Here is a 70433-nt window from a genome sequence, read left to right as displayed (position 1 = left end):
TACTCGACCATCGGTGCTTGGGGACACACGTTTCCCTCCAGCAGAGTTCCTGTCTGCCTGAGACGGCCTTTGAGGAAACCAGTGAGGTCTTCAAAAGTACTCTTACACGACGTCGAGAATCATACAGGTGACTCGGTTATGCGTACTCGACACTCCGGCATAAAGCTCCGGGGCTCATTAGAACACCTACCCTATTAACGCCAAACTATTCCTCCCACCTCGGGTCTTCGAAGGGCAAAGCAAAGCCGACACTGAAACGTGTCTAACTTTTCATCACAAAACCCTGCTCACCAAGGACAACAGCAACCCACCCTCCCCTCACAGACCTTGTTGAAGGCTCCTCCGCACCAGCGTTCCCCAGCTTTCCCGCTGAGGACCCCAACACGGCTACTGGCTGCTGTCCTCAGGGTTTGAGACAATGCCCTGATGAGGTGGGAGAGGGGTCTGTCAGGAGCTCTGGAGAAGCCTTTCCATTTGCGTTGAAGAGAAAGAGAAGCACGGCCAACCCCGTGATGGTCGGGGCTGCTGCAGCCCTTCTGGACCACCAGGAGGAGGGAGAATCCCGGAGGAGCCGGCCCCAGGCTCACCTGCCTCTGGACCTAACGTGCAAATTGAAGGACGCCCCTGTGTAGGTCAGTGTGTCGGTCCCACCGCTGTGCCAGGCACGCCATGGGTCAGAAATGTGATCAAATGCCCACCACCTTGGCTGCCCCGTCCTGGCTCCAGTGAGCACATGTAAGTTTCTGGGGGTGCCATGATGAGATAAAGTGTTTTAAGTCACTCCCATGAGGCTGTCCTGTGACCTGTGCACAAGCATGGCAGGCTGCTGGGGGCGGGGGCTGCACTCTTCCCCACGCAGGAGGGTCTCTGCTATCACCTGTGGCAGCTACCTGGCTGCCCTGCTCACCACGGGTCTGACGCTGCCGGGCCATCCCCTTCCACCTGCTTCCCGACTTGTCCAACAACCGTTTCACAACTGGGTTCTGCAAGCCTCCCACAGCCTCCTCCTCTCTGAGCCGTGGCTCTGGGTCACACTTAAATACAAGCAAGAGAGGAGATCTGACCGGAGCCTCCTTTCCCACCAGCAGACCTGCTCCCAGGACAGCTCTCCAGTGGCCTCTGGCACCTCTGCTGTCAGAGCTCAGCTTCTGTTCTGGACTCTCCCGTGGGTGTTTGTGTAGCCTGGCCTCAGGCGGAGAAGGCAGATGGGCCTGTAGCCCACCCCCAAGTCCGCCTTGACCTGGTGTGGGGTAGGGGCTGGGGAGACAGGGGACCCACAGCTGTCGGCTGTGCCAGGAGAGACAAAGCCTCACACCTGTCCTTGGGACCCTTGTATCTTCTGCCGGGCCCCATGAAGCGGTGGCCGGTGCCCCCGTCAGCTGAGTGCACAGTTCTGGCCACCCCTAATGCCCTTGCCTCTGTCCTGTCATCAAGAGACGCCTGTCCTGTCCAACCCCAGCCCCGCATGGCCTCCGGCCCTCCTCTCCTGAGTCTGCCTCCCCCTGCGAGACCTACCATGCCCCCCCGCCCCCCTGCCTCTGTGGCCTGCACGCAGACAGGCTTCCTCCAGCGTGGTCCTCTCGCAGGGCGCGGGCTCCGGGATAACTCTTCCACCCCATCCTGGCCTCCAGCCACTCCCCCAGGGAAGCCTGGCATGACCCCACCACCAGCCCCCGCAGTGACCTCCACCTCACCACAGTACGAGCTGCCTGACCTCCCCTGTCCTCCCCGCCACACGACCACCCCCCCCGCCCTGGTGACCACTCTCGCCGTCTTTAAGACCTTCCGTTGCAAAAGATGCCCAAATTTCACCAAGCACACATACACGTGTGGTTTCAAGAACAGAAATAAAATGTCCTAACGCATAAAGCAGACACCAGGGTGCCCGGCCGAGCCCCTGCTGGGGCGCGCAGCCTTTATCTCCAGACGGAGAGTTCGACATCCGTGCTGGGTGCTGGGGTTACTTAAAAAAAAAAGAAGAAAGAAGAAGAAAGCAAACAGCTGTGCGCTGAGCTTACACAATACTGCTGCCCTGTTTTCCTAAGTAACGTTCGACTGGCGCGTCTGTGGCCCTCACAGAAAAGTCAGCCACCTGCTACTCGGGGTCCTTTTGTTTTCAGTGAGGGACGGGGGCGGGGGGCGAGCTGCTCAGCTCCCGCTGTCTGTAAAGTCTTCGTCTCGCCCGGGTCGGTGAAGGACGCGTCCCCTGGTGGGGGTTCCGGGCCCACAGCACGTGCGGACGGCCCAGGTGAGGCGTCGCCAGGCATCAGTGTCAGCTGCGAGCGGGTGGCCGCCGCCGCCCCCACGCCCCGGACACACCCCGCGCCCGGCTTTGCAGTTACTCACGCTGGGGTTTGTGAGGCTGCCCGGTGGGGAGGACGAGGGCCGCGCACGCGCCTTCGGCGGATCTTCCCAGGGCACCTTTGGCCCAGACTCTGTTCTTTGGAGGCTCTGGCCGGCAGGCATCACGTCACACCTGCTTACGCCGTCCTCGTGGCTCCTGACCTGCTTTCTTTCTGTTCCTCTTCCAATCGCTTTGTCTCAGAGTAATTTCTTCACATATGTCTGTGTCACCGATCGGTTCAACCCACCCACCAAGATTTTAATTTGAATAATTACGTTTTTTCTTAAAGTTCCTGTTTGTTCTTTTCTTAAGCTTGCTTGGTCTTTCTTTATAATTCTTTGTTTCCCGAACGTGCTTTCTTGTGAGTCTCTTACTTGTTTGAATCTATGAAACTCAGCCTGGTCAGACCTTGTGTCTTCCAGGTTCGTGGAAGGTCTGCTCTGCCGGTCTCATTCCCGGTGCCTTGACCCCTGCGTGTGGGATCCCATTCTCAGCTGGAATCTGATCTGTGGGAATACTTATGGCCTGGGACAAAGGGGGTCCTCTAAAGTAGCCTGTCTCCACTGTCACCCGGTCCTTGGGGGCTCCACCGGTTCAGAATCCTGAGAACTAAAATCCTCAGGCCACCCAGGCCTTGTAACTGGGACCAACTCACATGAGAGCCACTCTCTCATGGTGACAAGTTGGAGGTGACAACCCTGCTGCCAGTGTCTGGGCGAGGGCCCTGACCCCACTCTGGGCAGGCGGGGCACGGAGCTGTTTCTGACTTACCTTCCCACTGAGGGTGGGGGAGACCCTTCCCAGTCTCTGTCTTTGAGCCAGGATCGCCTGTCACACCCCCACCCGGGATGGGCCCTGAGTTTTGTCACTTGCTTTCTGAACACCGTGAGGCTACGACACCCAGTGCCAAGTTTACCCAGTTTGACAGGGGCCCTGGGGTCAAAGCTGCTGGTGGCGATCAGCCTGCAGTCAGGGCCCCTCCTTCACGGGATCTCTGGCTTTAAGAATTCTTCGCCTTCTTGCCACGTTGCGTGCCTTCAAGCATGACTGCAGCATGTTTTAAGAGCACACTCTGGGCTACGTATTTTGTTGTATGTAGGCTCCAGCCAACGTGGTGCTTAAACTCATGACCCCGCGACCAACAGTCAGCAGGGTCCACCGACGGAGCTGGCCAGGCGCCCTGACTGTGGCATTTCTTTCGGCAGGTTTGTGGGGCCGTGTGCAGAGGCAGTGTGAGTCCAGCCTCTGCTGGGGCGCTGGGACATGGGGCTGAGCTTTGCGCTGAACTAGAGTGACTCCGACGCGAGGCAGAGGGAACACTCTCCTCGAATAAGGCCTGAAAAAGCTTCCCATTAAAACTCTCCTTTAAAATTCTTCTGGAAGAAGAAAAACATATCCAAAGGCTACTATGAGAGATTTGTAAAGTATGGAAGGATAAATCTAAACAAATTTAGTCAAATTTGGGCGCCTAGCTGGCTCAGTCAGTTAAGCATGTGGGTTCGGCTCAGGTCATGATCCTGGAGTCCCGGGATCGAGTCCCACATCGGGCTCCCTGCTCAGCGGGAAGCCTGCTTCTCCCGCTGACCTCTCTCCTCTCATGCTCTCTCTCTCTCATTCTCTCTGTCTCTCTCAAGTAAATGAATGAAATCTTTCAAAAAATAAAAATAAAAAAATAAAAGAAAGAACAAGAACCACATGATACTCTCAATAGATGCTGAAAAAGCATTTGACAAAGTCCAGTGTCCCTTCCTGATCCAAACTCTTCACAGTGTGGGGATAGAGGGCACATACCTCAATTCATCAAAGCCACCTATGAAAAACCCATAGCGAATATCATTCTCAATGGAGGAAAAACTGAGAGCGTTTTCTCTAAGGTCAGGAACACGGCAGGGATGTCCACTATCGCCACTGCTATTCAACATCGTACTAGAAGTCCTAGCCTCAGAAATCAGACAACAAAAAGAAATTAAAGGCACCCAAATAGGCAAAGAAGAAGTCAAACTTTAGCTCTCTGCAGAAGATATGATACTCTATGTGGAAAACCCCAAAAACTCCACCCCCAAATTGTGAGAACTCATACAAGAATTCAGTAAAGGGTCAGGGTATAAAATCAATGCACAGAAATCAGTTCCATTTCTATACACCAACAGCAAGACAGAAGAAAGAGAAATTAAGGAGTCAATCCCATTTACATCTGCACCCAAAACTGTAAGATGCCCAGGAACAAACCTAACCAAAGACACAAAGGAGCTATACCCTGAAAACTACAGATCAATCATGAAAGAAATGGAGAAAGATACAAAGAAATGGAAAAACGTTCCATGCTCATGGGCTGGAAGAACAAATATTGTGAAAATGTCTATGCTACCTAAAGCAATCTACACGTTTAATGCAATCCCTACCAAAACACCATCAACTTTTTCACAGAGCTGGGACAAATAATCCTAAAATTTATGTGGAACCGGAATAGACCCTGAATAGCCACAGGAATGTTGAAAAAGAAAACCAGTGCTGGCAGCATCACAACTGCAGACTTCAAGCTTTGTTACAAAGCTGTCATCATCAAGACAGCCTGGTCCTGGGGCGCCTGGGTGGCTCAGTGGGTTAAAGCCTCTGCCTTCGGCTCAGGTCACGATCTCTGGGTCCTGGGATCGAGCCCCACATCGGGCTCTCTGCTCAGTGGGGAGCCTGCTTCCCCCCTGCCCCCCATGCTGCCGTCTGCCTCTCTGCCTACTTGTGATCTCTCTCTCTTTCAAACAAATAAATAAAATGTTAAAAAAAAAAAAAAGCCTGTTACTGGCACAAGAACACAGATCAATGGAACAGAATAGAAAACCCAGATATGGGCCCTCACCCCTATAGTCAACTACTCTTCGACAAAGCAGGAAAGAATGTCCAATGGAAAAAAGGCAGTCTCTTCAACAGGTGGTGTTGGGAAAACTGGACAGCCACGTGCAGAAGAATGAAACTGGACCATTTCCTTACACCACACGTGAAAACAGACTCAAATGGATGAAGGACCTCAGTGTGAGACAGGAAGCCGTCCAGATCCTAGAGGAGAACACAGGCGCGACCTCCATGACCTTGGCAGCAGCAGCTTCCTGCTACACGTGTCCCCAAAGGCAAGGGAAGCAAGGGTGAAAGTGAACTCCTGGGACTTCATCAAGATCAAACACTTCTGCACAGCAAAGGAAACAGTGGACAAAACCAAAAGACAACCAACAGAATGGGAGAAGATAATCGCAAAAGTCTTATCAGATAAAGGGCTAGTATCCAAAATCTATAAAGAACTTCTGACACTCAACACCCAAAGAGCAAATAATCCAACCAAGAAATGGGCAGAGGACATGAACAGACATTTCTGCAAAGAAGACACCCAGATGGCCAACAGACACATGAGAAAGTGCTCCACCTCACTCGGCATCAGGAAATACAAATCAAAACCACGATGAGATCCCACCTCACACCAGTCAGAATGGCTAAAATTAACACGTCAGGAAACGACAGATGCTGGCGAGGATGCGGAGAAAGGGAGACCCTCCTGCACTGTTGGTGGGAATGCAAGCTGGTGCAGCCACTCTGGAAAACAGCATGGAGGTTCCTCAAAAAGTTGAAAATAGAGCTGCCCTATGACCCAGCAATCGCACTACAATGTATTTACCCCAAATATACAAATGTGGTGACCCGAAGGGGCACCTGCACCCCAGTGTTCATAGCAGCAACGTCCGCAGCAGCCGAACTACAGAAAGAGCTGAGATGTCCATCGACAGATGAATGGATAAAGAAGATGTGGTATATATATACAACGGAACATATGTAGCCATCAGAAAGCGAAATCTTGCTATTTGCAATGATATGGACAGAACTAGAGGGTGTTATGCTGAGCGAAGTCAGTCAGTCGGAGAAAGACAGTTACCATATGATCTTACTGATACGAGGAATTTGAGAAACAAGACAGAGCAGCAAAGGGGAAGGGAAGGAAAAACAAAACAAGACGAAATTGGGGGAGACAAACCATTAAGAGACCCTTAGCCACAGGAAATAGACCGAGGGTGGCTGGAGGGCCGGGGCTGGGCGGCCGGGGGCACTGGGTGACGGGCACTGAGGAGGACACGGGATGCGATGAGCACCGGGTGTTGTGAGCAACCGACGCGTCACTGACCTCCGTCCCTGAAACTAACAGTTCACTCTGTGTTAATTAATTGAATTTAAATGTGAAAATGTTTAAAAAAATTTTTTTTAAGTCAAATAAGAACCTGGGGGGTGGTGGGGTGGTGAGATCTGTAATTCATGTTTTAGAAAAGGCCTAATTTCCATAATAAATGATGAGCTCCCACAAATCAGTAAGACAAAGACAGCAAACTCCATGTACAAAGGGGCAGGGACCTGAAGGAGAGGAAGTGAGGACTCGGGAAGGGCCACAACCTCCCAACCCCAGGGGCTGCAGACACTGCCAGGGCCCCGCTGGATGGCGGCTTCCAGAACCGACAAAGCAAGGCCCCACCCCGCAGGCTGCAAGGCCCTTTACTATAACAGGACACGTGTGACAGAAGATTGGAAATAACCCACAAAGTCCACAGCAGGGACAACGGTCACACAGGTTGAGGCACATCAACCCAACGGAGCGTGCTGCGTGGGGCCAGAGCCAGAGCGGAGACGCTCTGTGCACACGGATCCCCGAGGGGCTCCGCACGGGCTGCCCTCCCTCTGCCTTCATGCCACAAGGGGGGCGGCACGCAGCTCCCCGAGAGGTGGGCCCTCTAGGTGGATCCTTCTGACGTCGAGAGCACCAGGCGGGACTAGGGCAAGGACAGAGCAGTGCTTGAGAGGCCAACTGGCACAGAGAGTGCCCGGTCTCCCAGGTGGATACAACAGCTCCCCAGGGAGGGGACTCCCGCGGATGGGCCCAGGGGTGACATGGCCGGAGCGCCCACACAGGAGCCCGCACAGGCAGAAAGAATGCCATGTGTCTGTCTGTGTGTCAGTCTGACAGTGGTCATCCAGCCCCACCATGCAGCGGCGGGGACAGCACATCTCACCTCTGTTCTGACCTCCAGCCAGACGATCATGGCTCAAGTTCTGCCTTCCCGCTTCTCTCTGAGACCCTGAGAGCAGGGTCCCCAGTGGGAACTGAAATTCCCCTCGAGATGGAAGGACTGAGCCAGCGGGATCCCCGTGACTGATCCCATGACAGGGACCGACCTGGCCGTCACGGCCGCCTGCCCACACTCATGGACCTTTGTCCCATGTGGTCCCTACGTAAACTGGGACGTGTTTCCTGCACTTGGAGGGTTCTGAACGCTGGTCCGCTGGCCTCCCAGGAACGGCGTCCCTGAAATAATCTTTCTCATGTCACCACTGCCGTCTTTCTGCCTATGGCTTCTGTCGGCGGCCAGGGGCCAAGCCTGGCCTGTTGAGGACCCTGGAGCCCTGCCCCGGCCTACCTGGTGCCGAGTCGTCCTGGGACGTGAGGCCAGAGGGGCTGGATCCCAGGTCCAGTAACTTCCACGTGTCCTGGAGGGGACCGCTGGCCACCGAGGAGGAGCTCCCAGCCGGGCACCTACTCTCCGTGGGGCATTCGTGAGCCGGGCGCGGCTTTGGGGACCGGTTTTCTTTGTGCCGAGTGCATCTGCAAGTCGCTGCGGACATTCTGTGCTGCCGCTAGGGAAGTAAACAAAGACAGAATGACCCCAAAGCCGGCTCTCCCTGCCCCTGGAATCAGCGACAAGACTGTGGGCAAGGCTGGGCGGAGGCTTCAGGGACTGTTGTGCAGAGGCCCTGGGGACAGGCCCATGCTCCCAAGCGCACTGGCTGGCCAGTGCGGGACCAGCTGGGATTCCTACGGACCCTGGAAGGACAAAGCAGTCTGGTCTCCATGGAAAGATGCCCCAGAGCCCACCTCTCTGGCTGCGCCAAGGCCCCCTCTGGCGTCCGTGCCCACCCGTTCCCCCGCACCCCGGGTGCACCCACTCTGCGGAGGCATGAGAGCCAACTCCCTCCATCCTAAGAGGACCGTCTGGGGTGGCCACAGCAGCAGCCCCCTGCTAGGACCCCAGGTGCTCTGCTGCCCGCGGCTGGTTCCCGTGCTGAGACGGGGTGTGGTGTCCCCAGCACCCGCGGCCCAGCGTACCTGCCCTGACCTTGTCACTGCTCCCGCGGCCTGGCCCTGCGGAGGCTGGCTTCTCCCGGCTGTCTGGGCCTGGCGGAGCTGCACCTTCCCCGAGCGCTCGGAGACACGGGTCTTCCTGGTGTTCTCAGAGCCCTGCCGTGGAAATGCAAACAGAAGGAATCCGGTGCCGGTGACGGCTGATGGGCTGTGTTACCAAGGCCTCCCCCGAGATGAGGAAGGACTCCCTGTGTCAGGGACTCGCTCAGGTCAGTGGCAGCTGGGAAAGGAGGGGCAGGTCAGGTCCACCCGCCAGGATGAACAGCGTCCCCAAGTGCCCCTTCCGGCCTTCAGGAGACCAAGCGCCCCGACATCACACAGACCGCTTTCCCACGGCCTGACCCCCGTGCCCCTCAGTCTGCTGGCAGGGCCCTCCCACCCTCCGAGGGGACGCCCGCCGAGCCGTCGAGGGGAACTGTAAGGAGTCTTAGGAGGCCTGAACAGAAACCTGGAAGAAAACGGAGGAATTAAAAGGAGCCGCACGAGGGCAGACGCTGAGCAGCGGGCCACTCGTGCGGGAGCCAGCCAGACCCCCAGCCTCTTCCCGGAGCCCCGGAGGACATTCAGGCCCACAGCGCTGCTCTTCTCTGCTCTAGTGGGATTAACATTTGAATTGGACTGAGTAATGCATGCGCGTCTTTGGTTTTAACGAGCTGGCTCTGATGATGAACGGGCTTTTCGTGTTTGTTGAGCGACTCCCTGGGCTTCTTCCTCCGTGGTTTCTTTTCTTTTTCTAAACATTTATTGAGAGAAAGTGAGAGTGAGCACGGGTGGGCGGGGGGGCAGAGGCAGAGAGAGAGAATCTCACCCCCCACTGAGTAGGGAGCCCGACACGACACTACACCACACGGGGCTCACCCCTGGGACCTGAGGTCACGACCTGAGCCGTGATTGAGAGTCAGACACTTAACCGACGGCGCCTCATAGGCGCCCTTCCTCCGTGGTTCCCGATCATATCTGCTGCTTATTTATCTACTGGTTCAGAGAGTGGGCCTCAGGGAGTCGTCCTCTCCCAGGCTGTAAGAAAGGAGTCATCTCACTGGGGTAGCGCAGACGTGAATTCTGTGGTCTGGAGGGGTTAACAGAGTGTAAGACGGTACTTAATGTACCAGAAGGAAGTGGAGGTCGCACACGTGTTACTGTGACAGAGAACAGGCATATCTATGCGACACCTTGGGAGATTTTCTTCCAACACGAGTTTAGAATTTTAATCAATGCAGGTTGGAAAGTCACGAACTACTGGTATTTCAGTGCTTCACAGCAAGCCCCACAAGCGGTGAAGGGTCCCCAGGACAGGGGGCCGTGCGGGGGCCGGGGTCCTCTGGTGGAAGTAGCCATGGTCTTCAGCCCCTTTTCTGTGGCCGGCCCTGCTCAGGTTCTCAGGCCAGCGCCGCCTCGTCGGGCAGACCACTGCCACTGTGCAGGCCTCTCCTATAGACCCATCTCGGGCACTGTCCCTGCTGTCCCTGCCGTTCGTGCTGGCCCTGCCGTCCCGTGACTGAGACGTTGCCCTTTGCCGAGGACTTGTGTTGCGGCCCAGTGGAAGCCCCCCGACCCCCAGCCCCGTGAGGTGTGTGCCCGACGGACGTGTTGGATGGGCAGCTCGGGTCTCGCCAAGCCCAAGCCACTGTTCGCCTCCCCCTGGCCCAGCAGCCGGGTTCCTGCCCGCTCTCACATTCCAAAGCCATCCCACAGCGAACCCTGACTTCAGCTGTCTCCAGATGTGACACTTCTCCTGGCTGGCCGCCCAGCCCTCGTGCCCGGGCACCCAGGTCAACGTAGAACCTGAGCACAGCCACCTTGCTCGGGCCACCTTGGGGCTCACGTCAGCCCACGCGGAACGGGCCATCTATCTCCCAGCTGGCTGCTACTTCACTGCCAAGGAACTGAAAAGGCAAAGCCACACACTGGAGACTACCTTGGCAGAGCACGGGCAGGTAAGGTTAGTCTCAAGCTTTAGGAAACTCCCCTATCCTTCCAGGAAACCGAACGTTGGCAAATGACACACTACACACAGCGCCAAGACATGCGCTTCCTACCGCCATCAGCTCACGACAGGCAGGAGCTCCTAGTCGTGTGGAACAGCTTGTGAGGAACGGACTGTGAAGGCAGCAACACCTGGCCCGCACATGCAGGTGGCTGGCACGCCGGAGGCCGTGACCTCTGTGGAAGGACAGTGGCATCCCGCCGGCCGGGCCCCGGGTCGTGGTCATCGGGCTAGAGTCAGAAGCATGAGCAGACGGAACGCAGCATCTGTTCTGGGTAAGAACTCAGCAGAGCAGGAGGAGAAAGAACTTCTAACTGACGAAGGGTCTGTCTGAGGTCGAGTTGCATGAAATTGCTGATATTTAACCACTTTTGACTCACAGAAATGGCCATTTCGTAGGATTCAACTTAATACCCAAGTCAATAGCAAACTTTCTACGTGAATGTAAAATGCAAAAAGCATTTGGGGCGCCTAGCGGGCCCAGCTGGTGGAACACATGACTCTTCATCTCGGGACGGAGTTTGAGCCCCACGCTGCATGTAGAGATTGATTAAAAAAATAAAATTGTTACCAAAAAAATATGCAAAAGAGCATTCCATAAAACAGGACAAAGGTGCGGATGGCCCTATTCCCCACGATGCATGGGAACCCCGGACAGCAGCATGAGACAGGACTGCGAGGGGAGGAGCTGCACCCTCACCACAGATGCTCTCCGTCCGCGCAGAGAACCCAGGAAAACGGCTGCCACACGTGTTAGCGCCAATCCGTTCTGCAGAGTTGCCAGATACAAAACATTTGATAAAAGCCAACTATGGGGGCGCCTGAGTGGCTCAGTGGGTTGAGCATCTGCCTTTGGTTCAGGTCATGATCTCAGTGTCCTGGGTTCGAGTCCTGCATTGGGCTCTCTGCTCAGCCGGGAGCCTGCTTCTCCCCTGCTTGTGCACTCTCGCTCTCTCTCTCCCTCTCTGACAAATAAATAAAAACTCTTAAAAAAAAAAAAAAAGCCAATTCTGCTCCTAAGCACCTGCAATAGCTAGAAAAAGTTAGTTTAAAGAGAGCCTCGAGATGAACAAACGGGTACAGTCATCAGACAGAATGCCTCCTGGCGGGAAGAAGGGAGCTTTCCAGCCGCAGGAAGACGTGAGGCAGCTCACGTGCGCATTCCCCGGAGAAAGAAGGCCACAGAGCGCAGGATTCCAACCCCAGGACGTTCTGGAAACAGCAGAGCTCGGGGGCAGCAGGATCAGTGGGTACCAAGGACAGAGCTGGGACGGGGGAAGGATGAGCAGAGCACAGAGAATTGTCCGACGGCAAGACTGCTCCGTAGGAGACCGCGACGGTGGACACACGTGATTACACACGTGTGCAAACCCACAGAACGCACAGCGGCGAGAGCGAGCCGTGACGTACGCCACGGGCTCCGCGTGACGATGGCGTGTCCCCGCGGGCTCGTCAGCTGTGACAGACACACCATCTGTGGGATGCTGACATGTGTGTGCCAGAGGACTTTCGTAACAATGTTTACAGCAAAAAACACCCTGACTATCCCCTGAGAGAAGAACGGATGAGCCATTGTTGTATTTACTCAACAAAAAGAATGTATACAGACCAGTATGTAGACCTGGGCTTGGCAAGTCACACCTGGCAGAGGCCAAATCCCCACCTTTGTCCAGCCCATGAGCTAAAAATAGTTTTTATCTTTTTAAATAGTTGAAAAAAATCTGTTTCATGACAGGAAGATTACATGAAATCAAACTTTCAGAGTCTACTGGGCTCTCGTGGGGCGTACCAAGGCCCGTCTTCTCACGTACCACCTGCCCCACAGCTGGTCCAGCAACAAAGTCGTGCACATGTTCATGTGTCTATGTGTGTCATCCAACCACCCATCCGTCCATCTATCGTCCATCCATCCACCCATCACCTATCTATCTATCTATCTATCTATCTAAAATGTAGGGGAGGCAGAGGGAGGGAAGAAAGAGAATGGCATAGCAAATGTAGTGATCAGTTAACAACTAACTGGTAAGTCTAGGTGAAGAGTATAGTGTTATTTTTGCAACTCTGTGTAAATCTGGAATTATTTCAAAATAAAAAATGAATCTGAAAAAGACATAAGCAAGAGTTTAAATGTTTAACAGATGATTAAAGAAAAATCAATTCAAAACCAGTGAGAAAAAGGATAATTACTTAAGGGCACTATGACAGTGAAACAGAAAAGCTAGAAAAAATGGGTAGATATTTACCTAAACTTGAAACAGAGAAAAAACACAGTGAAATAAATCGTGAAAGTAGACTGACAAGAGTTCACCATATTAAAAAAGTTATCGGTGGATTAAGAAAACAAAGAAAGGATAAGGCAGGTAACTCTGGGAAAGGTTATAATGGACAAGTAGCAGTTCCTTCATTGATAAGGAACTCAAGAGAACTAACAAGTACAAACACAATAGAACGATTAGCAAAGCATTTGTATAAATAACCCACAAAACAGGAAAGGTATATGGCCAATAAATAGATTACAGCCTTTAATACCACCAAAGAAACAAGAAAATTCTAAAAGATGAAATTTTTTTAACTCACCATATTGGTAAAGATTTGAAAAATAGGGGATGCCTGGGGGGCTCAGTCAGTTGGGCGTCTGCCTTCGGCTCAGGTCATGGTCCTAAGGTCCTGGGGTCAGGTGTCAGGCTCCCTGCCCAGTGGGGCGCCTGTTTCTCCCTCTGCCTCTGGGTGTGTGTGTGTGCTCACTGTTCTCTCTCTCAAATAAATAAATAAATAAATAAATAAAATCTTTAAAAAAAAGGAAAAATAATGCCCAGATGGGTAAGGCTACAGTAAAACATACATATGATGTAATTGGTAATTTTATGTTTGCTATTTACTTAGGTCATTTTAAAATCAGCAGGAGCAGTGCCTGAGTGGCTTGGCTGGTTAAGTGTCTGACTTCTGGTCTCAACTCTTGGGTTCAGCTCAGGTCACGATCTCAGAGTTGGGAGACAGCCCCACGGCGGCTCTGCGTTCAGCAGGGAGTCTGCTTGAGATTCCCTCTCCCCCTCCCTCGGCTCCCTTCTCTAAAATAAATAAACACATATTTAAAACGGAAACAGGAGGAGACACACTGAGATGTTACGGGTAGCGACACTTGGGTGTGAACATCAGAGGCCTCTGCAGCTGTGCTCACTGGGTTTTCCATGTCAGTAATGAAATTCCACACTCAGGTGACCCGTAAACAGGTACTAAAGGGACACTTCTTAGATAAAGGAGGATTACCTGAGCTGCAAAACGGGGCTGCAGTTGTCCCAAAGGGGCCTCGCAGGTGACACTCTGGTTCTGGATCTCGGGGCCGGGCAGGGGGTGATGAGGCGCTTCCCCTAGAAACAAGGGGAGGAGAGGATTTGCTTCTTTTTGGTGTTTTTGTTTGGTTGGTTGGTTTTCATGGAAGCTCTATGTGGGCCTTGAACTCACCACCCTGAGGCCAGGACCTCGTGCTCCAGCGACCGAGACGAGGCGCCGACGGGGTTTGCTCTCCGAGTGTCCGTCACTCTGGCCCCCCGTGGCCGCACAAGCACTCGGCGGGCGCGGCTCGGCCGGCCCCGCTCCGGGCACATCTGTCTGGCGGCCGCGGGGGCAGGGGCCGGGGACACCCTGGAGACGCGCGAGGAGCCTCCGCGGCGCGTCCGGACCTGGCAGGGCTCCCGGCGGCCGGTGCGCGGCGTGCGGGCTCGGGCGCCTCCAGGTCTCGGAATCCAGGCCCGGCGCGTGGCGGGGCCGACTGCCGCCGGGGGGGCGCTCGGAGCGAGCGTGCGGGGGTCCGGGGAGGCCGCGGGCGACCTGGAACGACGCTGCGGGGTGCGGGTGCGCGGCCAAAGCGGAAGCGCCGACGGGACGCCCGCGCTGGGACCCCCAGTGCTCGGTGCGCATCTGTCCGGGACACAAAAGGACGCGGGGCCGGGTGTGGAAATGAGTCTCTTTCCTTCGTCCGCGACGCGCAGGCTCCGAGCCGGGGGCGGAAGCGGAGACCGCAGCCCCGCGCAGCCCCGCGCAGCCCCGCGCAGCCCCGCGCAGCCCCGCGCAGCCCCGCGCAGCCCCGCGCAGCCCCGCGCAGCCCCGCGCCGCAGGGTTGGGGACCAGCAGCAAGAGGCCGCCGCGGCTGTGGAAAAGTTCTGCTTTGACGAAAGAGAAAAGCGCGCGCGGAGGGAGGCTCGACGGGGCGGCCGCGGGCTGCGCAGACAAGGTCCGGGCGCCCCACGGTCAGCTCCGCAGCGGCCTCGCCCGAGCTCGCGGGCCCGCGCCCTCCCCTCCGTCCTCTCGCCCGCGGCGTCACCGCACAGTCACCGCACACCGGAGGACGGTCCCTCCGAGGGACACGGGCGCAGACCTCCGTCGCGGCGCGCGCTGTCGCCGCCGTTTCGCCGCTGGGAGCCTCTCGCCGCGCGCCGCGACGGGCGTCGCCACCGGCCGGCGCGTCCGCCAACACCGGCGGGTGCGTGCGGTTTGCTCCCGCCCGCGGCTTCAGGCGCCCGCGGGGCTCACGGGCCGCCCCGCTGCCCCCGCTCCGAGGCAGGATCTCCGGGGCTCCCGTCGGGAAGCACGTGGACTCCTCGGACCAGAACCGAACCCACGCGGGCCCAGAGCCGTCCCCGGGGACGCGTGCACACGGTCGCAGGCTCGGCCCCACCCGCTCCCGCCCTCCGCGGCCGCGCCTGACCCCGGGACGGCCTCCGCTCCGACACCCGAAGGGCAGCGCTCCTAAGCGGCCTCGTGTCTCCCCGGGCCTTCCGGACGCGGACGCTCGTGCCAGAGCGGGCGGCGCGTCCCCGGGAGCGGCAGGGAGCCGCGGCCGGGCGGGTCAGGGCGCGGCGCGAGTCGGGGACGACGCCGGAGGCCGCGGACCCGGCTGGGGGACGACCCTCCGCAGTCGCGCTCTCCGAGGCCTCGTGGGACGGTGGCCCTGCCCGGCCGCAGCCTCCAGCTGCCAGCGGAGCGGCTCCCGCTCGGACAAGGTCCGACGAGCTGGGTCCGTCTCACTGCAGCCGGGCGGCGCCGGGTCCGGGCGGGGGTCTCAGGTCCCGGCCCCGGGGTCCCTCCCCCGCGGGGAGCTGCTGCCCCGCTGCCCTCGCTGCCCGCGCGCTCCGCCTGGCGCACATCCAAGCTTTAGCAGCAAGGGAGACACCGGCGTCGCGGCCGGTCCCAGGCAGAGCAGCGGGCCGCGCCCTCCGCTCCTGCCCAGCTCGAACCGCCCCTGGGCCTTTTCGGGGGGAAAGGACGAGACCGTCACCAAGTGCACTGACGGGGGAACCGCCCTGGAGGTGGCATGTGAGCCAGCTGACTGCGACCCGCTGCGCTGCCGGGAAGGTTTGGGGCCGCGTCTCGCTGACCGTCACCTCCTCACGGTAACTCGGTAACTCGACGCGCTCAACCCTGGAAGGACTGACGCGCGACAGCTTTTGCCCGAGCACTGTCTGGGATCATCTGAAATTTTTGGGTCTTTGCTTTATGGCCATGTGACAACGGAAAGCTGATTTTAAACCAAAACTTCCAATTTATAGGAAAACAATAGCCCTCTATGTCTTAAAAAAAAAACTTGCTAAGGAGTGTTTGAAAACTGTCTACAGGTTCCAATTCAGCCTATTTTCTGGGTACTCCATAAATTTAATCTTGAACAGCCACTGTCAGCATTGGAGTCTGCGACATTCATAATAGCATCTTCCAGAATAAACATCTGCAACTGAATTCAGTGGCAACGATTCAAATTAGTCTCAAATTAGGTAGACTAGGTATTTATGTTCCACCTTGTATCAGTTAGTGGCCCACTGATTCTCATAAGAATAATATTGGTTTTATTGATGCTGGTTTAGAATTGTAGCTGTTCTTTGTTTCCTTCAGGTTGAAAAGCATAATAAGTTCAAAGGTTTTCATTTGGTGTTGTCTTTATTTTTTTATTTTAAAGATTTTATTTATTTATCTATTTGACAGAGAGAGAGAGAGAGAGAGAACACAAGCAGGAGGAGGGTCAGACGGAGAGGGAGAAGCAGGCCTCCCACAGAGCAGGGAGCCCGATGTGGGGCTCGACCCTGGGACTCTGGGATCATGACCTAAGCCAAAGGCAGATGCTTAACGACTGAGTCACCCCCAAGGCACCCTAGTCTCCATCTGTAATTCAGTTTCTTTATTCCGGATAAATCTGTGTACCAGCTTTTCCTTGGAACTGGCTGTAACATCTGACTGGTCCCCTCACTATCTAGTGAACAGAAGCAAACCCTAAACCTGTGCCCATTTTCATAGCTATTTGAGACATATTTTACCTTTCTGGAAACGACCCTTTTAAACACCTGATTAAAAATACCGACAAGTGTTACCGGACGTCAGAAAGGACTACGCACCGTGTGAAGCAGGCTGAGCCGCACCTCTGCGGGCACTTCACACCAAGTGGCAGCGCAGGAAGAAGGGAAGGGGAACCGGCAGAAACGCAAAAGATCTCAATGCAAAATCATGGATCTCGGCAGTTCAAGTGGACAAACACACATAAATTTAGAAAAAAATGTAAGTATGTATGATAAGGCTGCTTAACAGAACAGATTCAAAAGTAAAACTCAACACATGTTTAAAAATAACTAAAAAATTCTAAAACTCTCCTAAACTACTCAGGTGAACTAGAAAACCCGGTGCATAACGGCAGACTGTCTGGAAGCTATAATCACACCAACAATCCTGCCCCTCCAGATCCCCAAGGCCCAGCCACAGCAGCCCTCAGATGCAGACGCGATCACTAAACAAGAATAACGTAACTGTTAAAGAAATCAGGGAAAGATAAAAAACCAATGAAAGAAATGAACAAACACAATATGTAACCTCCTTATAAAGATAAAGGAATCCATCCACTGGCTCCCAGCATTTCCTTTGGGGAACCCCAGGGAGGCAGGAGAGGAGGGGGGAGGGAGGGATGGAGGGAGGGAGGGGCTTCCAGCAGGTCTGATGAGATCTCCAGAAGAGGTCAGAAACAAACGGGACAAAGAGTCTTTAAAGAAACGATGGCTGAGAATTTCAAAGAATGGGAAAAACAACCAACCAACCATAAGTCTTAAGATTTCAGAAAACCAACCAATTCCTGAGCAGGTAAAATTAAGGCAAACTGATCTAGTCCAGACACCAGCCAGAGAGAAAAGGGAGGCCCTCCCCAAGGACAGGGCTCCGACTGAGGGCCAGTTTCTCTGAGGACACTGGGACATTTGCTTTAAAAAAGGTTGTAAGAAAATGCCAGGTTCTTGTTCCAGCCAAGCCATCATTCTAGAAAGTGGTCACAGTACAATCATTTTTGACAAGCATGTGCGCTGCCCCTGTGCCACGGTCATGTGGGAGACACTGGCGTCCCAGAGCCAGCCTGGCACGAGTCTCAGTCAAGCAGGACACACAACATGACTGAAAATCACTGCTTCCACAGTGGGATAGTTTTACAACAGGATTTTAGATGCGTGTGTAATAATGAATAATAAACACGAATAGTGATTTCAGTATTCATACACACATGCCTAGTAAGCAGTGGTGGGTTAGCAGGCTAACTAAAGCTAGGTTCCTAATCTGTTTTTTTTGTTTTTTTTTTACCAAATAATTTTTTTCTTAAGATTTTATTTGAGAGTGAGAGAGCATGATGCGGAGGGAGGAGCTGAGGGACAGGCAGGCTCCCAGATGAGCAGGGAGCCCAGTGCGGGTCTCGATCCAGGACCCTGGCAGATGCTTTACCGACTAAGCCACCCAGACGCCCCCCGCAAGTCATTTCTTCATGAACAAAAACTTCATCAGGAAAATGACACGATAAGGAGACATGAAAGGCTCTGTGCTCCCTGATTCCAACTGTGTGACCCCGGGAGAAAGGCAGAACAGAGACAGTGAAAGGGTCAGTGGCCCCCAGGGAGGGAGGGACACGCAGGCAGAGCACAGAGGATTTCTGTAAAATTCCTCTGCACGATGCCATCCACAGTCCCGTGGCGGGTATGTGTGGTGACACGCCTGTCCCAACCTGTATGACGTCCAGCACCAAGAGGACCCCAGATGTCAGCGTGGACTCGGGTGCCGATGGCATGTCGGGAGGTCCATGGCCTGTGACCACGGAGGCCCTGTGGTGGGATGTTGACTGCGGGAGGCAGTTCTGAACCTAAAACTGCTCTGAAACGCCAAGTCTTCGCAGCAGTGCTAGATGCTGAGACCCTCGGAAAGAACCTCTGGAGGCCTCACCCAAGATCCAAAGGGTGTGGGCGGTGGGGGTTTCCGGGAGCAGCAGGGTTGGCAGGACGGCAGGAAGGGACAAGCCCCACGGCGGGTGGTGTGCCGGTCTCTGCCTCAGTGGTGAGGGGTGAGCCCTCAGGACGGCCGCCCCACGGCCGTGGGCCCCCCACACCAGGCTGCAGGAGTGGGCCCAGGGCCAATGCAGCCTGACCACAGGCCCACACGCCGTCGGCAAAGCCCCAGGCCTGCCTGACCGGGAGCCTGACCCCGGGTGGGGCGGGCACGTGGGGTGAAGTCTGGGCAGCCAGAGCTGAGGCCACAGAAGGGGCTGGGGCGCCCGCTCCCTGCGAGGATGGGGGGCCCTCCCCAGAAGCGGCTGGGGGTGGATGCACCCTGGAGCGGGTTCAGGAGAGCCCCAGGTTGGTGTGCTGGGCGGGGCTGGGCCCACTGAGGGGGCTGAGAAGCACCTGGAAACACGTCCAGACGGACGGAGCCTCCTGGCGCCACCTCGGCTGGGCCGTCTGGCGTTATTCGTTGTCAGATGATGATAAGATATTTGTGTCACAGTTGGGTTATAAGGCAGATGTATTCACGAACCAGATAAATGGTCTTTGTGAAAAAAAAAAAAGGCAGACAGACCAGTCTTGCCAAAAGCCTTTGCCATCGGGTCTAAGCACTTCCATGGAGAGTAGAAATCCCACCACCAGCACGCTTTTGGGGGAAGATGGCCTTCCGCAAAGGGAACAGATGAAGAGTGTTTGGTGTATTTGCAAACTGCAGATATCAAGGAAGTCTGGGAGAGAACTCCCTAAATCTCATTCACGATTTTCCTCTGCAAACCACCAACTGAAATTGCTACGTGTCCCCGCGGCCCCCCGCGTCTGCACAGTCACACACGCATGTGCACGCCCTTCGGCGTGTCTGCTATGCAAACACACTAGTGTGCATGCTTCCTTTGCAGACTTCTGCATCCAGGCCGTATGTGCACAGGAGGGTCCACAGGCCAGAGGTCCACGTACTGTTGCGGGCTCAGGAGAAAATGATACAGAAAATGAGAGTAAGAGTTAAGGGCTGTGGTGGTCACCTGGAACTGCTACCTTTTTCCTGTGGCTGCTGAAGTACCATCCATAATGGACTGGGATTTAATGGGGAAAAACGGCTCTGACAGGTCTGAGGCCAAGCGGAGGCAGCCGCCCCTGGACTCCAGTGCCCAAGCACGAACGTTTGGGCCAGTCCTGATGACTTTCTCATGGTAACAAAATGCTGCTAAGAACAGCCTTGAGGGGCGCCTGGGGGGCTCAGTTGGTCCAGCCGCTGCCTTCAGCTCAGGTCATGGTCCCAGGGTCCTGGGATCGAGTCCCGCATGTGGTTCCTTGCTCAGCGGGAAGCCTGCTCCTCCCTCTCCTGCTCCCCCTGCTTGTCTCTCTCTCTCTGACAAATAAATAAATAAAATCTTAAAAACAACAACAACAACAACAACTTTGAACATACACCTATTCCACATCAGTGGACAATCTTTTAGGTCAGTATCTAAGAGAAGCATTGCTGATTCAAAGGGTACCAACATTGTAAAACTTGACAGGGAGAGCCAAACTGCTCTCGCCAGCGTCCCTGCTCTCCTCCACACTGCGGGCGACTTCTGCTGAGATTCAAACTCAATACTGACTTAATTGGCCTCTGTAGGCTCCTGAGGAGGCTGCGTGTTTCCTGCACCCTCATGGGCCCTGTGGATTTCTCCCGGGCCCCACACATGATCTGGACACACCTGCTTCAGTGTCGATCCCCTTCACCTGCCAGGCGTGTCATGAACACTTCCCTCAGCCTGTCATTTCTCTTCCATCCTTGTTTACAATGTCTTTTCCTTAGAGACTTTAAAAATGTAACATCCTGGGGGGCCTGGGTGGCTCAGTGGGTTAAAGCCTTTGCCTTTGGCTCAGGTCATGATCCCAGGTCCTGGGATCGAGCCCTGCATCGGGCTCTCTGCTCTGCAGGGAGCCTGCTTCCCTCTTTCTCTGCCTGCCTCTCTGCCTGCTTGTGATCTCTGTCTGTCAAATAAATAAATAAAATCTTAAAAAAAAATGTAACATCCTGTTGGCTGATCTTTGACTTCCACTGCCTAGGGGGTGTTTTAATTTTGAACCTTATTTAGGGAAGCCTTTCTCTATGCTTGGGGTTGTTGCAAAGATGAACTGAGGTAATGTGTGCACAGCTGATGGGGGAAAGGCAGTTTGGACTGACTCCCAAACCACTGCTCACATGAAGGTCTTAGAAAATGAGGAGAGATAGCCACCGGGAGACAGTGCTATGGGCCACTATGTTCCACTCACGTTACCGGCTGCAGGCTACGAATAGTTTACTGGAATGGAAATGACTAAAAGTGATCCAACAAGAGGCAGAAAATCCACACAAACAAATCACTGTAGAAAAAAATGAGACAACAGTAAAAGTCTACCATTAACAAAGTCACCAAGTATGGAAAATTCTTTGGCTGAGGTCTGCCCAACCTTCAGAGGAGGCTGCAAACGTAGTCACTAGGGATCTGCAGCTTTCTCTGACACCGTGAGGCAGGAAGTGTGCAGGCCTGACAAGAGAGGCAGTGAATTTAGCCAGATTTGAGGCCCAGAGATGCAGAAACTGCAGAAGGCAGGAAGTATCTGGCATGTAGCGGCAGCTCCTCAGTTGGATGGAAGGATGATAGACGGACAGACGGATGAACAGATGGGTGAATGGGTGGGTTTGTGGATGGATAAACAGATGTGTGGGGATATGTATATATGTATGTATGGATGGATAGGTGGGTGGGTGGATGGATGGGTGGATGGATGGGGGATGGGGGATGGGTGGGTGGGTGGGTGGGTAGATGAGGGGTGGGTGGATGGATGGATGGGGGTGATGGATGGGTGGGTGGATGGATGGTGGATGGATGGGTGGGTGTTGAGTGACTCACTGAAGTACTTGGCCATAAGGCCAGGCTGGCTACAAGTGACCACAGTGAGGAGGAAAGACAAGTTCATTAAAGTCGGAGCGGAAGGAGAGAGAGGCATGGTTCCAATCAGAGAAAAGGTCTCGGGCCTTGGGGCCATCAGAGAGGGCACCCTGCTGGTGGTATAGCACGGCAAGGAGGCCGAGGTCAAGAGCAGCAACATTCAGATGTGGAAGGTGTTGCTGGTTTGAGGACAGGAGAACAGAATGGAGTTCTGGAGAATGGAGAAAAAACAGAGCCACAAATGCCAAAGCTGCTGGGGTCACCGACTGAATGACAGATGTGAGGGAGGAGGGTAAGGGCAGATGGCACAGCCTTCCAAAGAAATAAAGTTTTTAGTGAACTTGGCAGAAGATGGTCTAGAAGTGTGTCTGACAAACAAGCAATCAGCCTTCCTCTTCGGCTGGTGACCTGGCAGGGGACGGGGACGGCTTTCACTGAGCAGGTATGGAGGCACACTGCCAGTCCTTGTCAGGGCTGCGGGCGAACGACACCGCGGCCACTGCTGTGCGTGCTGCCAACAGCTGGGGGTCCACCAAGCCGTCCCCCTTACTCTTCCTTCTTCCAGAGGTGGGATCTTAGAAGGACAAAGCCTCTGAAACGGCCTCTCCTCCATTACCCTACATGGAAGAGTGGATAGCCTGCTGGGGTCTCCAAGAGCAATCTGGGCTAACTTTACCCATTAGGTCTGGTTTGCTCCACCCCTTGGGTCCCTGGGCCCACAGCAGACCCTCAGCAAGACAGCCGAACACATGCGTCCAATGCAGATTTCCTCAGTGGCCGGCACCCTCCCTCCCACAGACACGGCACGCCCTGCTGCTCCGCGAAGTTCTCCCACGTTCCACTTCCCACTCACTGGATAATTCTACTGGTCATGTTCAGGCCAAAACACTAACATAACGAGATCTACTATTATTATCCACGCAGCTTCGCCATGGGAAGTCCTGAGGGTGAAGCACAAGGCCTGGCCTCCCCCTCCCTTCCCTTGTGTTGGGTTGTTAGGGATTAGGACGCGCCCAGGGAAGCTAAGACCATAGCTGACAGAGGAAACATTTTTTTGCTGATACTTCCTTTGTGGTGCCCTGGGCTTCACTTCTAAAGCTGAGCCGTTGGCGGGTCTGCAGCCCTCCAGCCTCCCCTCCACTTCTAGACAATGGACAGGAGAGAGGGAATGGCCTGTCTCCCACTGCCCGTGGAACCCCAAGTCCCTCATCTCTGATCATCACACAATCTCAAGGCTCTTGCTGGAAAAGCACAGAGAGGCAGAAGCCATGTAAGGCGAGGGGGTACAGTGTGAGGAACAGGGTGCCACAGGGCAGCGAGGGCTGCTGGTGAACATGGTCTGAGAGTGGCGTGGCCAGGGCTTGCTCTTGGTGCTAACTGAGAGTGTTTGCTCTGGGCAAGGCTACTCCCGGCTGGCTGTGCCGACAACCATGCAGCCGCCCCGTGAAGCACATCAGCTCGCCCACCAACACTGCTGCCTCTGGTCCTCTGGCAACAGGGGACCTTGGCTTTGTGCTGGGAGCTGGGTGCCTGCTCGCCACGCATGACTCTACGCCAGCCCTTCCAAGGAGCCGCTGGGAGGAAGGTGCAGCTCACCTAAATCGGGGGACCTTTTCCTTCCATCTCTCCCCGCAGGGAGTGACAGTGTGACTACTTCTCATCAATTTGGAATCTATTATTTCCTTCTTGGCTTATCAAGAGACGGTGTCCTGTAAGTTCCTGGCTTGTGGAGCATGATTATAAATGACTGTGCCTGCAGTGAACCCGTGTTGACCACATCACTGGCAGAGACCGCGTCAGTCTGAGCGCCGCCCGCACGCAGCAAACGAAGCCCTGGGCCCGGGCTGTAGGCCTGGACGAGGACATGCCTCTTTCTAGTCTGGCTGTCTTTCTTCAGAGCCAGGGCCCTGAGACACCTGGGGGCAGCTGGGCAGCCACTGCCGGCGGTCTCAGGCCGCGTCCCAGTGGACCCATGGCGGCCATCAGCGACAAGTCCGGGCAGGGGCAGCCAAGAACACGGCGGCTGTGGCTGCCCCCCCAACAATGCAGCCCAGAAAGGCCACGGCTGTCCACTACAGTATTGTCTCACAAATGCTGCCCGAGGCTCGGGTTCACGGACACATTTCCCCCCCCCCCCCCCCCGCAAGATGAAACTCTGCTCTGTGCCTGTGACCCCTGACCCCGGCTTCCCTCCACAAGGGCAGCCACTGTTCTCCCTCCTGTCTGCCAGGGAAGTCAGGCCAGATGCCCCCACAGGGCAACACAGTTTCTCTCCTCCCTCCTCTCAGGCCCCTCCCCTACCCCTTCCAGGGGAGTAACCCACAAGCAAGGCCTTCTGGGAGGGCCCCCGGCCCCCCGGCCCCCACTGCCTGGCAGTGCAGGCCACGGCGCCCAAACTCACCCGGGGCACGATGGCCGAGCTCTGCACGGAGCCTGTTCCCCATCTCCAGGAGCTGTTCTTTCTCCAGGCAGAGGCGGAGGATTTTTCGGGTGGCCTCCTTTAGTTTCCTCTGGAGTCGGGGCACAGACAAGGTCTGTGGGGGCTGTGGCCCCTGGTCCTCAGTCGCTCTGGGTCTTTGGTCTGTGGGGCTCTGGGAAGGAAGCTGCAGGCAGACAGCCCGTAAGACGAGCCGCCCAGGGGGACAGGCATGAGTGGGTGGGGGGCAGAGCCTGCACCACCGGGGGACAGAGGGATAAGGAGCAGTGGGCTTTGCCAGTGAGACGGGGACCTCACATCACGGATAACTCCTCTATAGTGGGGTGAATGAAGGCCAGGAGCCCCCGGGCCAGGCCTAAGTCTGGTCCCCTGCGGCTCCCACCAAGCCTGTGTCTTTCTAGCGAGGACGGCGAGGAACCGGCTGGAACCCATGCCGAGTCTCTGAGGGGTCTCAGGGATGCATGAGGGCTGCCTTTCTGACTGGGTCCCCTGTGGGACACCAGGTTACGGGCTGGGTACACAGGTCACGGGTACTGGGTCACATGGTGCAGAAGGAGCTGGCAGAGGCTGGACAGAGCCTGGGGCTGGTGCCTGCCTTCCCCATTTCTCTCCTGCCTGGACTGTGCAGCAGGGTCCCTGTGAGGGGCCTCCACACAGTCCCCGGACGGACACCACTCACCGGGATGGTGTTTGGAACGAGGGGGCCGTGGGGAGGAAGAGAAAGGAGAAGACAAATGCATGTGTGCCAGACAGAGGCCCAGGAAAAGGCAGCCTCCAGGGCCCCAAGGGACGCAGGTGGCCTCTTTCGCTGCCCGTGGAAAGCTGCCCTGGTCCATCTTGGCCACACAAGCTGCAGCCAGAACAGGAACCGGCCCAGAGTCCCTGGAATAGACCAGCACATTCTGTCCTGGCCCCATTTCCTGGTGCGCCTTCCCAGGGCTGGTAGACGCCAGCACACGTGGTGGCCGCTGTCCTCCAGGTGGCCGGAGCTGCGTGGCTCACACAGGGGCCTCTTGCACAGGCTGCGGGCAAGCCGGGCAGGAGGACGGGAGGGGAGGCAGCAGAGGAGAGTGGGAGATGGCTCTGTGCCCACACCCTGACCCCTGACAGAGCGCGGGCCCGCCTGTGCTCTCCTGAGGACCCAGGATGTGACTAGGATCTTCAGGCCCATGGAGGGGCTGGGACAGAGCTCAAGGGAGGACAGAGGCGAGTGGGGACACGATGTTGGGAGTCTCCAGTGCCACTTTAAGTGAGGAACGATACTGAGCACCCCAAAACGCAGGAGATAGGCAAGAGAAAGCTCGCTTTTGAGAGCTGACCCAGCCCACCAGGCAGTCCCCCATGCTGGCCCCGTCAGCCCTCGCCTGCTCAGGGGCTGCTCCCAGAATCCTGGCCAGGGGAAGGGGTCCTCGTGAGGGAGGGGTCCACTCCCAAGGGCGGTGGTAACTGCGCTCCACAGAGGCTGACGGCAGAACATGCCCCAACGTGGGGGTGCAGAGGGGGCCTGCCGGGGCTGCAGGGGCTCTCGCGGGGACATCAGGGATCCCCGTCCTTCTGCACGTGCCGGGGTGCAGGCACAACCGATGAACACTGCCCCCCAGTGGAGCCGGAGTGTCCCTCCCGCTGTGCTCAAGGGACAGGGCGGAGCCGTGGACAGGATGAGGGGAGAACCGCAGATCTCAGTCAATCCTCCGGGCTGGGAGGTCACTGGGGACATGACAGACGCTGGTCCGGCAGTGGCCTCTGCTGCCCACTGGGAAGGGGCTCTGAGTCCCGCATGGGCCCCTTTTCTAGGCTGAGCGGTGGGGGACCGGCCTCCACCTGGGGGAACGCCAGACTCGCACGGGAGCGCCAGGATGGTGCCACCGTACGCCAGTCCCTCTGCCTCACGGCCACCAGCCCCACGTGCCATGCACGCTTTCTCCTGAGCCGCGGACGGGAAGCTGGAGACATCGTGCTCGTTGATGCCTCAGTGCCTCAGTCCGTACTTCCGAACACGGATCTTCTCTTGGTGACCACAGTCACGCAAACCAGAAATCCACGACAGACACAACACTATGACCCAGCTCACGGGCCACACGCATACCTCGCCCACTGTGCAATCGTGTCCTACAGGTATAGCGGGGGACCCCACAGGACATCTGCCTCCCGCGTCCCTGCAGGCTCCAATGGGCACACACTCCGCGGCGCAGGCCCATTTTAGCGCATCCCTCGCGGCTGGAGTCGGCAGTGAGGCCGTGAGCCCCGCTCCCCGGCGTGGCTGGCTTCGAAGCCCAGGACGTCTTTCGGGCCCAGCACCTGTGCGAGGAGCACGTCCCTCAGTGGAGCGGTGTCCGCAGGCTGCACCCTAGGAAGCTGTTCTCTTCCCAACCTTGAGCCGCCCCCCCCGCTCCATGGGAGACACCGAGTCCCAGCCCTGTTCCTCCTCCGTGAGTCAGGATGGCTTCTGGGCACATGGGCCTGCCATGTCTGCAGACACGGTTCTGGCCAGGGACCAGCCCTCCTCCTTCCTCCCTCTCCCGGTCGGCACAGGCCCGGGAGTCCCACTGCTCGTGTGGCTGGCGCCTGGGACCCTTCGGTGCCCGCATCCTTCTGTCCTGTCTCCGTATGTCCACGGGGGAGCCAAGCACCCTGCTTCCTCTCAGCAGAGCAAGAGATGCAGAAACTCGTGTCTCAGCACTGGTGACGTTCAAGGATCCCGGGCCGCCAAGGTGCTGGCCTTCCTGCAGTCAGCCTGGATCGGGCATAGTGACCGGCTACTGGATTTCCTATGCCTCAGGTCTCCCCCCAGGTCACAGTTGCTTCAGCTCCAGCCCGTCCGTCACAGAATTAAACATCTTGATTTCAAATCCTGCCGATGTAACTGATTCCCTCTTGCCAGGCGAGCGGGATCTGTGAGCCAGGCTGGGAATAGAACCCCTGGCGCCACCGACCGCCAGGCTGGGCACGGGTAGCACCTGGAATGAATGCTGGGGACGGGGTGAGGCAGACATGCTGCCCACCTCCCTGTGACTCAGTGGTCCCACGGCCTCGAGTTCAGGACAGCGGGAGTCCTGGTGCAGGGCTGGGGCTCTGGCTCTCCAGGCCGCGTCCACGTAAGGGCGGTGCCGGCAATTCTGGGTCCCGCCTCCCGGTGACCCCTGAAGGCCTCCCCTCTGTGGCCGTTCTTGACCCATCCATCCGTCTGTCCGTCCCAGGGCCTGTCTGGACCCTCTTGCTGTTCCTGAGCCAGAGAGGAGTGGGCGTCCCCTCCCCTCCGGTCCTTCGGGGCCGGCCGTCGTCCTAGAGCCGGGTCCACCTTGTGCCTCTCAGCTCTGCCTTCCACACCCGCTGCCAGAGCGCTCCCTGCGCTGCCCAGATGCCACGGCACAGTCGCAGCTGCAGGTGGCCACGGGGAACTCAAGTCACGGCAGGTCACCATGAGTAACGCAGGTCACTGTAAGTCACCATGAGTAACCCAGGTCACTGCAGGTCACCACAGGTAACGCAGGTCACTGTAGGTGCCACAGGTCACCAAAGATAATCACAGGTGACCCAGGTCACCACAGGTAACCGACAGAGTAAGAAGTGTGCCCTTGACAGCATTTCCCTCACAGGCGTCGGTAAGAAGAGAAGCGGCCCGTTTGTCAGATCCGTGGGGACGGCAGCTGTGGACTCTCTGCACAACTCAGAACCATGGCTTGGACCAGCCGTGGAGCCTGCTGGACACCAGGTGCGGAGGGCCAGGGCCAGGACGGGAACCCCACTGTCATGAGTGCAGAGGCGGTGGCTCAAACCCTCTGAAAACCCACACAAGGGTCCTCTCAAAGGAGAAGCCCAATTCTGCATTCAGTTTCAGGGCCCTCCTAGCAAGAGGACTCCCTTTTAGAGGAAATAGAACAGCCTCTTCATACGTGTGGTTTTCCCATGCTGGACTTATTATTATTATTTTTTAAGATTTGCTTCTTTATTTTGGGGGGGAGGGGCAGAGAGAGAGACTCTCAAGCAGACGCCCACTGAGCGCAGAGCCTGACGCGGGCTCCACAACTGTGAAACTGTGCCCTGAGCTGACCCCAAGGGTCAGACGCTTCACCGACTGGGCCACACAGCGATGTGGACTTCAAGGGGCAGGGTCCTAAGGCCTGGAGGCCACGGACCAGGCCTGCCCAGGAAAGCCAGCCGCGGGGGAAGCCTGGGACGGCTCCACAGACGGCCACTCGGGGACTTCCGCAGCAGGCCCCGGAGAGGACAACAGCAGTGGCGGGAGTGATCAGCACAGGGCACCTACCTCCCTCCCGAGGGCCACCTCGTCCAAGGTGGGCAACAGCGGCCTGTTCCCGAGGTGCTCCTCAAGCTCAAACACCTGCTTCCGCAGCTCCGAGACCTGCTGGCACACCTGGTCCACCTCACGGGGAAGCTCGTGCTGGACGGTGTCCACGTCCAGGGGTCGCTGCAGCACCTGGGAGGCCATTTTAGGGGCAATGTTAGGCTGGAGGGCGGGGGCTGGGAGGGTGGGGAAGCAGAAGGGCAGGCACACTCATCCGATGCTGCAGAAAGGTGACAAAGGACACGCGTCTGTCGGTCTCCCGCCTCTGGCCTGATGCAGCCGATCCGCACACCAGCACCCCGCCCGCCCCCTGCAGCGCGCCCTGCGGGGCCTGTGGCAGGGCCTGCGCTGGACCCAAGGCTGGCCGGGGAGCATCCAGGCCTGAAACCCGCTCTTCTGGAGCCCAGTTCAGGCAGAAACCAGCAAGTGTAGAAAATGCTGGTGACCAGGAGGGGGCAATCCAGGGCTTGGGATGGGAGCTGGAGTGGTGGGAGGGGCAAGGCCGCGGCTAACTGACTAGCCAGAGAGAGCCTGAGCTCGGAAGGCAGAGGGTGGAGGAGGACGGAGGGTCAGGAGGGCAAGTCCCAGGGGCAGGGCGGCCTTGGTCGTGCAGGGTCGGCCGTGAGATCCCCAGAGCAGGTCCCAGGCCAGAGCTCCAGGGCCAGCCCCTCACTCTGGACATCTGTCCTCCTGCTGATGGAAGGAAGGAAAGAGGAGGCAACAGAATGAAAGGTGCCCCTCTAGACTCACTTCCATTTTATTCCCAGGAAGAGGAAATATGTTCCTTTTCCAGGAAGTCCTACAATGAATATTTTATTCTTTGAATTTATCACATACACACCAAAAAGGTGACCACTTGCTCAAGAGATACTGTTCAATAACAAACAAAAACACATCTTAAGGTGAACATTTCTCCCCGTGATAGTCATATCAGCTATGGTCATCAAGAGAAAATTAAGAGCTTGTACTTAAATGTTCACTTCCCATTTGTAAAGTGCGTGCGTGATGTGCCAGCGGCGGGCAGACCGGGAAGCAGCAAGGCGGAGCGCCCTGAGCCTTCCCCCGCACCGCGAGCAGACAGGAGCCACGAGCTCCCCTCCGTCCTGACCGGCAGCACAAGGCAGCAGCCACCCCCTCCAGTGGCCAGGAGGCTCAGACACGCCACGCCCAGCGGCCAGTTCTGTTTCACGGAAGACGCAGGGCACACAGGGCAGTGGGATTTGTGTTATTTATGGACTTAAAAGGACATGTGAGAACTTCTTGTTTCCTCGTGAAAAACATTTCTGTGCAAAAGGCAACAGGACGGGATGACACCAAAATTACAAGCAGTTAAAAAAAAAATAGGCAAAACAGGGACGCCTGGGTGGCTCAGACATTGAGCGTCTGCCTTCAGCTCAGTCACGGCCCCAGGGCCCTGGGATCAAGCCCCGTGTCGGGCTCCCTGCTCCGCACGGAGTCTGCTTCTCTCTCCCTCAGCCTGCGGCTCCCTGGGCTTGTGCTCTCTCTCTCTCTGTCTCTCTCTCTCTCTCTCTCAAAAAAGGAATAAAATCTTTTAAAAAATAAACAAAAAAATTTTAAAAATATAAATAAACTGGAAATCATAAAAACTAGAAACATTTGTGCTTTGAAGCACATTATCAAGAAAGTGAAAAGAGGAGCCTTAGCATGGGAGAAAAATTCTGCAAACTGTGCATCTGATAAAGGACTAGTATCCAGGATACGCAAAGGACTCTTAGAACCCAACAACAGAGAGACAAACGATGCAGCTACAAACCACAGAGGATCGGAATCGACATTTTCTCAAAGACACACGACGGCCAGTGAGCGCACAAGAGAATGTGCCACACCGTTCGCCGTTGGGGCAGACGCAAACCACAGCCACGGCAGCCGCCGCGTCGCACCCACTGCACTGGCCGCAGCTAAAAAGAAACTAGGTCACGTGGGTCAGGACGTGGGCTGTGGGGATCCTCACGCATGGCTGGGGGTACGGAAAACGGGGCAGTCGCTTGGGGAAACGGCTGGGTGGTTCTTCAGAGAGGGAACCTCGGACTCACCCCATGACCCAGCACGCCCGCACCCGCACGTGTGCCCAGAGCCACGGCGAGCAGGGACGGGCACCGAGGTCCGGAGCCCACGTTCGCAGCAGCATTATTCACAGTTGCCAAGAGGAGGGGACATCAGAGTGTCCATCGGAACCCACACATGTGGGGAACACACGCTATTCCTCAGGTCTCAAAAGGTGCCAAGGATGACGGACGGACGTTGAGGACATGGCGCCGAGGGAAACGAGCGGGTTGGCAAACGGCAGCTGCTGTAGGACCCTGGTCCCGGGAGAGGCACCCAGCCCGCCAGCAGGACGCAGGTCCCCAGTGCAGCCCTGCCATCTTGTGCCTGGCAGAGAGGTCCCAGGGGAGGGGTGTGGGGCTGGTGCTGAAGGGGGACGGTTTCTGTTCAGGTGATGGAAAAGTTCTGGGACTAACAGACAGTGGTGACACTTACACAGTGTTGCCAACGGACTTAATGTCACTGATCGTACACTTGAAAATTATAAGCTTCATGTTTGTATATTTTACCACAATGAAAAAACACTAAAAAAGAGAAATGGTGAATTTGCAGCAATAAAGCATGGGTTGTGACCCAGGCTGCACGTGTAATGCGGAGAGCATGCGCCCCGAGAAGCAGCGGGCATCGGCCCAGGGCATGACTGTGGTCTGACCCCACACAGGCTGCTGAGGCGTCTGGACACGCTCCCACCACACCCCGTGCCCAGACCGGCCCCGGAGTGTCATGAGCACACAGCCGGCATCATGCTCTGGGCCACAGCCGCCCAGGGCAGCAGAGACGGCAGGACCTGTGCTCCGCCATAGTGGCCCCTTGCTCCGGACTCATTTCCCAGGCCTTCCGGGTGCCGTCACATGACCACACATGACCTCACAATAACCCCTTCTTGGAGAGCTGCCCGGGAGAGCTGCCCGGCCCACGTGTCAAGGGGAAGCCATACCCTCTGCCTGAGTCGGGCCACCAGGCGGTTCACGACACGTGCCCTGTTTCGGAGCCTCCCGAGCGCTAGCCCAACGGGGGCACCTTCGGCTGGCACAGCTCCTCCTGCAGAAAGAAGGAGTCTGTCAGGCTCAGGTCTCCTGAAGCCCCGGAGAAGGTTCCAGTCAGCTGCCCTGTCTGGGGAGTCGAGCCTGTGCTGTCCAGGGCAGAGGGCCCTGCTTCCCTGTCCTCCCCCAGGGATGCCCGCTGATCCTGCATGTCCACCGGGAGGTCTAGCTCTAGAGCTGAGTGGAAGGGCCAGGTCCCCACCAGCACCGAGGGCCATGGGGGATGAAATCTCATCCTCGTGCCGAGAAAGCAGCGTCTCTGCGGGAAGACGGCGCAGCCTTGCCGTCTGGTGCCCGGGGGAGGCCGGTCAGTACCAGCTGCCCCCTCACTTGGGCATTAGGGAAACGTTCCTAAACCATAGGTCAAGGAAGGAATCAGTGCAGGTTAGAAGTTATTTTGACCTGAATTATCATTAATAAAGCGCTTATCCAACTTCCGTAAAGCAGGGCAGCCTGCTGGCTCAGGCGGTGGAGCGAGCGGCTCCTGATCCTGGGCTCATGAGTCTGAGCCCCATGCTGGGGGTAGAGATTACTTAAAAATAAATGCTTTTTAAAAAATTAAGGGGCGCTTGGGTGGCTCAGTCACTTGAGCGTCCAACTCCTGATCTACGCTCAGGTCATGATCTCAGGGTCGAGAGATCGAGTCCTGATTTGGGCTCTGAGCTGAGCACGGAGCTGGCTTCTCTCCCTCTGCCCCGCCCCATGTTTGTGTGCACGTGTGTGCTCACTCTCAAATGACTCAAGACATCTTTTAAGAAATTAAGTAAACGTGGGGACCCAGGTGGCTCAGTGGGTTGGGCCTCTGCCTTCAGCTCAGGTCATGATCTCAGGGTCCTGGGATCGAGCCCCGTATTGGACTCTCTGCCGGTGGGGGCCCTGCTTCCCCCTCCCCCCACCTCCGCCTGCTTGTGATCTCTCTCTCTCTCTGTCAAATAAATAAATTAAAAAAAAATTTAGTAAATGGGGCACCTGGGTGACTCAGTCATTAAGCATCTGGCTTCAGCTCAGTCATGATCCCAGGGTCCTGGGATTGAGGGGCTCCCTGCTCAGTGGGGAGCCTGCTTCTCCTCCTGCTCTCGTGCTCTCTCCCTCTCTCTCTCAAATAAGTAAGTTAAAAATAAAATTCATAGGACGATACTATTAGTAATTTTTGAAAATTTAGAGGAAATGGACAATTTTCTAGTAAAATATAGTATCAAAAAGTGACACAAAAAAGAAAACGTGGATCATCCTTTACTGTGAGAAAGAGTGAATTAATACTTTAAAGCCTTCTCACGAGGAAAATCCTAAACCCAAAAGGGCTCAGAATTGAATTCTATTAACTGGCTCACGAAAAATTAACATAAGTCTAACACAAAGTTTTTCAGAAAACAGAGAAATAGGGAACATCTCCCAACACATCTGAGGCCAGACTCGTGGTCCTAAAACTTGACAATGGGCATCATGAGAAAGAAAGGGTACAGGCCAAAGTCACTCACAAACATAAACGTACTAATTCTTGGTAAAATATCAGTAAAAGAATAAATCACATGTGGAGTTTATTCCACAGGCGTAAAGCTGGTGTTAACATTCAGAAGCCAAGGCACGCTTGCTGCTCCGAACAAGACGGCGCGTGTGTGCCCCGTCCCTCTCCTTCGGTGCAGCTGAAGCCTCGAGCGACCGTGAGGGGAGGCCCAGCAGACGAGGGCCGGGGCTCCGGGGACACTCCACGCTGGGCTCCATGTCTTTTTTCTTCCTGTATTTCCTGGCTTTGATCCTGAAGCAGCCACAACCCAGAAAGACCAGGGAGCTTAGACCAAGAAAGGCCAGGCCTGCTCCCTGCAATGGAAGGGCCGGGAAAGAAAGGCAGAGGCTCCCGTGCACCAGCCATGTGGACCCTCCCGGGAAGAGCATATGGTGAGGGTTCAGGGGGGTGGGGCGGAGAAAGGAATTCCTTAACTCTGTGCACTAAGTCCCTGCGGGGGCCCCCGTGGAAACCAGGCAGCATGGATACAGCCAATGTGTTGCGAGCTGAGCTTTGCGAGGCAGGGAAAGCGCCAGGACTGGTGGCCTCAGGCAGAGCGGGACAGCATCATCGCAAAGGCTCTGGTGACCAAGTGGCCTTTCAGATGCAGCCCGAGAGACGGGCCAGGACATGGATGTGCGTCGTGCCCCAGTAAGAGCAGAAGAGGGGTCAGGCTTTCAGAGCACCTGCTTGGTACACGCCTGTCATAGTCCAGGGCCACTCATCGCACCAACAACCAGGACAATCCCAACTGACAGGACTGACGTCAGAACCACGTGGAACAGGGAATCAGTACACAGAGTTAAGGGATTCTACCACGAGGAATAGGGAACAAGGGATTTAAAACAAGCTGATACATTCTTAAAACAATGGAAAAAAAGAAGTTTCAGCAGAGGAATAAAAGAGAAAGAAAAACCAGATGCAATCTCAGAACTGACACTGAAATAAAAGTGCCCCCAAAGGGCTCCAGAGCAGCTCGGAGGGGACCCTGGGCCTGCGAGCTGGAAGATAGAGAAATCACCGGTCTGAGACACAGAGGAAACAGATGGACAAAAGTCCCAGAGCCACAGGGACCTGTGGGAGAACAAGCCAGCGCTTTTGTCGTCAGATCCCAAAGGGAAAAGAGCAGGGAGTAGAGGAAACATGTGCCCAAGTCACGGCTGAAAACTCCCGCAACCTGGCAAAGACAATAACCTCTGGATTCAGTGCCAAACGGGCAAGCCCAGACACACCACCATCGGGTTTCCACCCCGAGCGACAGACGCGGCATGGGGCTGGTCGGGGACGGGGCTCAGAGGGCCGGGCCCTCTCGGAGGGACGCGGCACCACGGCTGTGAGGGCTGGGAGCTCCTCCTCTCACGCCAGCGAGAAACCCCCTTCTGAGATGACGGGAAGCCAGAAGACTCAGCAGCAGCAGACCTGGATGACATGGAACCTGGAACATGGCCTCAGGAGGGACACGTGCCAAGGGCAGGCGTTTGCACGAACCTGCCAGCCTCTGGCTTTCCTCCTGAGTCTTTCAGGTCACACGGGACAGCTCCAAGCAGGGCCGAGAACACCGCCTGCCGCGGCTCCCCACGTGGGAGAGGCGGGTTTTGTGCTGAGGGGCCTGACCGCCGCCTTCCGCTGGAGGCTGTGACGGGAGCTGGCCGTGGTCCTGCAGCCACGGACCCGAGCTGCGCGGGTGACCCATGAGCAGAAGTCACCAAGGGACAGAGAGCGGGAAGGAAGCCGCTGCTCACGCCCCACACTAGGGCCAGGGTGGCCGGTGGACACGTGTCGGTCAGAGACGTCGGCAATGTAGGCTTCAGAAACGGACCCACCTGTGCGCTGCCTGCGAGAGTTGCCTCAAGTGGGGGAGAGGCGGGTCGGAGGGGAAAGGGACCTGAAGATATGCCAAGCAGACGCTCACCAGGGGGAGGCCAGGCTAGTGACCAACAGCACACGGCACAGACCCCGGGGCAGGGAGAAAGGGCCATTCCAGGACCACTGAAGGGTCTGATCCCATCACAACCACGGCAATCCTACACGTCCGACGACAAGGCTTCAAAACGCACTAAGGAAAATTGACAGAATCACGGTAAAAAATAAAGATCAGCCTTACAACAGGAAGAGAAAGGAACTTCCTTCTCCGACCCTGTTCCCCCCAAATCCTTACAAAATATTTAGGAGAAATGCTGAAAATTTTTTTGGGGGATCAGGAAGAAAGCCAGCTGTTATCAACATCATACTGGGGATGCCAGCCAGGAAAAGCAATATGAGAAAAAGAAATAAAAGAGACCAGCTCTGGGGAGCCGGCCAGCTCCCGAGCGGAGACTGGTCGACCTGGAGAAGAGCCCTGCTCCCTCCCTTCTCCTCGTGTAAACCCTCGAGCTGCCTGGCCTGCGTCCACCCCCCTAGTCCCCCCAGGCGGGCCCTGCACCAGGCCAGCACCCAGCCCGGCTGGTGTGAGAGCAGGGATGGGGCAGGGAGGCGCCCATACAGAGTGGTGAACGGGAGCAAACACCTGAGAATGGCCTGACCCGGGGACTCCTGGGGGTCAGGACAGGGGACCTGCAGTCTGTGGTCACTCCTGACCTGTGCGTTTGCTAATTTTGTGACTTTCTGTAGGGTTTATACTTCAATTAAAACAAAGGCAGTGTTACTGGGGCAGAGCGTGCAACAGGACGGGACAAGGACTCTTACCGGGGACATCGGCCAAGGTGCGGACGTTGGGCTGAGAGTCAGTGCAAGAGGAGGACGTCTTTGAAGGATCAAACACGTCTTCGAGTTGTTCTTCCAAGGCTTTAAATTTATGCTTTAGATTTCGTATTTCTGTTTCAAGGACCGTAACGTGATCTGCCCCAAAAGACCCAGGAGACACACAGACACGCACGTTTACGCGTCCCTCCACCATCGCCAAGGCAGAGGCCCACGCAGGCTGGTGCTGTCTGTCTCCCAGTGTGTCCCCCACAACGGCCCCTGGCCTGGGTGCTCACTGAGGAGGGCCCCACAGCCCAGCAGACCCTCAGCGTCCCTGCCATGAGCCTTCATGCGCGGTAGCACGGTGTGTCCCCCCGCTGGTGGAGCTGTGCCCTCCGCTCACAGCCGCTCCTGGGCTTCCTAACGCACATGGGGCACAGCTCACCTTGTCTACAGCACAGGACGCCCTGAGTAGAGGCCTGGTGCCCTCGGCCCTGACGCCTGCCCCTCGAACACGGTGCCCAACCAGCTCTCCGTGCCAGCGGAGTCCCGGCTAGAAGTGCCAAGTACACAGCCTTCACCTTCCTCTTCCCCTTTCCCAGTGAAATGCTGTTATCGCACGCAGAAGCACTGACGGAAGATGCTCTCATCAGCGGAAACGCTGCTGTCGTTCTCGGACGTCCTGCTCTAAAGCGGATGCTTGTTTGTAAGACTCTGAGTGCAGCCCATCTTGGACCCAGTGGAGACCCGTGACCCCTGCCCTCCCCTCCCCACTCCTCCTGCTGCCCTCTTCCTTGCTCACCAGGCGCCTCAGCTGCTGCCTCTGGGCTTGGACGGGGCTGCTCTGTGTCGGAGGCCTGAACCCCCGACGGGGCAGGAGGAGGAACGTGGTCACTCAGAGTCTCCATTTCTTTCCTCATCTCCGCAACAGCCCTTCGTAAGCTTGTGTTCTGCTCCTGGAGCCTCTGCATCTCACTGGACGGAAAACTTGCCCTTGTTTCCTCTTCCCGATGCCCGAGGAGCACCTGTCACAAAGGGCAGAGAATGCTTACAGCAGCCGAAGGAGCCCGCGGCTCGTGCCGTCCAGGCCGCTGCGCGCCCCCGCCTCCCGCCGCGTCTGCACTCCCGGCCATGGGGACCCTCCGCCTCAGCGGATGGTGCGGACCCTCCAGTCATCGCAACAACGGGACTGCTCTTGGCCAAAGGCGGTTTTTCCTGACAAACCTGGGGACTCTTTCTTCTCAGTCCCAAAGCTGCCCTGTACCCGCTGGGGCGGCTGGCGTGGAAACACCGGCCAGAACGTGCCTGTGAGGAGCCAGACCGCGCGGGGCCGTCGCCCACTGCAAAGGCTGCTCGCGGGCGTGGGACGGTGCTTCGCTGGCGGCTCCTCAAAGGGGCACACGCGGAGCTGCCACCCGACCCGCGACTCCCCGAAGACACACGTGCACCCAACACCTCGTGCGTGTGTGTTCACGGCGCTTCTCCCAGGAGCCGAACGTGACAACACGAATGTCCCCCAGGGGATGAAGTGACAAAGGACGTGACACACTGAAGGAGCACCAGCTGCAAATGGGAATGAGGCCCTGACACACGCCGGCACAGGCCGGACCGCAAGGGCGCGGCAGGAGGACCGACCGGTGAGCACGAGCACACGGCCGCCCACGGCTTGCCCGGTCCTGCGGCACGCGGCCGCCCGAGCGAAGGAGAGCTACTGCCAAGTGCACGGCCGGGCGGCCTTAGGACCGCAGGCGCGAACAGTCAGCGGCCGCGGGGAAGAGAAGGGCCACAACCATTCACGTCGTGAACCGAAGAATCACAGTGACGGAGACACGCATGTCACAGAGGTGGAAAAAGGACTCAAGGTTGTATGGCACAACCTGACCTCTGTGAAAATGATACGCGCACGGTGACACGTACAAGACCCGCAGGAGAGGCAACGGAGCATCGCAGCGCAGTGCCCGGAAGGTCCCAGCAGGGGCCTCCGTGTCCTCGGCCACCGTACCACCGGGCCCCGGCCGATGCCCTGCCAAGGGGACGCATCACACAGACGAAGGAACAGACGCTCGAGTTAGCGAGGTCCGACCCAGCCACTGCGCTGTCTCCATGTGGCCCCCACGTGCTCAACCTGCCCCCGCGCCAGGCTCTGGCCACTCATTCATTCCCACGAAAGCGTCACGGAAGCTGCAAGAGCCAGTCTGCTCCAGGCCAAACGGGAGCCGCGCGAGGTTGGAGCTGGGCCCGCCTGCTCCCGCAGGCCACCCCGGCGCACCGACATCACTGCACACTCGCTGCGGCCACACATCACTGCTTCCAGAAGGAAGCTCTTTTCCTACTGAACACAGACCCCAGCTTCCCCTCCCAGCCACAGCCCCATCGGCTCGGCTCCGCACCAGCTCTGCCTTCTGGCCCCGGCTCCCCTGCCCCACTCCTCGCCGTGGACCCAGCAGACAGGAAGGGTGGCCTGTTTCCCTGCAAACCCCCAACCTCCCTGTCCTGTGCCCGTCGGAACATCTCCCACAAAACCTCACAGCTGCTCCTGCAGACCCCACAGCAGAATGGGGGACCTGCCGCCAGCCTGGCCCTGCCCAGAGGCTCTATCTGCCGCCTCCAGGGCCGGGACCACCCTCGCAGGGTCTTGGCTTCCTCGTCTGTAGGATGGAATGGTAGCCCAGGCTGCTCCGGGAGCCCCGATCTCGTCTGTGACTTGGCATGGCACAGGCTGTGTGCACCCCTGCACCCTGTACTGTGATGGCCCGTGCGGTGGAGCCCGGAACCATCCCCGCTGGGGGACTGATGTGGTTCCCGCTCAGGCTCCGTGCCTGTTCACTTGGTACCCGTGGAAGACGCCGCCGCACCCCAAGATGCAGCCCCTCGGCACAGCAGGGATGGCGCTGGCTCGCCTCCCTCTCCGCCGCCTGCCGACACACCCACCTGCTGCTCCCACCCTGTGTTTGCTGCGGGCCCCCCTGCACCAGTCAGGCAGCCACACTGGGAACCTGCTAATGGTTACGACACCCCAAAGCAGGCAGACCCACAGCAGACCGGCCGCGTCTGCCAGACACGCGCACGGCATCCTCCCACCCCCAGGCCTGGCTCTAAGCACACACCTCCGACCACGGGGCACGCCAGCTTGTGCCTACGGATGGCCTTGTGGTGTGGCCCGCTATGCCCACTCGCCTTGGCTCCGGGCCCCATGGCCAGGCCCCCTGCACAGACTCAGAGACGTGCGTGTTCAGGGACCGGAGTGGAGTGTTTTCTCAGCGTGGCTGGAGGGACACGAGCAACTTCGTGTGACTTTCAGGTCAGCTCGCGTACGCTCTGCTTCCCGCCTGCTTCAGACACTAACCACAGGGTGAGCGCCGGCCCCAGAGGGCACAGCCAGAGGCTGCGGGGGCCGCCTTCCCCTCTGCAACAAGCGTGAACCACTGCCAGCGAGGACGGGCCCCCAACAGCCTGGCTGATGGGGACACCAGGGCGAGCCGGCCCGCAGCTGTGGCGCTCGTGCCTGTGCGCAGCCCGCACCAGGCTGATGTCAGAGGGTAGGGAAGAGGCTGCGCTGCTGGAAAGACCCGGTACCTGAACAGCTGGGTGAGTGACTTTTCCTAGAGGGACAGAGGTCAGAGTTCTGGACACATGGGCCCTGGAAGCAGGAGGTCAGTGTCCAACAGACCCCCTGGCTCTGCCCTGGAAGCCGCCTCCCCTGCTGGCTTCCCACAGGGGCCTTGTGGGGAGACACACGTGGGCTGGGGCTTCCCGTGTGGCTGGCTGTGGGGGACGTGCCTCAGGCTGGAAGCAGACACTCCCTCGGGGACTCGGCTGGAACCCTTCCCGCCTCCTCCAGCCTCTAGCGAGGACCCGCCCTCCTCGGCGTCCCTCGGTCTGGGGCCACGTCACTCCCGTGTCTGCCTCCGTCCGCACCTGGCCTTCTCCCTGCGTACCTGCCTTCTACATGCTGTGCTTTTCATAAAGACGCCGGTCACACTGGATCAGGACCCACCCTGCTCCGAGTGACCTCCTCTGAGCTGGTCACATCCACCAAGACCCTATTTCCAAGTAAGGTCACACCCTGAAGAGCTGGCCGTCCGGACTGGAACCTGTCCCTTCGGGGCCAGCATTCAGCCCGCGGGCCTCTCACAGTCGCTGTCAGGCTCTGGGCGGCTATCCGTCAGCGAGGACATCTTTGTGCGGAGGACACGGCCACGGCTCTATGTCGGTGGCTCAGATACCACGTGTGGAGACACGTGCCTCTGGGATACATTCTAGGCCCTTAGTTCAGTCCTTCCTGAGAGCCACAGGCTTCAGTTCCAAGAGGGCCGCTGGCTGCACCCGGGGCTCTCCTTCCGGTTGTGTGATGGCAAACCACGTCCTCCAAGGCCAGCACCGACGCTGACAACACTACCGGGACAGGACGCATTCCTCACAGCTTTCCAAGCGAGGAAGCGACCCGGCTCTGCGGCCAGTAATGTGGCCATATCACAGAGGAACACTCTGGTGCGTGTCCCTGCCACCCGCCGGGCCCTCCCTGTGAGCCTTCCCGCTGCCTTGCGCAGCCAAGGTTGAAGGAGCCCCTGCTCTCATGGACCATGTCCTCCTTGAGGCTGTGCTCCCGCCTGGCTGTCCAGACAGGCGCCAGGTCAGTGTCCTGGGTGCTGACGATTCTCATGAATGACCAAGCTCTGGCTCTGAGCTGGGACGTAAAACTCCTGACGGAAGCAGCGGAGGTCCTGGGTTGCACACACAGGCTGGGACAAGTTAGGAACGTGTACGTGTGTTTTAGTGAGCTCTACACCCAACGTGGGGCTCAAACTCACGACCCCAAGATCAAAAGTCACATGCTCTACAGGCTGAGTGTGCCGGGCGCCCCAAATTACACATATCTTAACACTGCTTAGGAGCTGACCTATGGACACGTGGCCACGGCGTCGTCTTGGAGGAAACCTTGCCCGCCTGGGTTCCTATGACGAGCCAGAAGTCTGAGCAGCTGCTGCCTTTGGGGTGGGGATCGGGACCAATGGGAAGGGGCGTGGGGACCTTTCCGGCGTGACGGAAATGCTGTTTCTTGTCGGAGGGCTGGGTCCCACGGGCACATTCACGGCAAACACACTGACCTGTGTGCACTGAAGATCTGTGTGCTTCACCGTGTGTCACACAGGAGCCATTCACAGGCCTGGGGAGTCTTCTGCCTGCCCCTCCTGCTCTCGCTCCCCCGGCCCCACGCTGCCCCTGCCCCTCTGGCCGCGGACCTCGGAGCCCAGCCCGCTCCTTCCAAACTGTTCCAAAGGGTCCCCGCGTCCTGGGCCACGGCACTGGCCTCAGCATCGGAGGACCCAAGGGCCAGGACACCAAGTCCTCGGGCAGGCCTGGTGCAGTGAGGTACCCAGGCCGTCCCTGCAGACGGGATCACGGCACACAGCGACCCCCCACAACAGCTCCACAGAGAAGGCCACGGCAGCAACGTTAACACTACCCGTCTGTATGGAAGAATGTTGGAATGTGGGGTTTTTTGAGATTTCGAGAACTAAAGATGTGCAGCAGTGTCTGGGCGCAGGGTCCCCTCAGCTCTTTCAGGAGCCAGATTAGCCTCGTGGCGCTGACAGACACTGGCTGAGAAGACCGACCTCCCGCTGGGGTCTGTGTGGCCCTATTCTCCCACGGCCACCGCTGAGGGGAGGCTCAAGGAGCAGGCTGCTGTGTTCCTGGGAGGGCTCCGGGAGGACGGCGGTGGCACTGACCTGCACCTCCTTCTCGGGAAGGAGGCCGCGTGTCCTCAAAGCCTGCACGGCCTGGTCTCTCTCCAGCTTCACGGCCTTGAGCACCCCCTCCTGGTCACGCAGTGTCCGCTCCGTCTCCTGGAGCTTGGCAGCCGCCTGGGGAGAGATGTGGGACTCAGTGCCCGCTGGGAGGGTGACAAGGCAGCAGCCGACTCTCAGGTCCTTCCCGGGGAGCAGACAGCAGGTGCACAAGCGAGAAGCCCCCGGGCCCAGGACCACGCGGTGCACGGGGCCGGCTGAGGGCCGCCCCAGACTCAGATGTGGCCCTCCCAGCACACAGGAGCCAGGGACCCTCCCAGCACCAGTTACGGGAACAGCTCGTGCAGTAAGAACCAAGAGGCCCTCAAAGGCTGTGGGCAGGACAGGGACACCTTCGGCTGCTCTAATCATCGTTACACGGCACGCTGCTCGGTGACGCTCAGCATCTCCCAATCCCAGTGACAATGTGGTGACAGCCCAGAGCCCTCATCCAGGAGCCACAGGGTGCTCCCAGGCCCTCCCAGCGCACGACGACACCCGACAAGCCCAGGGACGCAGACCTGATCCCGCGCCTCGCTCAGGGCCCGAATCAGGTCCTCGGCCTTGCGGTAGTGGTCCCTCTCCACGGCGTCACAGTGCTGCCGCCAGTCCAGCTCCAGCTGCGCCTTCTCGCGCTCCAGGCCCCGCTCCCTCTCCTCGGCTGCGGACAGCTGCTGCTTGTACCTCGGGGACAGGACAAGCACAGAGGTTAGTGTCTTGCACATGAAGCAAAGGTGGCGGGCGGGGGGAGGGCGCCACACACTGCGGTCGGGCCCCTCCAGGCTGGCCCATTCCCAGGTACTTGCGGACACACGGCATGCCAGGGGGTGGGGGCGCGCAGCCGGGAGGGGTCCCTGCAGCGTGGACACGGAGGGCAGGCTTGGGTTGAGACAAGAGCAGCCAGCAAGGACCCCCAGCTCTGAGGAAGCCAGCACCACGGAAGACCAAACTCAAGAAACACAAGAACCCGTCTGGAAGAAGAGAAGGAAGAAAGCCAACACACTTGGGGGAAAGAAGGAGAAGTGGTTCCAGCAGAGAAATGTGAGAAGGTTTCAGAGTGACCGCTGGAGAGCTTGGAGCCCCCGGGACAGAGAGAGCCTCCAGGACTCAGAGGACCGACGCCCATCTCCGAGCAGGTCCAGGGAGATCAGAACCAAGCAAGCAAAGGAGAAAACCCAGCACAACCCGGGGAGACACATGTCCTCGGACCAGACTGGCTCGCCAAGCACTCATCCGGGGAGCCTTATGGAGGCGCACGCATAGACGCCGCGCACAGAGCTGGCCCAGGATGAAAAGCCTCAGGGGAGACAGAGTGTGTGCCAGACGGGTCCCAGGCCTCTCGTCGGCCGCGTGGGGGCAACGCATGGTGGTGGCTCTGGACGGCCTCCCCCCAAGGGTGGCCGGGGTGTGCACGATGGGATGGGCGTGCCCCTGACCAGATGAGGCCACGCAAGGTCCCGCCTTGCCCACAGGAGGGAGTTCCCCGCCACCCGAGAAGCCACAGTGTCAGGCCCTGCAAACACCTCTGGGGCTCATGGCCACTGGGAAGGATCCCCCACCAGCCTGAAAGAGCCTGGAAGGAAGGGTCGGCCTGGCTGATGTTGTGGCCCCAGACTCATGAGACCCTGTGCCGGGGACACAGCTGAGCCGAGCCAGACTCCTGACCACAGACACAGAGACAGTAAGTGGGTGTTGTTCATGCCACTAAGTTAGCAGTGATTTGTTCCAGAGCAACAATAAAGTAACACACGACGAGTTCCAAATCCGGCGGAAGGGGCTCCTGGGTCACTCAGTCAGGCGTCTGCCCTCGGCTCAGATCATGATCCTGGGGTCCTGGGATCGAGCCCCAAGTCAGGCTCCCTGCCCAGCGGGGACCCTGCTCCTCCCTCTGCCGCGACTCCCCCTGCTTGTGCCCTTGCTGTCTCTCTCTGTCAAACACATAAATAAAATATTTTTAAAAACCCAGGGGAAAGCGATTTGGAATTTGGCATTCTAAACCCAGCAAAATCAGCACTGACACAAGAAGGCAGAGATGGGACATCCTCAGACACAAAAGCTCAGAGCAGCGGGACAGGGCTTCGCAAACGTGGCGAAAGCCCGCTTGTTTATTTCTTTAGAAGGTTTATTTATTTTTGAGAGGGAGAAACACAAGCCGGTGAAGGGGCAGAGGGAGAGAGAGAATCTCAGCAGACTCCCCGCTGAGCACAGGGCCTGACGTGGGGCTGGATCCCATGACCCTGAGATCGCCACCTGGGCGGAAACCAAGAGTCGGACGCTCGACCGACTGAGCCAGGTGCCAGCGGGTTGTTTGTTTTTAAATGAGCGCTGACGGCCGTAGCTCTGTAGAACGGCAGGAAAGGCCACAACGCTGTCGCGTCACCACGAAGTCCTGGAGCGCCTGTGCTCCCTGCACGTGGGTCCCGTGGGGCAGGAGCAGACACAGAGTGTGTTCTCTGTCCACAGCAGAAGTGAATTAAAACCAGTAACAGGAAGATATCTGGAGATCTCACAATGACGGGAAACCCAGCAACACATTTCTCAACAGCCACTGACCGAGGAAGAATCACAAGGAAAATTACGAAGTGTTTTTTTTTTTTTTTTTTTTTTTTTTTTTTTTTTTTTTAAATTACGAAGTATTTTTAACTGAATCATACCAAAACTGGTGGACGGCAGCGGAGTAGTGTTCAGAAGGACACGCCCAGCACGAAATGCTTACGTTTCTCAGACAGGCAGAGCCAAGGCCCCGCCGTCCTCAGCTGTGAAAAGAACGTCCAATGGCGCCAAGCGAAGCAGAAGGCGTAGAGCTGAGAGGGGAAGAGCCCAGAGAACGGCGCGGGGGCTGTCTGAAAAGACCTGGAGCATCGGCAGGTCTCCAGCGAGACTGACCCGAACAGCAGAGACGGTGGCGACCGGCTGTGCGCACAGCGGGGAGACAAACCCCAGGAGCGATCCCGGGCCCATGAAGTCAGCAACGACACGGGCAAACCCCCAAAAGACTCGAAGTCGCAAACTGACACAGAAACACGGAACACCTGCAGCAAGCCCGCGGAGAAGCCGGAGGCGAGGTGCCCCCAGGTGGCACGTGGAGGGGGGGAGGCTGTGGGGCTGGGGCGCGAGGAGGGGGTGCCAGCCGGCCAGGGCCAGGTCTCAGGTCTCGGCTGCGGGGACAGCAGAGCAGGCACATGCCGGTCAAGACTCACCGACCGTACGGTGGAAACAAGTGCGTCTCATTACATCTCAGCGACTCAAGAAAGCAAGTGTGCTCTTGACTCAAGCATTCACTCCACCTGGGGACAGCAGCAGCCGCCCCAGAGACCAGAAGCAGCGACTGTCCCCACAGGACCAAGCAGCAGGAACACTGCCGTGTGCCTGCGACAGACCCGAGCCCACTCCCACGGCAGGGCCTTCTGGGGCCACCCTCCGTCACCCCATCCCCTCGCCCCCCTCTCACGACGCGACGTTCCTCTTCTTCCTGTTTCCTGTCTTTCTCCCTCAGTGGGCTATGAGGCCAGGGCCTGGATTCGGTTCCCTTTTGTACCCCTAGTGCCAGAAGGAGGCACGCAGTGGAAAGACCCCTTGGGGAAGCTGTGGGGACAGTCACCTTCCAATGTCCTGCTGACATCTGGCCAGATGTGCCTTGAGTTCCACTGCCTCTGCCTGCAGCGACTGAATCTGGAGGTCCTTGGAGATCATCTCCTTGGACAGCTCAGCGATCTGGGCATCCCGGCCGGTTCTTAGAGCCAACGCGTCTTCCCGAAGTCTGCACGAAGAAGGGAGGCCGCATGAATGCAGGCGTGGCGCTCGCTCGAGCTTTCTTTTCCACGGTGCCCCCAACGCGCACACCCCCGCACGTGCACGCCGCCCTGGGAGGAAGTCTGCACGCCAGCATCTCCCCGTCAGGGTGGGGCCTTCCTCACCCAGACGAGGAAACGGTCCTACCTGAGCAGAAGCACCCGCCCACCCATCCCGCCGACCCAGCTGCCCGCTGAACTCCTACGACACGCTAAGTCCACACCAGCCGTGCAGGGCAGACGTGAGCCATGGGGTGGTGTCGCTGGGCTCACCTGTGCCACGCCTCGCGCAGCCCTCTACGTCGGGACACACGTTTGCAAATTCAACAGTGACATGAGCTTGTACAGAAACCCCTCCTCCACCTGGCAGAATTCCTAAAACTTGGATAATATCCCCAGAATAAAAACCCTAGAGAAGACACCTAGAGCTGCTGCCCAGGGAAGTGTTGACGGCACTGAAGGCCCCTGGGGTTCACTCCGTCCGCAGCCCAGTCATCAAGGAAGAGGCACTGGGCCGCCCCCTCTGGAGGAAAGCAAGCCCGGGGGGCAAGCGTCCATTCTCGGAGCCCCGCTGCCTGAGGCGCCACAGGCGTCTCAGAGGACGAGGAAGGTCTGTCAACACAGAGTTCCAGCTTGACTCTTAGCCACTGGAAAAAAACCATTTTTCTTCATATGCTTTCAACAAATTATTTCTAGTACAATGCATACAAACTCACCCTGACCTCATACCTGCTCTAATGTCTGGAAGGGCTACACAAGCGGGGCGCCTGGGTGGCTCAGTGGGTTAAGCCTCTGCCTTCGGCTCAGGTCATGGTCTCAGGGTCCTGGGATCGAGCCCCGCATCCGGCTCTCTGCTCAGCGGGGAGCCTGCTTCCCCCCGCCCCCAACCCCTGCCTGCCTCTCTGCCTGCTTGTGATCTCTGTCTCAAACAAAAAAATAAAACCTTTAAAACAATAAAATAAAATAAAGGAAGGGCTGCACGAAGTTGGAAGCTTCAGTACGCACCCAGGTAAGACGGCACACAGGCACAGGAGCTGGTCTGAAGTGAGAGGTAGCTTCAAAATTTAGCGCCCAAATATGCAAAATATCTCCATATTCATTTTTTTCAAAAATTACTAGTTCTTATTCTGATTACTTGTTACTGATGCAACATGTGATTGGGTTAAACAGTCTCCCCTCTCTTTTTGTGCCTTAACTGTGGACACTGCAAAGCGGCCCCACCCATGGGGCCAGTCATGACTATGTTGCAGGTAATACGGCGACAGAGAACACAGGCGGGTTCCCATAAAGCTTCTCGGGGCCACGGCCTCTCTACTGTGGCACTCACGACCCACTGCCCCCAGGAAAATTATCACAAATACGCCCAAAGAAATAGATCAAAATATGGGGTGTTTTTGTCGCTGGTTTTCAAACAGCATATGTCTCAGTAGGAGAAGACACAGACTGTCCGGGGCACAGTGGCCCCAGGCAGCACCCGTGTCCCAGGCCACTTGGAGCACCAGTGAGGAACACAAGGACAGACACGTCGGAAGGTAAGAGCTGGTGGAAGGAGGCCGGCCCTGGGCCTCAGGTGAGGAAGTGCTGTAGATGCGGCTGGCAGCCGCGAGAAGGGCCCACACAGAGCCTCGCAGCCCGTGCGCCCATCACACTGTCACTTCTGCGTCTCTCACTGCTGCTCCTTGTGTTGAACAGGTTGAGCACCACCGTGCGTCCAATCTAAGGAAAGCTTCCTGAAGGAGCGCTAGCTTCCCGGTGCTGCACGGTTGTAAGAACCATCTTCCCCTGACGGAGACGTAACTGGGCAGAGCACCCTCCCTAGAACGCAGCCAGGCTCATTCCCCAAACAGATAGGAAAAGCCAGTTGCTAGACACGGTGAACAGTGGCCAATGGCCGATTTAGCTGGCTTGATCAGACGGTTTCAGTAAACACAGCTTCTCCAAGTATCAGCTCCTCACTGGTGGCCGGGAGACGAGTCCAATCCCCAGTTCTGTTCCCAGAGGTTCTACACGCCAGCCCGCCTGCCCAGACGCTGCCCATGGAGCCCGCCGGCCTGCATGTACACCATGTGCAGTGCAGTAAGCACACCCGCTTACAGTCATGCCTGGCTGAGACACTGGGAAGAAAATTCCAGTTAAGAAGAAACCAGTGGAGGGGTACCTGGGGGGCTCAGTGGGTTAAAGGCTCTGCCTTTGGCTCAGGTCATGATCTCGGGGTCCTAGGATCGAGCCCCACATCGGGCTCTTTGCTTGGCGGAGAGCCTGCTTCTCCCTCTCTCTCTGCCTGCCTCTGCCTGCTTATGATCTCTCTCTGTCAAATAAATAAATAAATCTTTAAGAAGAAGAAGAAGAAGAAACCAGTGGACTACTACGCAGCCATCAAACCCCCCCAAATCCTGCCTTTTGCAAAGACACAGATGGAACTAGAGGGTGTTATGCTGAGCGAAGTCAGTCAGTCGGAGAAAGACAGTTACCATATGATCTTACTGATACGAGGAATTTGAGAAACAAGACAGAGCAGCAAAGGGGAAGGGAAGGAAAAACAAAACAAGACGAAATCAGGGGGAGACAAACTGTAAGAGACCTTTACCCATTGGAAACAGACCGAGAGTGGCTGGAGGGCCGGGACTGGGCGGCCGGGGGCACTGGGTGACGGGCACTGAGGAGGACACGGGATGCGATGAGCACCGGGTGTTGTGAGCAACCGACGTGTCACTGACCTCCGTCCCTGAAACTAATAGTTCACTCTGTGTAAATTAATTGAATTTAAATAGAAAAATAAAGTTAAAAAAAAAAAAAGAAACCAGTTGATGGAGAAATTGGAATCCTTGTGCTAAACAGTGCATTTGCTGTGAAAACCAGTCTGGCTGCTCCTCAAAAAGTTAACCATAGGGGAACCCGGGGGGCTCTGTCAGTTGAGCCGCTGCCGTCGGCTCAGATCCTGGTCTCAGGGTCCTGGGATCGAGCTCCACATCGGGGTCCCTGCTCAGCGGGGAGCCTGCTTCTCCCTCTACCTCTGTTCCTCCTGCTTTACTCTCACAGTCTCGGACAAATAAATAAATAAAATCTTAAAAAAAAGTCAAACGCAGATTTACCATACGATCCAGCAATCCACCTTCCAGGTGTTCCCCCCCACCCCAGTGAACAGGCACCCGCACACCCACGCTCGCGGCAACACTGTTCACGACAGCCACGAGGTGGAAACAACCCAAGTGTCCACGGACAGATGAATGGGTACAGTGTGGTCCAGCCAGGCAGCCAGGGAAAGGAAGGACGCCCTGTCACCTGCCCCAGCACCGGTGGACCCAGGAGGCGCGACGGCCAGTGGAATACGCCAGTCGCCGAAGGACAGACACTGCAGGATCCCGCCCAGACGAGGGACCGAGAATTGTCAACGTCCTGGAGACACAGCGTGGACGGTGGGTCCCAGGAGGTGGGGGAGGGGAACAGGAAGAGACATTTGGTGGCCATACAATGCAGCCAACTGTGCACTTTAAATGGCCAAGATGGTAAATGTCACACGATGCACATTGTACCACAATCGCATACGTCCACACACACGCACACACGGCGCGGTCTGAAGACGAGACGAGGAGAAGGCAGCCGGAGGAGAAGGACCAGAGACCAAACCCTCCCGGGCCCTGGCGGGTGCCATCAGCCACCGGGCCCTCCCACGCGCGCTCACCTGTCCAGGGCGGCGTCCTTCTCCCTCAGCGTGTCCCCCTGCCTCCACTCGGCCCGGCGCAGCTGCAGCTCGAGGGCCTCACAGCGGGCCTGCACCTCCCGGGCCCGGGCCTCCAGGGCCTGCAGCTGCTCCGCGTGGGCGCCCTTCACAGCCACCAGAGCCGCGTCCCTCTCCCTGGCCAGACGGTCCAGCTCCTCGTGCCTGGAACACAGGCAGGTGTCACAGTGGTGCATGGCCCCGCTCGGTCCCCAGTCCACACATGCCTCTCCCGTGCTCAGGGGCTGCTGTCCTGGGACCTGAGCCGTGGCGCGTCCCGCCCGGCCACCGCGGCAGCGGCCACTGGAGTGCGCGCTCGCACTGCTCAGGCAAACACTGGCTGAAGGGCTCTTAGAGGCCGGGTCCCTGGGCGACTCTGGAGCTGACGCCCCCAGAAGACAGACGGCAGCAACAGGGGCTCTGGTCAAGCAGTGCCACCGATGCCCCCACCAGCTTTCCTACTGACCCTGAAAGCAGGGCACAGCTCAGCAGCCGTCTGTCACCCAGAACCCTAAGGCTGTCCCTGTGACTGGGGACCGCAGGACGCTGGCTGCTTTTCTTTTTTTTTTCCAAGATTTTATTCATTTATTACAGACAGAGATAATGCAAGCACAGGGGAGTTGGAAGGGAACTGAGCAGGGAGCCTGGCGTGAGGCTCGATCCCAGGACCCGGGGTCTCCTGACCTGAGCCGAAGGCAGACGCTTAACGACTGAGCCCCCCAGGCGCCCCTTCCATTAGCATTTTTCAGTGAGATGGTGAAGCCTCATTCAACGAGGTCACGTTAACATACTTCTCACTCTAGTTACAATCAGGCTTCACCTACCCATGTTGCCATCTGCTCCGTGTTTTCTACCCTCCGTCAGCAAACACACGAACGCGCGCTGGCGTCCAGCAGCACAGGCCTTTCCCTCGTGGAACCGGGAGACGTCTGATCGCGACGGCTGCGGAAGGAGCAGACTCACTTCCGAGCTGCACCGCGCGGCCCCTGTTCAGGGGCCGACACAGACGCCGGGCTGGGAAGCTGCCCTCCGTCAGCGGGGTCCACTGGTGCCACGCGCGTCACCACACTGTCGCACAGCGCGGTCCGACGTGAAGCATCTGGATGCGTTCTAACGTGTCACGTGTATTAGCACCAAACTGTCCTAACCTAGAGCACTTGTGTGCGTTTTACAAGGTGTGCTCCGTGATTCCCAGCGTTTTGACAATTCTTCTCCAAACACATGCAGACCCGGGGGGCCCGAGATGGAGTGAGAGGCTCTCGCAGAGCGCCCTGAGCGGCTAACAGTCTCCCAGCGAGGGCCGGCTCTCCCGCGCAACCTCCTCAGCACTGTCCCTAAATGGAAACTGAATCCGAGAGCCCGAGGTTTTAGGGAGAAATGGTAAAGCTTGCGACAAAATTAAAAGCATCTTACTGTATACACATCACGCTAGCAAATGTGTTCTCTGAGTCACAACCTTCCAGTTTCCCAGCTTCTCAGGATGAGGGGTTCCCAAGCTAAGTAGAAGGGCACCAGGTGTCCGTAGTTACAGAGTAAGTCTCAGAAAAGCCTCTTATCCAAACTTCAGGAAACAGCGAACATGAGTTATCTGCCGACGGAGCCAGGCACCACCAGCTCTCTGCTCCACAGAGAGGCCAGCAGACATGAGACCTAGTCACGCCAGGGGGCAAGGCCAGCAGGTGGCTCCTGGCACAGAACTGGAAGGTGTTCAAAGCCCAGGGGATGCTGCCAGAGAGTCCCCCAGCTGCCCTCCGGCCGTGCGTGTGACTCAGGGGCTTGCAAACTGATGTGGGGACCCTCTCCCCTCTATCGGCGGAGCATTCCTAAGGAGATTTATTACACTTAATCACTGAATTTTATAGTGTGGTATATTGTTTTGTAAAGTATGTGCAAATAATTGTCAGAATACCTTCACTTAGAAACTTTTAGAAGGGGAGCCTGGGTGGCTCAGTGGGTTAAAGCCTCTGCCTTCGGCTCAGGTCATGATCCCGGGGTCCTGGGATTGAGCCCCGCATCGGGCTCTCTGCTCAGTGGAGAGCCTGCTTCCTCCTCTCTCTGCTTGCCTCTGCCTACTTGAGATCTCTGTCTGTTAAATGAATAAATAAAATCTTTGAAAAAAAAAAAAAAAAGAAACCTTTTAGAAGACTTAAAGCCTTGTGACCCTAGCAAGTTTCATTGTTTTTAGTTTATATAAACATAGGTATTGTTATGTATACATACACACATGTATAGAGAACATTGATTTCAAAATTTTTTTTTTTAAAGATTTTTTATTTATTTGACAGAGACATAGCGAGAGAAGGAACACAAACAGGGGGAGTGGGAGAGGGAGAAGCAGGCTTCTAGTGGAGCAGGGAGCCCAACGTGGGCCTTGACCCCAGGACTCTGGGATCATGACCTGAGCCGAAGGCAGACACCCCACCACTGAGCCACCCAGGCACCCTGATTTCATATTTCCCAAGCATAAAAAATACATTATGGGGCGCCTGGGTGGCTCAGTCAGTTGAACGCCTGCCTTCAGCTCAGGTCATGGTCCTGGGGTCCTGGGATCGAACCCCACATTGGCCTCCCTGCTCGGTGGGGAGCCTGCTTCCCCCTTGGCTGCTCCCCCTGCTTGTGCTCTTTCTTGGCTCTCTCAAATGAATGTATAAAATCTTTAAAAAGAAAAAAAGAAAAGAAAAATACCTACTCATTTCACTACACCATGACAATCAGATTCCTGATTTCGGCTCAGCTCATGACCCCAGGGTCCTAGGATGGAGCGCTGCATCAGGGAGCCTGCTTGAAATTTTCTCCCTCTGCCCCTCCCCCTCATATGTGCATGCTCACTCGCTCTCTAAAATAAATCGATGTTTTAAAAAAGAGTGACCAGTTTTACTTCTTTTCTTTGCTTTTTTTTTTAAAGAGATTTTAAAGTAATCTCCGCACCGAATGTGAGGCTTAAACTCACAGCCCCGAGAACCAGAGTCATGTGCTCCAACGGAGCCAGCCAGACATCCCTGAGCAGTTTTGCTTCTAAATGTCAGTATTTACAATGTGCTAAAACGGTGCTCATCCGCGACTACTTCAGTTCATGGCTGTTGTCAGTGGCGCGTGGCTCTTGATCTTGGGGTCGTGAATTCAAGCCCCACGTGGGATGCAAACATTACTGAAATAAATGAACTTAAAAGGAAAAAGGCCCCAGCTGTGGGCATGAAGAGGAACGCTGTCTGTCGCCACCGGCCCGTGTGGGTCTGAGCCGGACCCCATCATGCTGTGTCCGTGGTGCCCGCGTGTCCCTGGCAGGGGCACAGACACCACGTCCGCCCCCGCTCCTGCAAGCCAGCCTGGCCGAGGCGAGCACGGGCCGATGGCGTCTGCACAGTGGCCCAGAAGGCAGCTCCCAGCTCTGGCCTGACTACGGGTGAAAAGGCCGTAGACAGACTGTAAAGCTCTTCTCCTCAGGGTGTGCACACCACACAAACATCACAGCCAGAAAACCCAGAAATGCCCCAGACGGCCCACACTCCACCACCCTCCACCGTTCCCGGGACCACGTAGCCTCACAGCCATACCTACAGCTTGGTGCTTACCTACACCTGCTTACCTACAGCCTGGTGCTTTCCAGAAAAGGAAGTGGGCGACTCCTGTGGCAGGTCGAACGGTGCACACTGCCCACCCCCTGCCCCGGGGCTCTCAGGGGCCCACCTAACCCCAGGCCAGGGCTGCTCCCAAGGGCACGTGCTCCCACATGCCCGCCCGCCCCCAGGAGTGTGCCTTGTGCCCTCACTTAGCCCCCTTCATCCTGCGGGCCTTGCACGCCTCAGCCGGAACGGGCCACCACGGGCTCTCTCAGGGTCCCCGCCTGAGGGGGGCCGTGCCGGCTACAGGCTGGGCGTCCCGACACCGCAGCGCAGGGCGTGCGGCCGGTCCTGAGGGATGAGATGAGCATCTCTGCAGGAAGGGGGTCCTGGGGAAGGTACAGACAGGAGAGCAGGAGCGCTTTGCCAGGATAATGTAGAAATGAAAGGCGACTATCACCAAAGTAACCTTTGTTGCTCTGGTCTGAAACTAACGAACTGATTCATAAAACTGTTTTTTTTTGAGACGGCTGGTGCCTGCGCTGAGACTGGGGGAGGGGCAGAGGGAGTCCCAAGCAGGCTCCACGCCCAGCGCCAGCCTGATGTGGGGCTCGATCTCACGACCCCAAGATCATGACCTCGGACGAAATCAAGAGTCACATGCTTAACTGACGGGGCCAGCCGGGCACCCCCTGGTTAATAAAGCATTTATGTTTCAAAGTCTCAAAACACCAGGGTGCCCACTGGCTCAGCCAGTGGAGGGTGCACCTCTAGGTCTCGGGGTCCTGACTTAAAGCCCCACGTTGGGTGTAGAGATTACTTAAAAATAAAACCTTGGGAAAATCTTTAAATAAAAAGTTTTTAAAAGACTAAAAAGCCTAACTACACGCGGGAAATCCCGAACAGAGCATGGAAGCAGACCCAACGCAGGGAGTTCAAAGGCCAGACGGCCTGCGGCTGGTGGGAGCTCGGCCTGGCCCTAACCCCTCGCGGCCAGGCTGGGGGCCAGGAGCACTCACTTCCTCCTGGCCACCTCCTCTTCTTTCTTCCTGGAGAGCTGCACACAGTTCAGTCTGTCCTCTAAGTCCTTTATCCTAAAAAGGAGGAGGTGTCACTGGGAAAAGCGGATGAGGGCCCCCAAGGCGGCCGACCGGCGGAAGCCCCCGGCTCCAGCAGGCAGGGGCAGGCAGGCGCAGCTGCGCACCGGGCGTCCTTGGCGGCGGCCACGTCCCTGAGCTCCCGGTCCCTGCGCCGCAGCTCGTCCTCCAGCCCCGCGCCGGCGGCCTCCGCACGCCGCAGCAACTCCGCGGCCTGGGCGGCTGCCTCCTTCACAGCCACCAGCTCCTCATTCAACACTTTCACCTTCAAGAGATGAAGAATCCAGGAAGAGGCTGGGCCTGGAACCGAGCGGTGAGGAAGAAACAACACAGAGCCGCGTACCGCAGGCGTGGCACGGCAGCGGCTCGGTTCTCAAACAAGCTTTCTGGGAGAACTGCGGTCCCCGTAAGGGCTGCCGTGCCCTCATCGCTGGTGCGTGGCATCTGCCCTGCCCTCCGGGGCAGGTGTGCAGGGGTCTGGCCCCGCGGGCAGAGGGAGGTGGGGCAGGGCCCATCCCACTGTGGAGCTCAGGACACGGCCCTGCGGTCCCACTGGCCCTCTCCCCACTGGCTCTCACAGGTCCCCAAGGCCTCCTGAAGGTCGCTGCAGGGCTCCTCCAGGAGCGCAGTCAGGTGCACTGATGCACGGGGCCAGACGGGGCCTGAGAAGATGTGGAGCACTGGTGTCCCTGCCAGGATGTGAGGGCGGGCTGGGAGCTGCCCGGCCCACGCCAGTCACGGGAACTGGCCAGCGTTCCCGGGCCCTCTGGCTGGCCCAGCACTGCCCTGGGACTGTAGCATTGTGGGGAGGCCGGAGGCCTGTGGGAGGGGCCCTCCCTGACCCAGGGGGCGGGGTTGCTCCTACAGACACCTGCTGGGCGCAAAGCGGCTGCAACCCTGGGGGTGAGGAGGTGGGGCGGTGCCAGGCCAGGAGTCCTCCCCTGCTTCCTCGTCCCGCACAGCCTCCCACTTCCTCAAAGCTGGCCCTGTGTCCGCGCTAAAGTTCAGACGTACACGCTGCTCACTGCGGCCGGGTGCACAGGCTGCACACAGGCCCTGACCACCTGCCTGGCCTCCTCCGCTGTCAGTGGGGGACGAGCAGCACCTCCCCAGAGGCATGTTCCCAGTGCTCACAGAGGACACACCAGTGACAGGCTATCTGGATGGGGTCGGGGAGCACTTTATCCTGGGAGGGGGCTCCCTTCCCCAAGGCCGGGGAAACCAGAGCCTGGCACCAGCCCTCCTCTCCCTCAGGAGAAGGGCCATGTAGCAGGCACCACGGTGGGCATAACCCCTGACCCCATTACAGCAAGGGAGGCCTCTGTGTGAAGCCCGCCTTCCTGCGGCCCAGCAGCGGCACTGGATGTCTGGGGAGGGAGCGGTCATCGACCAAAGGCCGTCCCCCACCTTGAGCTCATGAGTCAAGACCACGCTGCTCATGCTGTCGGCCTGTAGGCGGAACCCGCGCTCCCGCTTCTGCATTTCTGACTTGAATTCCAGCAGCAGCTCCTGAAACAGAAGGGGCTGGCGGTGAGAGGAGGCCATCAGCAGCAGAGAAGCTCCCACAACGAGGACCCAGTGAGCGGGCCCGAAGCCGGCAGGACACTGAGGTCCCTAGAGGCAGAGGTGCCACACGAGTCACGTCCGTGTAAACCTCCAGGGGCTCTTGCAGCGTCCGAGCGCCTCGAGGGATTGTCCCCGGGCTGCCGGGAGTATCTGCTGGGCGTCCACGGAGCCGCCAGGCCTGTCTGCCAGGCACACACAGATGAGGACCTGCTGGGGACCTGCGACAGAGGCCCCTGGGCCTGCTCACCCTGCCCACGCGTGGGAGCTTTCCGGCTGATTCCGGCCGGTTCCAGCTGGGTGTCCAGGCCACGCCACGGCTCCCCACCCGTCTCCGCGCCATCTCCCTGCCAGGAGCCCCATCCCACTCCCCCCAGGATGCTGACCACGGCTCAGAGAGCAGGCAGTCTCCAGAGTTTCACCCCCAGGCTGAATCTACCCAGTAGGTCACTGTGACCATGAGAGCACTCAGCGTCACCCACCGGGGACAGGGACCACAGCCCACACCTGATCGCCCCCGGTTTCTCCTGGAGTTTGGGTTGCCCTCCGACCTCCCCCCACCTCTCTCTTTTTGGTCATCCTGTGCCCTCATATCCCTTCGCACCATCCCGTGGGCAGCGTGACCCTCTCTCCTGGGGTGCGGCCCCTCCAGGGGCGTCAGCCTCCTCACTGTGGCCTGGCTTCTCCCCGGACCACCGCCCAGCCGACCCTCCCGCCGTGCTTCACCCTCCCACCCCCATGCGCTCCCTGCGCTGCCTGTTCTCTGTGGCTTCTTCCGGGTGGGAGGAGCCTCTGCCGCCCCCCACGCCCCATGCGGCCTCACAGGGGTCTGGAAGCTCAGCTCTGGCCTGGCCCCGGCCCACTGGCTCCTGCAGGGCACTCTGGGACTCTGAGGCTGGGGCTACTCAACCCTGGGTACGCCAGGGAGTCTGCTCGGCTCAGGCCCCCATCTCCGCTCCCATCACCTGGTTCCCACTGTTCTGAACTCCGAAGGGAACGGAGGCAGCTGAGGGCTGAGCCCTTGGCCACTGGCCAGGCTGCAGAGCACGCTCCAGTAACTTCCAGGAGAGGCCCGCTAAGCCTGGTCTCTGCAGGTGCTCCCCCTGCCCCTGTATGTGCGGACCCGAGGGCCCCGCGCTCACACCTCACAGCCGTCCGCTCTCCTCCCCTCCCGTGAGTCCCCGGGAGGTCTCTGCAACATCTCCCAGTATCGCTCCAGCCTCTGCCGGCCTTTCGCTCTGAAGTCCCCGCCCTGAGAAGTGACCAGGCCATTTCCTCCAAAGTCGACCCCTTCCTGGTTTCCACTGCATGTTTCTAGAACGCGATTGCTGAATTGAACATCCTGATTTATCCTCCGCATCTCTTAAATTTCTCCTAGATGTCCTTTCTTATCTACATTCTGAATTTGTTTCTTTAAATATACTTTTAATTGTCCAAATTCTTCCTTGTTTTGTGACCAGCCCATCCTCCTAGCACCCTGTTCTTGGGTTATGGAGGCAGCACTCATCTCTGGAGGCCCAGGAAGACCCCGCGACGCCCCCCGAAAGCCTGCAAACCACGGCAGCACGAGGCGAGGCTGGCCCTGCCCCCACCCCAGTGCAGACAGGCTCGAGTTCCCACCTGTGGCGAGAGCAGGGGGTCACGGGATCGCCAGCTCGCCTGCGACGACTAGACCGGCGCGGACACCGGAGGCCAGCATGGGCACACCTGCCACCTCGCCCCAGAAATAGACACACAGTTGGGGGGCTTCAGGGTCACCGACCCAGGAATCATCATTCTTTCAGGGCCGTTTTCCCTTGAACTCTTGGCTTCTTTCCTATGCAGCCGGCGATTCTCAATGTGTCTTGCCTCACCTGCTATTCGAGAACCCAGCAAGAAAATGCTCACTGGAACGTCACCAAATTAAATCACCTGCTGTTCCTATGATCCCACTGAGGAAAGGAAAAGGCCGGGCCAAGGACGGAAGATGGCCTAACACACGTGCGCAAGGACCTGTTTCTGGAGCCCACCGGCACTCTTACACACCAGTACCATGAAGACAGATCATCTACCTTGTGAGAAGGGCAGAGAAAGTGAACGGACACTTCCCCCCAAAAAATAGCTTAATGGCCAATGAGCACATGAAAAGATGCTTACGGGGGCGCCTGGGTGGCTCAGTGGGTTAAGCCTCTGCCTTCAGCTCAGGTCATGATCTCAGGGTCCTGGGATCGAGCCCCGCATCGGGCTCTCTGCTCAGCGGGGAGACTGCTTCCCCCCTCCTCTCTCTGCCTGCTTGTGATCTCTGTCAAACAAATAAATGAAATCTTTAAAAGGAAAAGAAAAAAAGAAAAGAAAAGATGCTTACACACTGACCATCGGGGACAGGCTAAAACCACAATGAGACAAAGAGCACGACCCAGCCTATAAAATGGCTGAAATGGGAAAGACGGACAACGCCGTCCTTACAGGGACACAGAGCAGAACGCCAGCCACTGCGGGTGCTGGTGGGAACACGAGACGGTACAAATGTCTAGGAACACGGTTTGACAGTTTTTTACCAAGTAAAACGTGCCCCTAGCACAGAACCCAGAAACTCTGCTCCCAAGTTATTTACCCAAATGAATGGAGACCTGCCAAGAATGTCCACAGCAACTTCATTCAAAATGGCCTTGAACTGGAAATGACCCAAGTGTCTGAGCCGTTGGTCTGCAGGTGAATGGGCAGCCGGCTGGCGCGGCCACATAGCGCGCTCCCGGCCAGCAAGAGAAAGGACAGCGCACTGACCCCACGACACTGTCTGAAGGAGGCCAGAGAGCAGGCAGCGCATGGCTCTCGCAACGACAGACGTCGCCCATGGGCCCTCACCTCCCGTCCTCTCGCTGAAGGCTCTGCTCGGGGCTCCTCTGTTTAACACCTGCCCTTTGGTGATGTCCCAGGCTCCCAGCTCTGTACTTCATGACCTCCCCAACGTGCAAAGTCCCCTCTTACCCAACACTTCCACATGGAAGGCCAGCAACCACCTCCCACGCAGCCCGACAGCACAACACCACCTCCTGTGAGCCCTACGTGGCTGCCTGCCCCTCCGATGCCTGACCTTGAGCACCTGCCCAGGAGCTCCAAGCATGAGGGTACCCACCACTCCCTGACCACTAGCAAGCTTCTGTCACAACTCCCCCTCCTGCCCACCCTGCCCTACTGTGTCATGCTGGGGACACCCTGGGGTGCTGCACTAGAGACCGTGCTGGTCAGTGTCCACTGTGACCCCTGGAGGACCAGCTCGCACCCAGAGCAGGCAGGTCCGGGTGCCTACACTCTAACTCCAGGGCCTGGGAGGATGCCTAGCACATGGTCCACGTTCAAAAAATATTTGTTAGGGGCGCCTGAGCCTTTGGCTCAGGTCATGATCTCAGGGTCCTGGGATCGAGCCCCACATCGGGCTCTCTGCTCAGCGGGGAGCCTGCTTCCCCCCCTCTCTCTCTGCCTGCCTCTCTGCCTACTTGTGATCTCTGTCTGTCAAATAAATAAATAAAATCTAAAAAAATTTAAAAAAATATTTGTTAAATGAATGAAGAAATCAATCATCCCATTTCTCTGTCAGTGGCTTCTACCGATACAGAAGAAAGCTTCCCTTAACCCCACAGCCTACAACTCACAGGTACGCTAAGAGCCAAACAGATGACTCTGTTCTCATCACCTTAAATTTCATTTTTCAAGAAAAAAATCACTATCACCATTGAATCAACTCTCCTTCTGACAAGTCAATCATGGACACCAGAGCTTCAGAAACAAGAGACAGGAAACCAGCCCAAGGAGAGCAGGAAGTCGGGGAGCACACAGGAGCCTCGTTCAGTCACTGAAAGAGCAAGACGCGGGCAGCGGAGCTCAAGCAAGGGCAGGCTGTGCCCCAAGAACCAGCGTGGGCTCACCCTGCTCCAGAACCATGCCGGACAAGTGCCACCCATGTTTCCAGCAGCCACTTCGGGTAGACCAGCAAAGCCGGAGAGTCTCTGTCCTCCCAGAGGCAGGGCTACCACGAAAAGCAACGTCCCCCATGGCTGTGAGGGGTTCCTCGACAGATGCAGGGGCTCGAAGCTGGAACCAGCCCGAGTCACAGCAAAGACTGAGTGTGGACAGCCTGGGAAGCCCCGCAGAGGTCTGGCCCAGCCACCCCAATTCCCCGGAGGTCACTGCTGCCCCTGAGGGTCACTGAGACCCTGGTTGCCTGGGGCCCTTCTGACGTTCCTGCAGGAGTGACCCCAGTGCTGCCTGAGGAAACCTGTGCTACCCAGCAAGCCGTAAGGGTCCGGTGGTCACCCTGCTGCTCAGACCCCACTTAGTGCCCTGCCAACTGGGGCTGTTCCCAAAAGGCCAAGCTGCCCATAACGGACGAGACTCATTAGTTCTGGAAAAGTCTAGAAGTCCCCTGCAGATTTCAGGAGCTGTCAGGGTGCTCTGAGCAGTCGCAGCAACCCGAGAATGAATGTGGGGCTTCCCAAGGGAAAGGAAAGGGCTGTCTGCAGGGCCTCGGCCTCCTCGCCTATGGTCAAAGGACAGTCATGTCCCTGGGGTCTTTCCACCCTGACCTGCACAAGGCCTCTCAGGAGACACGGTTCTGTCTCAGGGGCTGACATGGCACCACGGGGCAGCAGGCCAGGCAGCCGGGCCCCAGTCCACCGGCAGGACAGGTCTGTCCGTAATTGCTGCCCCAGCACCTGGAGCAGAGCCAGCACGGCCAGGCACACCATCCGATCTGCCCCACGGCACAGTCACCAAGAGATAGGGAACAAGCCCGGGGTTCAGTGCTGTGAGAACAGGCAGAAACAGGACACAGCGCAGGCTGACTTCCGGATGAGTCCTTCCCCCCGTGTCGTGAGCAGGAGTCTAAAACTATGATGGGAGGAGACGGGAAAAGGTTCAGGAGGCCCCCAGAAGGTGCCACTCCAGCACACGGGCTGTTCTGAGCTGAAGGCGCTTGAGATCCCGCAGGCTCCAGAGAAACTGTCCTGTTCTTAACCACAGAACGATCTAAACTGGGCGTGTTTCCCAGAATAAGGGTCGTTAGTGGAGACAAACGTTTTCTGAGTGGCCCATCTGTGTGGGGGAGCAAACATCTTTTTCTCTTCTACACACACACACACGCACGCACACACGTCTAGATACGTGTATGTTTTTTAAATAACGTCTATGTCCGGCATGGGGCTCGAACTCATGACCCTTAGACTAAGAGTTCCACGCTCTACCGATGGAGCCAGCAGTGCACTCCGGGCAGAACCAACATCCTCCTGCCCCACGCTGGCAATCCTCACTGCCCCGAGAGGCCTGCCTTCCCTCTCAAGTGCCAGCTCCCGCCCCTTCTCCGCGGTTCCGACTGACATACAGACCTCACTCTGCCCAACTCTGGTGTTTCCACAGGTGGACTCCCCGAACACGCACCTAGTACATCTGACGTTCTCCCGCTCGCCTGCCTCACAGCGATCCAACTCTAAGCCCAGCTAGAAGGACCTCCGAGGGGATGGCGCTCTTGCTCCCCGACAATGGCGACGCAGGGCCGGGTTAACAGCGGCTCAGAGCCTACACACTGGACTCCCGATTCCGTCTCTGCCATTTACTGAGAGCATCTCGGGCAGGTCACTTCATGCCTCTGGGCTCGGCCCCCATCTGGGAAATTCGGATCGACACTGTGTCTCTGCTGTGAGCGGCATGGGGAGCTCCCCAGAGGCAGTTTCCACAAACGCTGCAGCTGCTACGGAGGACACAAGCTCGGCACGCGCTCGAAGGAGCCAAGGGGGCCCTGTTGCCTCGCCCCGCACTCACATGGCTCCCCCACATGTGGACTCGGCCACAAATGTGAGCGGTACCCTTCGACCACACCCCACACGCCCACGTCCGTCACAAGTGCAGGCCGAGTCTCAGGGTCCGGGGACCTCTGGAGACAGGTTAGGCACTGCCTGTAGGCCGACGCGTCTACACAGACACCCAGGACAGCTCTTTTCTACAGTAAGTAACTCAAATTTTGATTTTCAATACTTTCTCCTGAAATAAATAAGGTAGAAAACATGGACCCCTCGTGAGGAGAGAGAACATTGAGGGAGTTTCTAGAGACAGAGGTTTAGACGCCCACTGTCTCCCTCCAGGCCACCCCAGAATGGACACCTGCTCCAGTAGCTCAACTTTGATCCCAGGGACACCGCACAGTTAACAAGAAGGCCGTCTTCTCCTCAACAACTCGGTTTCCAAGTGGCGGGCAGGGCGGGCACCTGAGAGGGGCGACGCCAGAGCGTCCTACCTGCCTCTGCAGAGCTAGCTCGCCATCGAGCTCCGCGAGCTTTCTCTCCAGCTGCCGGTTCAGGCTTTCGTACTGTTGCCGCTGCTGGTGCATCTCGCCGTTCTTGTCACTGTGCAAGCAGGGCGGTATGAAGACGAGTCAGATGCGTCTGCAGGATGGGCCCTCAGGAGGCTTCAGTGGGACCTGAGTGCTACATCACACAGGCGCCTGTCTGCCGAGGAGCCTGAAATGGGGTCCAGAGTCTCCCAAGGTAATTCCCAAAGTGCCCAGGACACAAGCCCAAGTCACGGGTCACACTGAAAGCAGGAAGGTCCCCACCCAAACGGGAAAAGGCAGTCAGCACATGCTAACACCAAGACACAGACACTGAGCTTTTCCAACAAGGGTTTTAAAGCAGCCATTATGTAAAACTTTGGTGCACTCTTAAATAAAAAAAATTAGGAACTCTCGGCAAAGGAAAATTTACAAAGAATCAAACGGAAGTTGAGAACTAGGAAGTGCGACAACCAGCATAAGACTCAACCAGGGTGAGCCCAACAGCAGGACCAACATGTCAACGTGACAGACCCAAGAGTCCATGAACTTGAAGCCAGAACAACAGAAACAGCCCCGGCAAATGACAGAAACAGACTGAAAACCAGGAGCAGGGCCTTAGGGAGCTGTGGGACAGTCACAGAAGCCGAAAGCTCATGCCACTGAGCCCCAGCACGGGAGGACAAAGAGGAGGGCTGATGCGTACTTGAAGAAATAACAGTTGGAAAGGTCTCAGATTAGGGAAAAGTAGAAAGGGGGGCAAATGACGTGAGAAGACACTTGATGAGAATGACGTAGAGCCCTTTAAGGTCTCTCCAACGCAGCTGTGAGGACGAAAACCAGTATCCCCAGGAGGGCAAGCTGGCCCACGTGCCCCAGCACCTCGAGCACCTGCTTCGGACCCGCCACGTGCATCTCAGCGGGGGCGGGGGGTGAACAGTGGAGCTGGGGAGCGGCCAGGATGCCAACACCCCTCCTGTGGGGGAAGGTCACGGAGCCCCGTCCCTGCTCCAGGCGACGCTGACCTTAGCTCAGCTCTGTACCTGACTTCCCTGCGCCCTGGGAGGGTGGCATGGGGGGTGAACGCCGCCAGCCACACTGCTCCCAGGAGCAACAGGCTGCCCGGCATTGGACTGGCACCACGAAGAGCTCGGGCCTCCAGGCTTCCTGAGGACGGCGGCACCTGGGACCCGGGAGCTGGGCCCGCACACTCTTACAGGCCAGGCCGGCGGGGCGGAGGCTCAGAGCCGGGCTGGTCCTGCGCCCACCAGGCCACCCCAGCGTGTGCCCGGCCCACCACAGGAAGGCTCCAGCCACGGAGCGGCGCCACGCCAGCAGGCCCTGCAAACCCAGGACGGGGCTGGGTAGCCATTTAGAAGGATGTGGCAGGGGCACCTGTGTGGTCAGCGGGTTAAGCCTCTGCCTTCAGCTCAGGTCATGGTCTCAGGGTCCTGGGATCGAGCCCTGCATCGGGCTCTCTGCTCAGTGGGGAGCCTGCTTCCTCCTCTCTCTCTGCCTGCCTCTCTGCCTACTTGTGATCTCTGTCAAATAAATAAATAAAATCTTTAAAAAAGAAGAAGAAGAAGGATGTTGTAGAACAGTGCAGGACGCGAAGAAAAGCCGCCCCCGTGGATGGCAACTGCCCCAAGCTGCTGCAGGCCGCGTCCACGTAGGCACAAAAGTGAGCCCTCCTGGGAGAACCCAACACACCCCTCAGCTGCTTCTCCCTTCACCGGGCCGCCCTCAGGAAACAGCGTCGTCCACAGGACCACGGTCGCCGGCGACACCGCCCACCAGCGTTTCGAAGTGCACCTTGACAACACGAAACCTCAGGATCCCGCTCTAAGTGCAGGACTCCACCCGCCGCTCCGACGTCTGTGCTCACGTGCGCTCACATGCGCAGATGCACAGACACGCTCACGCACGTGCACACACACACCAGAGGGACACACCCCGACAGTTAACATGACATCACGAACACACACGCGGAGATGGGGGCAAGGACAGCAGGACAGTTTAAATGAAGCCCATGTTCTCTCTCATCACCGAGGAGGGCGCGTGTGACACGAGGGCAGCCGTCCCATCGGGGGACCCAACAGGACCCTCGGACCCGAGCCTCAGGTTCTTGGCGGGCCTGCCTCACCACAGCGCCCTGAGCTTGGGGACGAACAGCCGTTTTGCATGATTCGGACAGCCGTGGGCTCGGGTATCTTCGTGGAAATGCTACGGGTTCGGACTTCGTGGAGAAAAGCCCTGCCTGGGAGCCCCTCCCTGTGCCCCCGCCGCCCCCGCCGCCCGCGGCTGCCCTGCCTCACCTGTGCGCACGCTCCAGCTCCCGCCGGTGCTCCTGCAGCGTCAGCCGGTGCTGCTGCAGCAGGTCCTCCCGCCACCGGGCCTCGCGGGCCAGCGCCTGCCGCAGCCGGGCCGCCTCCACCCTGAGCTCGCTCACCTCCGCCCGCTGCGCCTCCTCCAGCCCCTGGGCCCGGGTGAAGGCCACGTCGTAGCGCTCCAGCTCGCGGTCCCGCTCCTCCAGCACCCGCAGGTTGTGGACAAAGTCCTCCCGCAGGCTCCGCAGCTCCCCCTGCGCCTGGTGCAGCCGGCTGTGTGCCTCCTGCAGCGCCGCCTCCTGCAGCCGGCCACGCTGGGCCTGCAGCGCTCGCCACTCCTCCTCCTTGCGGGCCAGCAGCTGGCTCAGGGCCTGCTCCGTGGGCGGCAGCATCGGCGCGGCTGCAGCAGGGGGAAGGTGGGCAGCGGGCCCGCAGTTAGGGGCTCTGGCTGTCCTTCTGCAACACCCGCCCCAGGTCCCCGTCCTCGGCATTGCTGTCACCAAGTGGGGGCACCCTGTCTGGTCACGCGTTCTGAGAGCCGCAGGGGGGGCCCCCAGGGCGAGACCTTGAGGGCTCTGTTTAGCCTGTCCTCACCCGGCAGCGGAGGAAGGAAAGACAGGAAACCGCGGGCTCACCGACAAGTGCTGGGTCCTTCAGAACAGGCTCTCGAAGGGATGAGAAAACGTGGCCACGAAGGATGTGAGCGAGCGCTGGAGCCCGCCAGCCTCCGAGAGCCGCCGGCCCCACGCGGCACCCGCCTCGGTGTCCAAGAGATTCAGCACTCACGAGCCGCTTCCTTGCCTCTTGATCTCCAATCCACCGAGGACTGATACTTTCCTAAAACAGCAAAATAAAGTAGTAAAGGAAAATAAAATTAGAATACAAACACAAGCCCAATTTCTAAATTATTTGACTCAACAGCATAAAACTACTTTGCCAAACTGCTAACAAGTGTCTGAATGCTTCTTGCTCCTGCGTGTCTGCCAAGGATGGGCCGCGGGAGTGTGCACGGGGGGCGGCAAGCAAGGGCGCCAGGCGCGCCAGAGACCACGTGGCCTGGGCACGTCCCCTCACCTGGCAGACAAGGGGTGGCTTCTGACATATAAAACCATGTGGTGCTCCGGGCCCTGACCTGCGCAAACGGGCCCAAGGCCACACAGCAAGCCCAGACGGCAGGCAGGCTGGGCCCAAGGGCCACGGTCATCCTGGGGGCAGACGCTCCAGGGGCAGCCACAGCGCTTCTCTGAGAGCACCGTCCCAGAAGGGCTGGGGGCATATGAGTCGGGCATCCGGCAGGCACATTTGGATATCACTGTCATCCCAAAGAATCTAAAATGTCTGATTCACGTGAAGTGGGTCTTTTGTAAGAAGAAGAAATCCCAGGTCACCAGGGTGGCTCAGTCATTGAGCGGCCGACTGTTGCTTTCAGCTGCGATCATGATCTCAGGGTCGTGGGATCAGGCTCCACAGTCAGCCAGGGGTCGGCTTCCCTCTCCCTCTGCCCCTCCCCCACCCGTGCTCTCTAAATAAATAATCTCAGAACACGGCTACAGTAGAAGAGGAAAACATCGCGTGACAGAAATCAGGGTCAGGCAATGGAGGCCACGTAACCGCCGCCGTCAGACGGCGCATCCCACCAGAGGCTGGAGGCCGGAGCGCTGGGAACAGGCCGGAGCGCAGTGGCCAGCATCTTCGTAAGGAAAAGGCAAGGCGATCGGTCAGGTGAAGCCAGTATTTTCTTGGCATCGGCCATCGACCCGAATGAACTCCGTATGCGGGGCAACCTCTACAAGAGTAAGGAGTCCCGCGGCACAGGGCCTGGCTGACTCCTGCTGCAAAGGCAGCTGGTAATTCCTCAGGGCTCTGTGGGCCACAGGGCCTGTTGCAGCTCTCCAGCTCCGTGCAGAAGCAGCCACAGAGCATGGACGACACCGGCTGGATCTGGCCCGCGGGCCTGCTTTGCCGAGCGCTCCAGCTCTGCGCAGGGACACTGCCACAGGTACCATGCGGCAGCCTCCAGCGCTGGCCGGCCCAGGCCCTCAGGGCTCACTTCCAGCCTAGCCCGTCTGGGGCTGACTGGGCGCTGGAAAGGAGCAGCAGAGCGCGGAGGGAACGATGGCGCCAAGACCCAGAGCAAGAGGCTGAAGCAGAGGAGGGCCTGCAGAGGCTGCGGGGACCGCAGGACGTTGCCACATGCGATATAACGAAAAACACAGCGTGGCCTTCGTTCTCAGTTCCTGGCACACGGCTCCTAAAACCCTCACGACCCTACGGGGCAGCTTTTGTTCCATTCAGTGTTTGTTCCCAGGTTCTGAAATAACTTCAGGTGAGAGGGTATCTTCTCTTTCATAACAAACCTGTCAACACACCTGAGTTTATGAGGCGACTGTGGAAAGGCCCAGAAAACCGTGGGATGGAGCTGGCTGCCAGGGGAACCGACGCAGGGATGACAGGGTTTCCTTTCCCGCTCCCCCACCAGCTTCCCCCGGGAGGCGGACTCGATCACCAGTGGCCAGTGGTTCTATCAGTCATGCTTATGTGCTGACGCCTCCACAGAAATCCCTGGCCAAAGGGTTCAGAGAGCTTCTGGGTCGGTGAACACACTGGGGGAGCCCGAGACAGCACGGAAGCTCTGCACCTCTGCACTCGTCGCCCTGGGCATCTCCTCCGTCCGGCTGTTCCTGAGTTATAGCCTTTCATGATGAACTGGTCATCTAGAAAGCGGAATGTTCTGGGAGCCCATGGAGCGGGTCGTTGGACCTCTGATGTCCGGCGGGTTGTCAGCAGCACAGGTGACAACCCAGACTTGCCACTGGCATCCGGGTGGGGCCAGTCTTGAGGGGCTTCCCCCAGCAGTGAATCGGAATCCAGTTCGACCGCAGATGGTGCCTGGTGGAGGGGAAGCCGCGTGCCGCCCGAGGCAGAGCAGAGCAGAGCGTGCCCGCAGAGGGAGGGAGGCCCAGGAAGCAGAGGCCCGCTCGCTGGGGGCAGCAGAGCTCCGCCGCCACGTCCTCCCCAGGGCTGGCCCTGCCCAGGGGCAGCCCCAGGTCCCCTGCCTGCACGGGTCTGCAGAGAGGCTGTGCTCCTCCGTGGCCAGCTGCCGCCAGAGCCAAGGTGCCTCGCACCAGGCTGCAGCCCTAACCCTGCGGGCCTCTCGGCCTCGGCCAGCACACCGCGTCCCCCCCACTCCGCCGTGACACACCCTGCCAGGCACCTGCTTGCCATCCTGAGTTACAGACCGCCTGAGCCCAGCACCCCACGCTTCTGCCCCCAGTTTCCCTGGCTCCTTCAAAGGCAGCCCTCTCTCCAGCTGCCCAAGCTACACGCGCAGGGTGAGCCTTGCCTCCCAGCTGCCTCTCAGCCCCGCACCTCAGCCGCCATCATCCCTGAGCTGCGGGGAGTCACCACGAGGGCCCCGGCTGTGCGCTCACTCGAGCACCGCCGAAGGGACCTTCTAGGAAAGGAAAAAAAGCCTAACTCCCTAGGGCTTCCCATTCGGGGACACTTGCCGCCATCGCACGCCCTGGAGCTCGCCACCTGCGGCCACGGGCAGGGTGGTGTCAGGCCTCCAGGCGGCTCCATCATGGGAACAGGGCACCCCGTTTGCTTCCTCCCAATGCAAAATACCCAAGCACCCCACACTGCGGTCGCCAGCCCTCACCCCTCCAGATCCACGGCGACTGAAACTTCAGACGTGTTAGTGGATGGATGAATCGCAGAAAAACGAGAGACGTTTACTTCTGGAAGCGTTTATTCAATGAGAAAGGGCGCCCTTGGCGCCAGCTCCAGTCGGTGACTTGTCTCCCCCAAGCAGACAGCTGAGATGCACGGAGGTCACCCAGGCTCTGTTCTGAGCCCAGGCCCCAGCACGCAAACAGTGATGACAAATGTTCGCCCTGCGCAGGAGCAAAGCCCTGCAAAGGCCACATCGCCGTTAGCAGAAAGCAGCAAAACACCCCCAAGGGCACGGTGAGCTTCCTAGAACCCTCCTTCGCTCCTCCAGCGAGAATTTATTCCGCGGCTACCAGGCGCGAGGGGCTGGGTGGCCTCCTCTGCAGGCGGGCAGGTAAGGCCCCTGCACCCGTGCGCCACCACCCCGGGATGAGACGGAAGCACAAAAGAAAATGGGCAGAGGAGGCAACTCCGCATACCAGCAGAGAGACTGGGCCCTGGGCTGCCCGGGGCAGAGGCCAGGGAACACTCCACCCACTGGCACAGAGCACGAAGGGGCCCTGCTTGGCCTTCAGGAGCCTTCCAGGCCCTGCCTGGACCACGGTCTCTGCGCCGGCTGCAGGGCTCCCGGGACCACTGAGAACCCAGGACGACGGCAGGCCAGGCAGGCCGCCCAGCCCAGCAAAAGCCCGGGGGCGGAGCCGGCGACCTCCACGGCTGGGGCTTTGCCCACACTAACTGCGTATCTACTAGCTGCCCAAAACCCCCAAGGTGCACGCACCCCGCTACCAGCCAGCGGGGGAGCTGTGAGCGTGGCCCAGGAGCTCCGGGGCAGGCCCAGTTTGGTCAACAAAACCTGGCGCCCACACAGGCCACCCACACGCCTGTGCCCACTCGCAGGGGACGACTCGGGACTAAAGCAAACACACACCACCACATGAGGCCCCCGCTACTGTGACCTCTGGTGACTCAGACTGTCGCCCAAAGTGCCCATGAGTCATCACCACCATCCTTCGCAGAGAACACACCGACGTCTGCCAGGTCTACGGGACCCCCCTCCTCCGGGGACCGCTCACGAGCGCCCTGTCCTGTGACAGGCACCCTACCACCAGCTTCGCCTCGTGAAGGCTCTGGTCACACCGCTACCCACAGGGGTACTCCCGTAATCCAGAGAGCCAACCACGGGATACCATGTCTGTACGGTGTCTGGACACGGCTCTGGCCATTCTCAAAGTAAAGTTCAACCTGTTTGGGACAGTATTCGGGGAGTCCCGGGACAGCTCCCTCCTAGGGAGTGAGCGGCTTGGATGGTGCAGCACCCACTGGTAACCGCCCTGCAAAGACGCACACCCCTTCCCTCATCACAGAGCAGCCTGTGCCCTGCTGCTGGGTGATCTCACCAAAGGATGATCCTAAAAGCCCCGAGGCTGACAATAATCGGCTTTAAACGTCACAGAGTCAGATGGACCCAACGGGTCGGCCAGTGGATGTCCCCAGCAAGCGTCCAGTTTTCAGGAAGGATGGCATGAAGCTTCTGGGGAAACTACAGACATCCCACTGAGGGGAGAGATGCACCGTTACCCTGGCTTTGCGCATGGCGTTCCCAGTGTTCTAGGGGACCGGGGGGTCAGCAGGGGACTGAGCAGGGCCATGCGAGGCCATACCATCACTCTGACTTCCGTGTGTGTGAAACACGGAGCTTTCTAACCCTTATTTCAGACCTAGCGCCTGGAAATCGCCAGGGTCAGGAAGATGGAAAGAACGCCTCGTGAAATCCACGGTCTCCCCTGCACGGAAGGTCTGCAGCCCCCATTCGGATGTAGGCAGCAGCAGCCCCATCTGGAAGATGACCTCAGGCAGCAACACACATAAAAGCACCCCAGGGGCCGCCAGGAGTGTGGAGCGGCTTGGGGCTCGCTCACCCGAGCCTCGCCAGCGGCCTGCAGCGGGTGCCCGACGGGAGGGGCCGCCTTGTCGGAGGCAAGGTGGGGGCAACGCCTGGGTCTTGGCGCGCCTTGCACAGAGCACAGGGTGAGAGAGGCTCAGAAGCGGGCACTTCCCGACAGTGGGAGACACCAACGAGTCCTAGCAAATTCGGGGGGAGCCAGAGGTGGCCAGAGCCGCCGGGGAAGCCCATGCCAGGTGTTCTGACAGCTGGCGCCACGGTTAGGAGGACAGAGCTCGAGACAAAGGTTAAGTCTCAGGGAACCACAAAGAACCACATGGGAGGTGCAGAGCTTCCCAAGCACGGGGGCTCTACAGGGGGTGTGCCGTGTCCTGGGGCTGTGCCCAGCCCTCCTGTGCGGTCTAGATGCTGGATGAACAGGGAAGGAGTAGGACAGGGTGTTTCTGTCCCATGGGTTAATCTTACCACTCACCCAGGGGACCAGACCATCAGAGTGAAACCCATCAGAGATGAGCCCTCAAGTTACCCGATCGGCAGATATGACACTAGAATTATTCGCACACTGCGGGGCTGACCCGATTTGGAGCAATTTGTTTTACAATAAACATCTGATGAGTACTTAACTGGGAAAGCGTTGCTGGAATGACCGTGTTACAGCATAAGCACTTACAGACACTACAGCTTACACGAGGGAACGTCTGTGCAGGGGGAAAGGTGGTCACTAGACGCTTACGAACAAGACAATTGGGCACGCTGGCTGAGCAAAGAGCTGTCCAAAGCAGGGGTTCCCGTTCACCGCCTTCCTGAGGACTGCGGCCCCGGCTGCATTAGGCTCTGGACTCGGCCACTAGTAAGATGAGCCCCGCCACTCCTAACGTGGAAGAACCCAAACGGACCTCATTAAGGAGTGTTCCCTCGTCGCTCTATAAACACAGGTAGTGAGTTTAATTTACAAGATGTTTTTGTGGGACTT

General features: G+C 58.0%; 1 protein-coding gene across 1 annotated transcript; it reads right to left on the bottom strand.

The window, feature by feature from the left end:
- Nucleotides 1–11647: 11647 nt before the first annotated feature.
- On the bottom strand, nucleotides 11648–64282 carry CCDC57 (coiled-coil domain containing 57). Its single transcript, XM_032870337.1, is given in 21 exon segments — nucleotides 11648–11681; nucleotides 11683–11762; nucleotides 13765–13865; nucleotides 24105–24294; nucleotides 28408–28578; nucleotides 31448–31551; nucleotides 31703–31718; nucleotides 31720–31746; nucleotides 31748–31812; nucleotides 35743–35895; nucleotides 36542–36764; nucleotides 41472–41606; nucleotides 42050–42212; nucleotides 45130–45288; nucleotides 49002–49202; nucleotides 53617–53691; nucleotides 53802–53959; nucleotides 55102–55203; nucleotides 61523–61631; nucleotides 63266–63367; nucleotides 63871–64282. Coding segments are annotated over 21 exon segments (2772 nt in total). The 5' UTR covers nucleotides 64275–64282.
- Nucleotides 64283–70433: the final 6151 nt, after the last annotated feature.

This window comes from Lontra canadensis, unplaced genomic scaffold (assembly GCF_010015895.1).
Source record: "Lontra canadensis isolate GAN:19392208 unplaced genomic scaffold, GSC_riverotter_1.0 scaffold41, whole genome shotgun sequence".
Lineage (NCBI taxonomy): Eukaryota > Metazoa > Chordata > Mammalia > Carnivora > Mustelidae > Lontra > Lontra canadensis.
Note: the sequence above shows the minus strand (reverse complement) of the source record. Positions and strands in the feature narration are given on the sequence as shown.